General features: G+C 35.6%; 1 protein-coding gene across 4 annotated transcripts; it reads right to left on the bottom strand.

The window, feature by feature from the left end:
• Positions 1-16,078: 16,078 nt before the first annotated feature.
• C9orf72 (C9orf72-SMCR8 complex subunit) lies at positions 16,079-69,900 on the bottom strand. Of its 4 annotated transcripts, none has more exons than XM_074206584.1 (11): positions 69,804-69,900; positions 41,018-41,506; positions 32,170-32,229; positions 29,919-30,014; positions 28,938-29,002; positions 28,404-28,476; positions 25,895-26,011; positions 24,174-24,409; positions 22,349-22,406; positions 18,437-18,546; positions 16,079-18,349 (listed from the first exon to the last, which is right to left on the bottom strand). In XM_074206584.1, exons 2-11 carry the CDS (start codon positions 41,459-41,461, stop codon positions 18,163-18,165), a joined length of 1,446 nt encoding a protein of 481 aa, XP_074062685.1. In that variant the 5' UTR covers positions 41,462-41,506; positions 69,804-69,900; the 3' UTR covers positions 16,079-18,162. The 4 variants fall into 4 exon arrangements, with proteins under 4 accessions (XP_074062685.1, XP_074062683.1, XP_074062684.1 ...); XM_074206582.1 differs by lacking the exon at positions 69,804-69,900 and adding an exon at positions 47,399-47,473; XM_074206583.1 differs by lacking the exon at positions 69,804-69,900 and adding an exon at positions 46,882-46,985.
• Between the last annotated feature and the right edge of the window lie 2,189 nt (positions 69,901-72,089).

Raw genomic sequence — 72,089 nt, 5'->3', positions numbered from 1 at the left:
TGAGAGCAGGAGGTTGAGGTCTCCCACCAGTAGAGTTTTGTTATCTATGTCTTCTTGTAGCTCTTTCACCTTCTCCTCTAATAATCTGGATGCTATCCCATTGGGTGAATACATATTCAGTATTGAAATAACTTTATTTTAGGAGGGTATAGTTTCCTTCCTTATCTCTTTTAACACTATCTACTTTTGCATCTGCTTAGCCTGAGACTAGGATTGCCACCCCTGATTTTTCCATTTCAGCTGAAGCAAAATATATTTTCCTCCAACCTTTTACCTTTAACTCTCTATGTATCTTTCTGCTTCAAATGAGTTTCTTGTAAGCAGCATATTGTAGGATTCTGGTTTTTAATCCACTCTGATATTCACTTACATTTTAAGGGAGAGTTCATCCAATTCACATTCAAAGTTAAAATTACTAACTCTTTATTGCCCTCCATACCCATCTTCCCTCTGATTGTAGTTTTCCCCTTTTTTCCTTTATCTGTATTCCCCAGTATTTTGTTTCTGAATGCCACCACCTTCAATGTGTTTCCCCCATATAGTCCTCTCCCCTTTCTTTCCCCTTTTTCCCCTTTTCCCTTCTCTTCCTTCTGTTAATTCTTCCTTTTCCCCCCTCCCTGTCTCCATTCCCCCCTCCCCTTTTCCCCTTTTAATACTTGAAAGGTAAGATGTATTTTAAGTTAACTTAGTGTGTGTGTGAAAGTTAACTTTAAGCCAAGTCTGATGAGAGGAAGATTCAGGTGTTTCTCATCTCCTCCCTTTTTCACCTCTATTATGATAGGTCTTTTATACCTCTTAATGTAATGAGATTTACCCCATTCAATCCCTCCATCTTCCTGTTTCCTTCCTGTCCCCTTTTTTGAAGAATGAAGTGTTTTTAAATCATTCTATCTGAGTTATAGGAAATCCTGAGTATCCATCACTCCTGGTTAAGCATATTCTCTCTCTAATAGAGATACATTTCTTGAGCGTTATTAGAATCTTTCTCCCAAGTACAGTTATAGCCAGTTTCATACCTTTGGATAGTCATAAGTATCTATCACTTTTGGCTAGGTATATGATCTGTTAGAGATACAATTCTGAAGAGTTATGAAAATCTTTTTCCCATGCTGGGATATAGCTAGTTTCATCTTATTAGATAGCAGTTTTTTTCCTTTTACATCCCACTTTCTGTTAGCTTTTCATGTGTCTCTTGAACCTCCTGTTTGATGTCCAAATGTTCTATTTAGCTCTGGTTTTTTCATCATTAATTGTTGGAATTCTTCCATTTTGTTAAATGTCCATCTTTTCCCCTTGAAAGACAAGACTCAGCTTTTCCAGATAGTGGATTCTTGGCTGAATTCCAAAATCCCTTACTTTTCAGAATATCTCATTCCAGGCCCTTTGATTCCTTAATGTTGATGCAGCCAGGTCCTGCATAATCCTTACTGTCACTCCTTGGTATCTAAATTGTTTCTTTCTAGTTGCTTCCAGGATTTTTTCTTTTATCTGATAGTTCTGGAATTTGGCCACAACATTCTTTTGTGTTTTCATTTTAGGATCTCTTTCTGGAGGGGATCTATGTATTCTTTCAATAACTATTTTGCCTTCTGATTCCATGATATCAGGGTAATTTTTCCCATCACTAAATCCTGTAATATTAAGTCCACGCTTTTTGTCTTTTCAGTGCTTTAAGGAAAACCAATAATTCTCAGATTGTCTCTCCTTGATCTATTCTCTAGGTCAGTGGTTTTGTTGATGAGCTATTTTATTTTTTTTTGATCTTCTGATTTTAACAGACTCTTGCTGTCTCATAAAGTCATTAGTTTCCTCAGACTCCGTTCTTTTTTTAGAGAAGAATTTTCTTCATTTACCTTTTCTAACTCCTTTTCCAATTAGTCACTTCTATTTTTGTAAGAGTTTTCCATTTGACCAATTGAGGTTCTGAGAGATTTGTTTTCTTGTTGCAAGGTTTTAACTTTCTCTTCCAAGTTTTCCAATTGATTTTTAAACTCCTTCCTTATTTCTTCAAGGAAGTCTTTCTGTGCTGGAGAGCAGGTCACATTCTCTTCAGAAGTTCTAGTTCTCTGAGTTAGTGCTTTTTCCTTCCAAGAATTTTTCTATGGATCCTCCTTTGAGCTGGCCTTTCTTCATTCTCCTAAGACCTTGTGTTGGGAGGGGCTGCTTCATGGAGGTTTGATGTTGGAATGCCTAGAGGCTTTACTCACTGAATGTAATATCTCCAGCTGGCCATTGGGGGGTTGCTTTCTCTGGAGTGTCTGTGACCTTGATTGAGGCCCTTTCCCTTGGCCTGGAGGGAGTGATTGAAGCAGTTAAATACCTTTATCTTAGATCACTCGTGGGCTATACCCTGGAAATAGGTGATCACTCTCCATATTGTCAGCTGGGTGGTTCTGCTGGGACAGAAGTAGTCTGTAATTGTGTCTTTTCTGGGAAAAGGCTTCAGTTGAAATGGAGATGTGGATTCTGAGTTCCTTCTGACCAGCCTAGCCCAGGGATAGATGTCTGCAGTTCTCCTGAACTGGAACTATTCCTCTAGCCCTATCCACAAGCTCCAGAGGGTCAGCTCTAACACCAATGCCTCTGCTCCCTAGTTGACCCAAGCCCCCATGGCTGACTAGGCTCTAGCCCTGGTCATTGACCAAACTAGTCTGGTTCTCAGGCCTTCAGGCTCCCAGGCTCCAGCCCTGCCACTAATCAGGCTAATCTGTGGCTAATCCAGGCTCCTGATCACAAATTGGGTGCACTTGACAGTCTGCCCTCTTTGGCCAGTGATCTCAGCTTTACTCACCGAGTGTAATATCTCAGAAGACAAATTCTGAGGTAAATGTTCTTCTCCTGGCTTTTCTTTCTTGGTTTTGTTGATCATATTTCTGTTAAGAGGTTTGTTCCATATTATTTATGGGGGAAGATCAGGAGACTTTAGAACTCTGCCTGTCTTCTCTCCACCATCTTGGTCCAAATAGACAGTTTCAAATGAAGAAGTTAAAAGCAGTCTTCTGGGGCAGAGCCAAGATGGTGGGGTGAAACTAACACGATTCCAGAGTTTCTCCCTACCAAAAATAAATGAAACCTCTATTCTGACATTCAAGCTACAGACCCACAAAGAAAAAGAGGAAGTTTTCATGGAGGATCTTCAGTGAAGGTCTACCTCTTTACAGGAAAAGGGGAAGTAAAGGTCAAAAGCCAGCAGATGGCTCTAAGCCACAGTGTAATCCAGGTCTCCACAAGCTTAACAACAGTAGAGGTCCTGGCAGCTACATAGCAAGCCAGCAGGGAGGATCCCAACCCCAAACAAAGTCTGAACCCTGGGAACAAGACAGACCTGGGTTGGGAACAAACCTCTGCTAAGTCCGAATCTGGACATAAAGGAGGAAACAAACCTCTGCAAAGAGAAGGCCTGGCCTATATAGGCAACATTTTGGCAAACAATAAGCCAGGGATCAGACCCCAGCCCCAGCAAAATAAAAGCTTGGATCAATACTCCCTTTACCCCAGGAGTAGAGCTAAAAGAACAAAGACAAGCAAAAAATTTAAAAGAGCACTCACTATAGAAAACTATAGACAAAGATGATAACAATGCCATGTCTGAAAAATAAAGCATTGAAAAATCACTCACAGGGAAAGTATCAAAGTAGTCTATATTGGACTCAAAAACAAAAGGTCATTGAAGATCTTTAAAAAGAATTTAAAAAACAAAGAAGAGAGGAAGAAGAAAAACAAAAAAAAGAAATGAGAGTCATGCAGGAAAATTATGAAAAATTGACCAGAGAATCTATGAGACCACAAGATTCCATCAAGCAAAATCAAAAGGCTGAAAAAATTGAAGAAAATGTAAAGTACCTTTTAAGGAAAACAAATGACCTGGAAAATACATCCAGGAGAGATAATCTATGAATCATTGAACTACTAGAAATACTAGATCAAAAAAAAAAAAGAACCTGGAATACATGTAGGAAATTATAAGGGAAAACTGTCTAAATCTGCTAGAACAAGAAAACAATATAACCATTGAGAGATACACAGAATCCCTCCAAAAAGCGACCCCAGGATAAAAACTCCAAGGACTGTTATAGCCAAATTATAGAACTCTCAAATAAAGGAGAGAATATTGCAAGTAGAAAAAAGAAAACAATTCAACTAGAAAGGAAACACAATCAGACTCACAAAGGACCCATCAAAAACAACACCGAAGGATAGGAAGACCTGGAATACCATATATCAAAGAGCAAAGGACCTGGGATTACAACCCAGAATGTACTACTCTGCAAAATTCAACATATAGTGTCAGGGGAAAAGATGGATGTTCAACAATATAGAGGACTTTCAGAATTTCCTGACACCAAAGACCAAAACTGAACAGAGAATTAAATCAACAAATACATGACTCAAGAGTTGCATTAAAAGATAAATGGAAAAAGGGAAGTTAAAAAAAAATGTTGTCAAGATCATCAAATTGTATGTAACCCTAAAAGGGAAGATATAACACTTCTAATTCTTTAGAACTTTACTTCTCTTAGGATAATTAAAGGGTTGAACATAATTGAAGAGATTAAAGTATATGGGTATAGGGATAGCAAGAGGGTGCAGTGAATAGAACACTGGCCCTGGAGTCAGGAGGACCTGAGTTCAAATCTGAACTCAGATACTTAATAATTGCCTAGCTGTGTGACTTAATCCCACTCTCTTAAAAAGATATGATTAAGAAAAGGATATGGGTATGGTCAGGTCTTATCTCTCCATTGAAGAAGTCCAAGATGACATCACTATGAGACCAAAAAACCCTGATGAAAAGCAGGGGTGTTAACTTTAAATTTAATTGCATCATTATCCTTTGACCCACTTTAATTCTGCTGTGCTGATGAATCATGCCTTCAACAAACCAATGTCTGCATAAAGCAGCCCTCTTTAGGGGCTGCAAGTCATGATGAACTCAAAAGCAGCAATTCCTTGATGAAATCACTGCAAAATCCAGGTCAGCAACAGATCTAACATCCTAGGAACTGTCTCCTGCTGAACACACACAATCAACTCATAATAGTTTCAAAGTCTTAGTCTCACTTCTCTTGTATTAACCGTGGGGTTAAGAGGAGGGACAAAGGGAGAAGATTTTCCTAACAATGCAATTTGGCCTGATCTGGGGAAGGTGGTCCAGTTCAGAGTTTCTCTCACCTCATAGACCTCCGAGGAAATCCAGGGAGATTCAGTGGTCCTTTCCTAGATTGCCAAAATGTTGGGGATGAGAATTAGTATCTCCAATAAGAGAACAAGAGTTAGTGAAAGTGAATGAATTCACAGAAGCACTCTCAGAATTTATTATACATTGTTGCAAAGTAGACAAATTAAAACTTTCTTCTCCTCCCAGAGGAAGTGGCAGGCATTTTGAAGACAGAAGTGAATAATAAAAGGCTAGGTGAGTTTGCTTGAGAGATAGAGACAAAGAGAGATAAGAGAGAGAGAAAGTCAGGGAGAGCTGACTGGCCTAGGAGCACAGAGGCCAGGAGGGGAGTTTAGGCCAGATTTTTATAGTCTTGACTATTATCTTGTTCCTTAGAGCCTCCTTTTATTGGTCTTTCTGGCTTCCTTTGAAAGTTAGTTCTCCCTCTTCCCCCCAGATAGTGCCAAGATTTCTTTCCATTTAACTACTTGTAAATGCAATTATTTGCATGTAGTTTTCATCATTAGAATGAAAGTTCCTTAAATGGTAGGAACTTTTGCTTTTGCCATTCTTTGCATCCCCTTGCCCAGAATGGAGCACATAAGTGCTTAATAAATTCTTATTGACTGACTACTGCAGCCCATTTGAATTAATATTCTTTTTTTCTTTTTGGTTTTTGTAAGACAGTGGGATTAAGTGACCTACCCAAGCTCACACAGCTAGCAAATTATTAGGTGTCTGCAATCAGATCTGAACACAAGTCCTTCTGATTCCAGGGTTGGTGTTCTATCCACTATGCCACCTAGCTGCCCTAAATTAAATTTTCCTACACTAATAAACTCAACTCCCAAAACAATGCAGAAATTGTTAGGACTTAGTTGTCTTTCTTATTTTTTTTATTTCTTCTTTCCTTTGGCTCATTTTTGGTTATTCTTATTGCTTGGTAACATTTATAGATAGAGGAACATACAAAAATATCAATTCAGTTATAAACATTAAAAAAAAGAGAGTGTGTTGTAGTTGAGATTATCTGTAGATGACTATTGCCACAAATAACAAAGCTAAAGCTAACAGGTAACTCTCAATGTATGGAGAATGCCTACATATTTGAACAGAAAGGAAAGATGGATCATATAAATGTTGAAAAGAGATTTTTAATAATGAAATTTTGGAAAAAGTCGATATTCAGTTGCCTATATATCTGCTCCTTTTCAATTAAATTCAACAAGCCAAGAAAACATATCATTTCCTTCTAGTATAAATACTGAACTAAAAAATTAAAAAAAGACTTCCTAACTACAGAAATCCATATAAGTATATTTGGGGGAAAGAGGAGGTGGGGTAGAAAGCTATAGAAAGTAAAACAGGGCATTTTTTTTCTTTTGCAGTCAGGCACCAGAAGAAAAAAATAACAAGGGTATATTTTCTTAAACAATGAATGTTATTTATCTCTAGGCCCTAGGGAGTTTTAAAATTTGACAAATCCACTCAGATTTCAAAGCATTCCACATTCCCCACCCACAAACAAATGTTGTTAGGTCCCAGGTTTAGCCAACCCAAAGACCAGGAATGGTTTTCTAAATACTAGATCAGATTTCTTAAAATGTTCAGACTCCATGAATGAATCATTTAAATTTCAATAATTAATAACTTGAAGGAAAGTGCCAAAGATTTTCACCTCCCCCTCCCTTATTAAACTTATTAGTGGTTGAGCAAAATTAATTTTAAAAGAATGTCTCACATAGAGGGTGAGAGAGTATGAGAAGTGACAGTTAGGAATCAAGTTAGGAAGTAAGAATTACTATAAATATTAATTTATTAATTTTAATTTGCTGAAATGGTATACAAAATTTTTGTAGATAAATTTCACTACAAACAATAAAAATTCAGGACCAAAGGAACTCTAGAAAAACATCCTATAATTTAACAAAATACAATTGTGATTTCCACCATAAAGATAGTTAGAGGGGCGGCTAGGTGGCGTAGTGGATAAAGCACCAGCCTTGGAGTCAGGAGTACCTGGGTTCAAATCCAGTCTCAGACATTTAATAATTACCTAGCTGTGTGGCCTTGGGCAAGCCACTTAATCCCATTTGCCTTGCAAAAACCTAAAAAAAAAAAGATAGTTAGATAAAGTATTTTTTTAAAATGCTTGCTATATGCTTGAAATTATATCAAACACTGAGAATACAATTAGGAGCAAAAGGAAAGGGAGTTACAACACATAAAAGGGACCTGAAAGGTAGGGAAAGGGCATGCTGACTGGCCTAGACTCTTCCTCAAGTGGAGATTCTGAGAGGAACTTAACAATTGTAGGAGGGGAATAGAGGGGCACAGGGGATTTGTGAGGAATTATTCTTCTCTGTAGAGGATCAGAATTAGTAAAAAAATGATAACCTTTTGTTATTTCACAATGATATCAACTCAATATTTATCCTTTTAAAAAAGGGACCAGAATTCTACATTTATGAATATCAAGAACATGTTCTCACAATGGAAAACTTAAAAATTATTTGAGTGCTACTGACCAACAGAAAACATCAATTAAAGGACAAGTACAATTGTTTTTAATTTATATTTTCTTTGGTGGACAATTAAAAATAAAACCTTCCTATTCCTGCTGTAGTCTAGAGAAGTACTCATGCTTTCCACCACTGTGTTTACTAAATCTTAGGCTAGATAAAAACAGATGCTTCTTATCCTGTCCTCTCCATTCCATCCCTCATCCACCCCCTGTCCATTGCTCCTTCACTCAATTTAATGTTTTTTTTCTTTAGGGAAAAAACAAAAAAACAAGCATATTTAATCTGGAAATCCACACCACAGGAACACAGATGAAGGAAATATAAGGGATTTTTGATCATTAAGTAACTATGTACTTTGAAGTGAAGCAGAACTCTGGGCAAAAAGAAATATTATATCCTTTCCCCTTTTTCTGTATTGAGACAAATCTTAGTATCCTTTTCTTTTTTCTGTTTTATTACAATACTTTCCTTATAAGCAAACCCCTACAAACAAGAAATGTACCTAGCAAACATATACTTTGTTAAAATAGTTAATCTTTTGAAATGTTAAACCTTTCCTATGTTGACTTTATACTATTCTGCTCTATAATTCTATCTAAACTAGTATCTCACCACGCCCTCTTGATTATATATATCATAAATTCCTATAGGCTACTTCTTGTTAACAAAACCTCTAACTCCCAGTCAAGCAGGGGTAACTAGTCCCCAAAGTTAAGTCTTGGGACACATATTTATCAGAAGTCAACAATGAGATGTCGTATCATACATTCTAATTTCCTTTACTAATTTCAGGATGTCTGCTTCATGTCATGATTGTCAGGGGTCTCATTAAGGGGAGGAGGAATATTTTATCTTGACTCTGGATATCGGGGCATTATCAGCTACAGACTTCCATATAACATGAGATTATCTCTTCTTTTTCCAGTATGTTTGTGCCATCCTGTGACATTGATACAACGAGGGTTTTATAGTTGTTCTCAGAAAAATAATCAAGCAAACTTCTTATTTTCCAAGGAGGAAGTTGACTTTTTTCACTCATATTTTTAGTTGTTATTAGGAGAGAAGCAGAAAAAAATCTATGCTTTCTCAGATATTACATAATTCAAGTCCTTTATTTTATAGATGAGGAAACTGAGGCACAGAGATATGCCTAGGGTCTTAGACAGGATTTAGACACAGATTCTTTTTCTCTCTCTCCCCTACTCCAATGATCCTTCTAAACACACCAAATGGACAAAAATATACCCCTTTTGAAGCAAGAATGCCTCAGAAGGGGGAGGGCTGCAAGAATCAGTGAGGGTTTATTTATCAGTGAAGAAATTACAAGTCTCTGACTCAGGAGGGTAAGAAAAGGCAAAAATTTTAATTCAGGGTTACTGCAAAAAGTTAAAAGATAATTCACAGAGTTCTTTAAGGAGGCAGGAAGGTAAAGGGGGTGAGTTTTTAAGATAGTGAAGTTTAAGCAAAGAAGAAACAGCTACAAACTGGTTGGTGAGAAAATCAAAACCATTAAGAAGGGGGAAGAGGAAGGGGAACAGCCATGAGATGGGTGACTGGACTAAGATCAACATGTATCCAGCAGCTTGAAGATGGAAAGTCCATCTTTTTCAAGAAACTCTTTGGGGGAAGGATCAGGTGGAGTCATGGGCAGATCTGGGAAGAATTTGGGGTAAAGTGGGAGAAGTCAAGGGTGGGGACAGGGTAGGATCAGAAAAGGACTAAGGATTGGCTTTAATGCATGACATAAGGTTGGTTCCTGCACATGTCTGGAGGTGTTAAAAATAGATTAATCTTAATTTTTTAAATTAATGTTAAGAATTTATAATATCAATGATTTCTCTGTCATCACATTCAACTTGGATCAATGTATACCATGGAAACATGTAAAGAATAACAGACTGCCTTTGGGGGGGGGGGGAAGCAAGAATAGGGGGAAAATTATAAAACTCAAAATAAATAAAAACTTTCTTTAAAAAGAGAATTTTTAATAACAGACTACTATGCATTCTTAGTAGGCTGCAGAACTAAGAGAAGAAATAAGCATGTATGTTAACTTAATTTGGTTTATTCTTTCTTAAGACCAAACTCTTGAGACTAACACAAGTTGGTCTAATTCCATTTTTTCTTTATTAAGGAGGCTAACATGTAATTTAATTCTTCAATAGCACCAATACTCATGAGGGTGTCACATATTAAAGTTCTTTCCAGTTTTAATCTTGAATTCTAAGTTATTTGTCACAGAGTTTTTTCACCTTTTTTTGGATGCCATGTCACACCATCTACCCATAGTAAGCTTAATTTTTTTTCTCACATTAATTGAGAGTCCTGTTGCCACTATTCTTTACTGTTACAGTTGACTATAAGAATTCAGGAGGGGGCAGTAGGTGGCACAGTGGATGGAGTACTGGCCCTGGAGTCAGGAGGACCTGAGTTCAAATCTGAACTCAGATACTTAATAATTACATAGCTGTGATTAATTACCTACCCTGTCACACCTAGTGTGATCTTGGGCAAGTCACTAAACTCCATTGCCTTGCAAAAAAAAAATGTAAAAAAACTTTTAAAAAAATTCAGGAGGATTACTTTACAGCTAGGCCTATTACACTTTATCTTATTAGATTTGGTCCATTATTCTAGTCTCCTAAGATCTTTTTGATTCCTATTCTGTCATAAAATGTGTTAGTTATCCTTCTCAACTTTATGCCAAACATCACAGAACTAATGTAAGATACCTGAGACATTCCATTAGAAAATTCCATGTAAGCAGAAATGGATCCAATAAAGACTACTGTGGACCCTGCCATTCAATCAATTCTGATGCACCTAATTACACTTAAACTACATTAAATTACTACATTAAAATACACTTAAATTACATTTAAACTAATTATGCCTACAAGGAGAATATGACAGATTTTGACAAATGTTTATAGACATTCAGGGGCATTGTGATTTAACTTTCCTATGATCTGCCTAAAAACCTCAGCAAATTAAAAAAACACATAAATTTAGTTTGGCTTTTAATAATCATCCTTCAAAAAACCAACCTTTCGTGTAAGAAATATTAAGACTTTGTCAGGAATCAAAGGCCAGTTTATTGTCCTATCTTTTGAAGATCTCATCCTCTTCCTTGTTTAATTTTACTTAGAATTTTGGAGCAATATTTGCTTTCCTCTAGTCCAAAGATGGTAGCTATGTGGCACAGTGGATGGAGTACCAGGCCTGGAGTCATCTTGTTAAGTTCAAATCTAGCCTCAGATACTTATTAGCTGTATGAGCCTAGATAAGTTGCTTTACCCTGTTTTCCTCAGTTTTGTCATCCATAAAATCAGTTGGAAAAGGAAATAGCTTTTTCAGAATTCCAAATGAAGTCCACAGATCAGACATAACTGAAAAACAACTTAACAGCTGAAAAGTCCAATGGTACTTCAGTTCTCCTCCCTTTCCCCTCTCCCTAGAGAGCTATATATTATAACAAAGAATAAACCACACATCACCAAGTCTGAAATTATATTTGTTGTTCCACACCCAACTGTTCCCTGTTTCTCCAAAGAATAAAAACAGGTATATTATCTTAGCTCTTCTAGTAGGTCAAGCTTGGTCACTACAGCAGTTTCCCCTTTCCATTTTCACAGAAATCACTGATATGCTAACTGTATTTCCTTTCCTTTGATCTGTTCCTACAAATTTTCCTATTTCCCTGTATGTTCCATATTCCTAAGTCCTTTTGATAAGGCAATATTCTATTTCATTCAATAGCACTATTATTTTGTACTACCTATCCAACTATATTAGTCATTCCCCTAATTGAAGGACATCCACTTTCTTTGTTACTGTGAATATCTCCATGATTTTTTAAAGGTCATTAATAATGGTTCAAAAATCATATGGATAGACCTTTTAGCAATCTTGGATGTGGTTTGTTTAGGCTAGGCTTTGTGATCTGAAAGGAAATTAGTTTATTCTCTCAACTTTTTAGTTGCCCATAAATCATTTTTTTCTCAACTCTTACTTTTCAATTTGCATAATGCTTAGTACATAAGTAATGTTTTGCATTCATTCATTCATACACCTTTGGACCACAATATATTTCCTATACTCTCAGGGCTCACATTGCAATGGGGAGACAATACATACAGGAGGTAGCAGTTGCAATTCAGATAGAAATACCCTCTAGTCTTTGAATATAACAGCAAAACAGATGGAAATGTTTAAATGTCATCTCCATTGAGAAAACTAAATTTGTGATAATATAGTCAATATTTATATAGTGCTTTAAGGTTTGCAAATCATTTCCTACATCCAATTTATGTTGAAAAATTTGACTAAGACAATGACATTTGTGAAGGAAACTTTTCCCCTCCGGGTCTTTGGTAGATATGAATGCTGAAAATGGGGAATGGGTATAAAAGAGTTGTTAAGACTATCTAAATAAGCAGTTCACATATCCCATCTCTCCAAGGGTTGGTTGTTCCCTTGGTTGATGGCTTCATGGGCAAGGCTGTGTAGTAGGAAAGGTCTAGGGGGCTAAGGTCCAAGACTTCAGTTTTACCCCTATATTGTGTTTAGTCTTACATATCCAAGCAAAGCTAATTCAATGTAAATTACAGAGCTGGAGATTTTTGAAAGTCTCTTGGGCAGCAAGGTGACCAAATCAATCAATATTTAAGGAAAATTCAGACTATTCATTGGAAGATCAAATACCAAAGTTGAAATGCTCTAACCATCATGGGAGTGATGATCAACCTTAATGAACTTGCTCATTCCATCAGTGCAATAACCAGGGACAATTTTAGGGTATCTGCAACAGAGAATACCAAAGACTACTACCTTCATTTTTTAGAAAAAAGTCTTATTTACCACATAATTTTGCAATCTCTAATATTTTTCAGACTACCTTCATTTTTTAAAAAGTCTTATTTACCACATAATTTTGCAACCTCTAATATTTTATTTTTTCTTCAAGGATATGATTTTTCTCTCAACACATTTAATTTTGATCAATGTAGAGCATGGAAACAAGGTAAAGATTATCAGACTGCCTTCTGTGGGGAGGGAGGGAAGGGAGGATGGGGAAAAATTGTAAAATTCAAAACCATACTAAAAATGCTAAATGGAAACTATTTTATATAATTGGAAAACAAAATATATAAAACTCTGGCTACATAATGAGGACTCATTGGGAAAGGCCTGATATTGGGACATGGATAGTGTCATGGAAGCAATAAACATGAGCTTGGACTACAGATTATTAATAGAGGAAAGGGGCCTGGGCATGATACAATTTATGGAATCTTTTGGACAAAATTGAATTGAATGACTAAACAAACCAGAGACCTATTCCCAATTTTATTTTCCCTTTGCCACCAACAGAACTGATCCTCTTTTTATTGTTCCTAGCTCTTAGCCATTACCTTTGTCCTGAGCTTTAGAGTTTTATTATTAATACAGGTTCAGGTGATGTTTTTTAATTTAGTTTTTCTTATCCATATTTTCCTAAATACCCCTTTATTAAGCTCTAGTTTACCCTTTCTTTTAGAATAAATTTTGTTCATGGTATGAGAATTTTTCAATTTCTCATTCCTCATGAATTTATACTTCCCATATTTTTTTTTTGCAAGGTGAATGGGGTTAAGTGGCTTGCCCAAGGCCACACAGCTAGGTAATTATTAAGTGTCTGAGGCTGGATTTGAATTCAGATTCTCCTGACTCCAGGGCCAGTACTCTATTCACTGCACCACCTAGCCACACCATTCCCATAATATTTTAAGCAAAAGAATGGTCAATCCTTTCATTGAAGCTTAAAAAAAATCACCTCAACTAAAATCTATGGTTTATGTTAGTGTTCCCATCTTTCAAAGCCTACTCTATAAAATCTAAAATGGAGGGATTCCTTTTTCCAAAGCTTCCATCATTTCCAAAATTCAGGAATTAGTTTCTCAAAACTGAAACAGCAGTTCCCCTTGACCCCTCTTCCACCCTTTGAAGAATGTAATTAAAATCAAGGTATATCAATAATTTTTCATTTGCTCTGCTTTTAGGAGAAAGGTCTGTCAAAAATGTTGCTATCTCCCCCCATTACCTGTGCCAATTTTGTGTACCCTTTCCTCCTTGTGGCTTAAGTAATCAGTAGTACATTTGTACCACACCACTGCTGGCTTCTTCCTAAAATTTTCCTTACCCAAATGCTTTTATACAAACTCCTATTTGAACTTGCCCACAAGTATGTTCTTGATATAGAATATACATCATTTTCATCTAATGTGATTTTTCCTCTGTTTGCATATAATTATTTTCATGGTTTTTCCATGAGATCATAAGCTCTTTGAGGACAATTTTTTTCTTTTTTTTTCCCAGTTCTTAGCACAGTAGTTGAAATACAGAAGGCACTTAAAAAATGCTTACTTGTATTATTGCCTTTATGTGTTAGGTCACATTTTATGGTTAACTTTTTTCTTGGCCATTATTTGGTATGAATTATTGGTCTTTGCATCTTCTTCCTACAATATACTCACTCTGTTGAGGGTCTAGACTCCAGGCTATTTAATAGACTTAGTAGGTCTACGTGGTTAATCTTTTCTTTATAGTTTGAAGCCCAACTGATCAGATTCACAAATCTCCAACTGAATACATATTCATTGGTCCCTCACTAGGTAGACACATCCCTGGCCAAGAGCCCATAATTTGAACATTTTCAAGGAAATACTGGTATAGAAATACAAATCCTTCTCTGGTAGCATCTTAATCAGCTGTTCATATTCTAATTACATGATTTCTTCTAAAACCTTTTAATTCATTAAACAGTAATCAAAATACTTTCTGTATTACCTTAAGTTTTCTTCCCCAGAATTCCATAATTACTAATGATGTTTTCTGGGTTCCTTTTGTTGGAATCATTTGTTTCCACACGAATCATCATCAATAGTGGGTATTGGTTTGTATGTTATTGTGAAAGGAAATAATATAAGAAAGAATTTTATGAAGTGCAATGTCTTATATAAGTCTAAAGTGTTTAAAAAAGGTATTCTAGTAATTTTTAGTAACTTGTATAAGAGAACTGGTACAAATTGTAGGTAGAAAAAATACAACAATATTTACTGGGCAAAAATAAGAGTTACAATAATCTTGTCATGATATAGCTATCTTTTAAGTTTTGGACAACGTCTTAACAATAGGACCAACAATACACAATACACATATAATAAAAAAACAATTTTAGGATTCCAGACAAAATTCTGACAGATAAAACAGATAAACATGTGGGGAGAAGACTATCCTATGTAGCCAGAGAATCACAGGTTGCAAGGTGAATGTTATGTACAACTTATTAAATAAAATTTTAAATAGACATTAAATTAATAGTGCCTTGGTAAAATTGGGAAATTGGGGGTTGATGGAAGCAAAGAAATTGGTTTTAGATCATCCAAAGTCTGTAATGTTTTTTAATTATAAACAACCTTCATTTTATATAACTATACCAATTTGCATATATATAAAATCAAACTATCTACTCAAACATTAATTACATTTAGTAAAAATTCAAAAGACATAGTTTCAATATTTGTTAAGCCATGGTGCCCCTCCCTTCCTTGCCTAGCATCAGCTTTTAAAAGTGTGTATTTCAAACTATACTTAAGGATAAATAACTTTTTATGACAGTGGTATGTCATTTGTGAAATCATTTAGAAAACTTTTTGCACATTATAACCAAAATGCATTTAAACAGGAGACTTTTTCCTGATATCTTGCCTAATTTGATAGGTAGATCTGCTGTAATTTATTCCATTTCTAATACATTAAAAATTTAGAAAGTTGAGTCATGTATAACTAGGCAACATTAATATTAAGATTTCATTTCTTACCCAAGAACATAGAAATTAAGCATTTTCAGGAATGTTACTAAATTGATTTATAGTGTATTACTCTGTTCTCCCAGAATCAAAAGCTTTTTCATTTTAATCTTTGGTTCCTTGTTTACAAGTGGATTATCTGCATTTTAACTAAAGAGAGTCCTGTGGTAAAGGACATGAGTGAGCTTCCTATGTTTACATATTATGATCTAGACCATCTGATTTTGGGGATCTAAGTTACTAGATAACCACATAGAAATTTTTTTAAAAAATAAACTTCAATTGACATTTTGCTTTGTAAATGTGCTCCTTCTCCTTATACATAATCAAATTATTTTGGCAATTAGTTGAATCTTAGCCAGTAGAATTTCTATTTCAAAAATAACTTCAAAATACAACTTATTTCCTTTTAAGAAACAGCAACAACAAGCTAATGTCTAATACAAAGGTTAGTACAGACACATTGGGTATCTACTTGAATTACGGGTTCAATAAGTTTTCCAATGACCAAGGTACTGATATGCCTAGAAAAAAATTCAGACAAAAAAATTTCAGACATTTTATTCAAAATCCTCCTGTCTAGAAAGACAAGATATATAAGACATAGAATATGCACATGCTTTAACAACTTACTTCACTTACTTACATTCAACCCAGCATTTGAACAATCATCCAGCATTTAAATTAAGAATCAAGGCTTTGAGTTAGCTATGGGACACTGCAGTTAAGTTTTATTTATTATTCTAAGCTCTTAGCTATAGTGTATTATGTATTTAAATCAGCGTTCTGCCTAAAAAAAATCAAGATTTTAATGGCTGTTATGTGTGGTTAAAAAAAAGCTAGTAACTTTTGAAACAAGTTGTATCCTTTGTGGCTAAAATTTTCTTGAAAAGGAAAGTACACAAATATCCTTTTGTTTTTCATTTAAATATTAATTCTTTTTATTGTTTTTAGTACAATTTAAAATGTAAAGATTTTCTTTGATACTGCACAATGTGCATACCAACAATATTCTGAACAAGGAAACATGTTAATCAGTTATTGTTTGGACAGCAGTCTGGCCCAAAATATGAAAGGAATCAAACAATATTCAAGTTCTGTCAAAGTAGTACCTATTCTTTAGGTTGAAATCATTCTGAATATGTAGAATGTGGAAAGCATTTCCAAATAAGATATGATGAGCTTAACTGTGACGTGAGATTATTCTTTCCAGTATATGCAATTTAGAAATGTATACCTTATATAGTTTTCAATTAAATTTTTCCATTTTTTAAATTAAATGGTAAAATGTTCTCAAGAGGAAAAACAAATTACTTTATGAGACAAGGAAATCTCCCACAATTCACATTAAGAAAAATTTCAATGAAAGGTTTTCTAAGAATAAAATGTCGTTGGAGACCCAAACAGCAATACACTCATGCATGATAACATCTTTCAACTCTTCAGTAAGGATAAAGGCAAAGAAAATGCTAGCACCACTAAGCTAATATTTCAATGACTCCAATATAAATTATAAACTGACAAAATCTCTTCTTATATCCTCCATTTACAGTTGTTCATCAGAATGCTTCTTACAAAAAAAGAAAACTCATTGACAAAAGGAAAAAAAGAATAGTAAAAAATATTTCTCACTTTCCCCACCTGATTCAGAAAAGATAATAAGCAGGTAGAAATAAATAGCTCTACAATGATCAAAAAAAGTAACTCCTAATGCATTTTGACACCTATCATTTACAATTTCAGAGCTACAGTGACTGCAAAATCAGATCAACATAAATATATGAAAGGGAACATTAAATTACTCTAGGAACATTTTATATTCCCCTCAATTTTTTATTTTAAAGGAAAGAAACAACATAAATGTTTTTAGACTGGCTCTTAGCAAACAAAAATGTTTATTAAAATATCCTTAAAAGTACTTTAAATTTTAAATACCCATATTTTGTTCAAAGTTCAATTAGCCTGGATGATAAAATGAGAAATATAGTGTAGTCCACTACAATCAGGGAGTCTGAATATTATCTGGCTTTTCAATAAAGTTCGAAGACTTAGTTTTAAAGTAGAATATAATTATTATATAGATTTAATAATTGTTTGATCAATATTTTTATTTCTAAAGTTTAAATTATGTTCACTTTCCCATTTTGTTCTATAAATGATTCCAGTAAACTCCTGATTTTCAAATGGTTGATCAGCAGAATACAAAGTATTATAGCAATCTCACACCCCAGAAAAAATAATTTGAAAAAAAAATTGAAGACCTTTTGAAAAGTTAACACAAAACTTTCACAGATGATTTTTAATCAAATATTGGAAGGTTCTGAAGATAGCAGCTATGGTCAAATTTACATATCATCCTAACATTAAAGAATATTTATTGTAATTGTAAACAAAAGGTTATTCCAAAAAAGTACATGTCAAAAAGAGACCCATTTGTAATGATGTACTTGATATAAAGCAATTATAAAGTACTTTATCTCATAAAGACTCTAGTAATAATAACTTTTAACTCAAAATGCAGGGCAGAGGTTTGGATACATGACCCCCAAAATGATGTTGTTCCTAAGACTAATTTTCTCTGAGCAGTACTCACTAGTATGATGAAATATACTTAAAAGACATTACATTTTTAAAATGTCATTAGCACATCCCGTTCTTGTACACTAGTGTAGAAAGGTCTTCCAAAGATGAAGGAATGTAGTCCTGGTTTGATTTTCTCAGCTATAGCCATTATTATGTTAAGATCGCCCTCTGCTGTTAAATCAAGATCTATCTTCAAGTTTCGGAGAGATTTAAATGGCTTTTTCCCTTTCTGCCTGAAAAGTACAAGGAAAAACATCATAGAAAATGGTAACCTGAAAAAAAAACTAAATTATCCTCATTCTATCAGAAGTTTTACTTACGTATCATCCTCTATGTATTTGATGAGTGTTAAGGCTTTTCTATGAAGAACAAGTAAAAACTGTGCAAGAAAAGTACTTCTCAGAGACAAACCAGGTTTTAAATGAAAGACCTATAGGAAAAAAAAATGGTATTTGGTGAGTAAACAAACTACCACTTTCAATGCTTCTTCCAGAATTTTTACCATAAATACATTTTCACTAGCCCATGTGGTTCCATTAAGCTTTTGTCATGATTATCATAGAGTAACAGTAGAGAGAGTGATAAAAAAAAGTTTTGACCATTTATAAACATCAACTTTATTACTGATACTCTAAGCATTTGATCTTTGTCCAAGGACCAACAAATTTATTTACTAACACACATCAATACTGGTATTCTCGTACTAAAATAAAGAGGCAAAATACAGTTGGAGATAATTGGATGATGGCTCACACACTCTCCTTGGAGAGGCAAACAGCAAAGTTAGGGGAGCTGGTTTCATTGTGTATTCAAAGAAACAAGAATACCACTTTATCCTTTGATCAACTTTTCTTACAATGCTTATGACAAGCATAAACAAAATATGAAGATGACAATAGCATATATAACATATACATATATATATATGTATATATACACATATATACATATATACATACATATATATATACATATATATATATATATATATATATATATATATATAAATATATAAATATATATGTGTGAATGCTACCATTTGTTGCAGAACATGAAGAGATTAAAAAAATTTCCAAGAACTACTTGGTCTTCAAGATAACCAACTTTTAGGGGCAGCTAGGTGGTGCAGTGGAACAAGTACTGGCCCTGGATTCAGGAGTACCTGAGTTCAAATCCAGCCTCAGACACTTAATAATTACCTAGCTGTGTGGCCTTGGGCAAGCCACTTAAACTCCATTTGCCTTGCAAAAAAAAAAACCTTAAAAAAAAAGATAACCAACTTGTAGAACTTGTGACTTTTATATGAAGGTGGTTACAAAAGATCACAAACAATGTTGGAAAATAACAGGCAGAGAAACACATAGACTATTTATGAAACTTAAGCCCAAGTACCATCAATACTTTTATCCAGAGAGAATGATATGCAGCATAAGATATATCAAGCCCTGAAAGAAAATATGTTTAAACAGAAAGAGTACTGGATTTTGGATTAAGAGGACCTGGGTTTAAATTCTGCCTCAGTGGGCAGCTAGGTGGCACAGAAGACATAGAGTACCAGTCCTGGAGTCAGGAGGATCAGAATTCAAATCCAGCCTCAGATAATTGACAATTGGCCTGGCAGTGTGACCTTGGGCAAGTCACTTAACCTTATTGTATTGCAAAAACTAAAAAAAAAAAATCAGATTAGAATGAGAAAGGTAAATTGATACGGGGTACATCTGCAACAGCCATAGTCTGTCTGACTTATTCAAATGAATGACTGACAAGAAGAAATGTGAAAAGACCAAGATTGTCTTTAATTATCACCAGTTATTGCAGAAGTGTAATGGACTGTAAAACAGTCACCAAAAGGAGGAAGTCAGAGAAATCTAGAAATTCCCATTACTCTTGTCACTTTTAGATAGCTCTTGCCACTGGTGATTAAAGAAGTTACTTTAGTTTTAGTGAAGGGCTTTACAGAAATCCTATTTAATATTTTAGTTGTGAAAAAAATTACAATGACCATATTCAACTATAAGCAATAGCCATTATTTATTAACTAAAGTCAGTGACAAAATTACTGATAACCACTGCAGTAATTACATCAGTATTTTGATGGATGGTAATCTCATTAATGTGTGCATTACTTCAATGTACATGAAAGTAATTCAATCTAGAGTGACTTTGCCTTTATCATAATAAATTTACATAACGTCTTGACATCATATGGTTTCCAATGGATGGTGAAAGCTGTTCATTGATTATTCTCTGTTCCTATACATAACTATCCCTTTTTTCTTGGAAAAAAATTCACATTGGAAGATGATATACTTTATGCTGCTTCTCCTACAGTATTTCTCATTTGGAATATGTTATGATTCATACTCCTAGTGTCTCTACTGGCTGGGGAAAAAGATCCTTAATTTTTATTCCCTGAGACTTGTATGACAAGACTTGTTAAAAAAGATGAGAGGTTTGTGGATCATTAAAAACAGTACACATTTTCTAAGGTAATTCTTCAATTTTGGGGGTAGCTCACTGTGTGTGTGTGACTGTGTGTGTGTCTCTGTGTGTGTGTGTGTGTGTGTGTGTGTGTGTGTGTGTGTGTGTGTGTGTGTGTCTGGCTTACTAAATCCTGATACTTATTATCCAAAGTTTTTTGCTTAAATTCCACGAGTAAAGTTTTGCCTTCCTTACCTTCAATCAGCTGTTCTTGAAAACTAATTCGAAGCTGTGCACTCAAATTTTTGACTAGAAAGTTAAAAAAAATCATACTGAAATTCTTCATTTGGAAGATTTTAAAGGGTATGAATAGATATGAGAGGTTTTATTAATGACATGTTAATTAAGAGAACGTTAATAACTTTGAAGAAAGCAATTTCAGTTTAGTGAGGGTTGAAAGAGAAAAGGGTGAGATTCAGAGACAGGAAGGATATGGATCCCCTGAATGAAGTAATGGTAAGAATTAAGGCAAGAAGACATACTTGCTCTCATAATGTCAAGGACAAAGAAATGTCAAGTATAAGAGTCCAATTGGAAAAGAGAAGAGTCCCTGTAGATTAGGTCCTCCAGCTCTGATTTACAGAATTCACTGGGCTGACACTGTTCAAAACCATCTAGAGTTTGGCCTAACTGTTCACTTGGGAAAAATAAGAGTACAAGAAGGATCAAATGCATTGGGACAAAAGTTATCAACTCTCATATACAGACATAGCTAGTATTTTAAATAAAATACCAAACACTATTTATAGCATAATTAGCAAATTAATGCATTAAGATTATATTCATAATTTTGCTGAGATTATTATTTCTTGCCCCCCGAAAAAACTATGGTTTATGATTAAGTCGAAAAAAAATTTGAATGCTATAAATTTCTCAAACTGTGTAAAAGATTATCTATGACTACTGAAATACATTTGAATCTCAGTTCCCATTGTGCTACAAGAGAAAAGTGAAATGATTCAGAAAATAATGAAATCAGGAAGAATAGTTGAACCAGATCAAGTATACACGAAGGAAATGTTTTGGAGTGGATATAAACTTGAAAGCATTAAGTTAATAGCTTTGAAATACCTCACAATGAAAGTAAAATATTACCTCTCAGGATAGAATTTAAAGGCTATTAAAACTTTTACAATTTGACACAAATCTTTATTCCTCACCCTTTATGCATTAAATGGTCCAACTGAACTAGTCTTGGTGTTCTTCAAAATGAATACTTTTCTTCCATCTCACACCTTCTGCTCCATTACCTCACTTTTATTTTGGATATATTTATGTCTGTATATGTTATTTTTCTCCAGAATATGTAAGCCTCCTTGAAGTCAGGGACAATTTCATTTGTTGTCTTTATATCCCAATGACCCCATAAATAGGTGTTTAACCAGGTATAAAAATCCCATTTTAGGGGAAATGAGATGATAGGGGTGATGGTGGGGTAGAGCTACTTAAATGGGAAAGTGTTATGTGTATTCAATGATTCAATTGAATCAAAAGCCAGTAATTTTTAGCATTATAATCTATGGTTAGTATGGCTATAATTCAAATATATAGCAGCAGATATATGGGAACACCAATTTTTTTTCATAATTACAGGCTTTTCATTAGTACTAAAGAAAATAAAGTTGATGCTATTTAGAAAGAACAACATTAGAAATATGATTTCTTTGTAACAGATGATACGATGAGGATAATGGAAGTCTGTAAAGGTAAGAAAATATTTTATTCTTGCTGATTTGCAATTCAACTATTACCTGATCCAGAAAGGCTTTTACTAGTGTGTCTCTGTGTAGGACATCTTGAAAAACATTCCTGGGAAGACAGCATAAAGACAGAATTCAAGTCAGATTGTTTAAAAATGGCAACAAAGAGAAATAGTTTATGGATAGCAGGAAGAGAAAAAAAAATCTTTTTTTAGGAACTTGAATTTTAACTCTTTAATTTAAGGGTCTTAATTTCTATTGAAACTTTCAGGTCAGTTCACTTTCTCTTTTGTATTATAGTAATATTATAATATAAATTACATTATCTTGTCTCTGAAAAAAAAGCTGATCCTGTAGACAGCTAAATTAATGACTGGTTCTAACAACCTGCAAATACATTTGTTATTATAAACTAATATAGTTCTTGGGAGGGAAATAATGAGAAATAAAGAGTGCAAAGGGAAGACTGACATAGTAATACAGGACAGGCAACTGGATTTCTTTTACATAACCTAACTTCAACTATCTTTATATTCTTTTCGGGAATGATTGGTAGTATAATCAGTTGATATACATTATGAAAATCAGAGAATATCGAGAAATTAGAAATACTGTACTCTTTGTCAAAGAATCTATCAGAACAATAGTTGGTATTTAATAAAGAATAAGTAACTAAAAGAAAAGAAAAGTAGTTACAGAATGGGCTGCGGGAGTAAGGATTAAAAGTCAGGGTGACGGAGAAATATAACCTCATCAGAAGTAATAGGAGAGTCTATCAGTCATTGCAGTCTAGAAAATAAGAAAGAGAAGAGATGAGAGGCTGACAAAATCAGTACTTCTCATGCTTGGCTGTAAGGATCAGTAGTTTACTTAGAGAAAGTGAAAAGTATATTTTGTCAAGTGTCTGCTGTTAAGAAAAACTGCAAGAAGCATTAGACTATTTGTCTGGTGGTCTCAGTGGAAGTTGTATTTATGAGATAAGGGTCATTGAGATAGTGATTAAAATACTCCACTTTCTATGTCTACAGCCTAAGCATCAGTGTGTCACTTTGCTATAACATTGTTACGGCCCTACATTTCTCTGCATGAGCAAATGGAGAAATTTTTTTTTCTAGACAAGCTGTCAGCTAATCTGAACTTGAATCTTCTTTCATTCCATCTTTGCTGGTCTAGACAATTTAATCTGATGAACAGTTGTATTTTAAAGAAAATGACAGCATCTAAAAGGTTAAAAGATGATGGCTATACTGTAATTCTCTTATTTTCAGTGCTATTAAGATTTTCTTCATGATATGATCACTGTCATCTACTTTCATAGTCACCATTTTTCTTTTTGGGAAAAAGATATTCAATTTGTAATTTTATAATCATGGATTTTCACTTCAATGAATTTAAAAGCCATATCTTATTACTGAAATGAGTAAAATGGTATATAAAAATAATTCACTGCAAAATACAAGGAGCTTGAGAAATGAAAGGGTGGTAGTGTAGCTCTGTTAAGGACAAGCCCACAATTGGCTATCATAAAGATGGGATGCATTGCATACTTTAGACAGAATTCACTCCTTTTGCTCAATCACCAAGTTAATTTAATAAATATAATACTGCTTTCATTTTCAAAATGGCTAATTTGAACATCTGAGGGGAAAAAAAGACAATAACAGGAAAAATGCATGGGGGGGGGAAGTCCGTTTAACTTAGAAAATGTTCCTTCAAACATTAATGATGTTCCTTTTCCTTTGAATGTTATCTGAATTTTATGCATTTAGAATGTTACTGGCAACATTCTAGTATACAAGTATACAACATTCTAGTATACAAGTTAATAACTGAGTTTGTGAGCACAATTAATTATAATTTGTAAGTCATTACATACAAATCAGGAGTGAAGGTTTCATCTGTATAGATAATTGTATCCTGAGCTACATCTTCTTCTGAAGTAGCTCTCCAAAATGCAGTCAGCTCTGATCTCATGTAACGACGCTGGTTATAGATATGTTCATGACATGGTGGCATCTGTTTCACCGTATTAACATCCACATCTATGTGTGTAGTAGGATATGGGGCATACATGACTTGTCGGAAGGGCAACACAAAACTTCCAGTTGAATCCTGTCACAGTAAAAGATAAATTAAACTTATGAAAATTTTAGATATATTTTCCATGCTTTCAAGGTTTTTTCAGTATTGGTATTTCTCCCTGTTCTATAAAATATTCATTAAATAAAAATTATGACAAAACCTTCCAAAATTTCAAAGAGTTCCAAAAGAGCCTATTATAACTCTATTATGATTCCCATTTTTGAAAAATTATCTTTTTTTAGATAACTCTAACCATGCTCTTTATATAAATTTCATTCATCACATCCAAATCCTTAATGTGGATATTTAACTTCTTAATAGATTAAAACTGTTTTTCCCCTTACATGAGTGAAACTGGCACATACAAAGAGCACTTTGCTGTGCCTCAGGAGGTCTGATTGTACTAAGTGACTAAAAAAAAAGTCACTCTTGAGGGTGACGGTTTTGATCTGTAAACATCTATTTATTAATTCAGCAATTCCTGAATTCATATATTAAACTAAGCATTGTGAAGGATAAAGGTATTAATGGATCGGAAGATTTAAAGCAGGAGAGAACCTAATAAATCATTTGGACTAATCTAATCCCCTCACTTGACAGAAAAGTTTTAAGAGATTTCTTCAAGATCACACAATGATTAAGTAGCAGAAAAAAGGTTTATATCCAGGTTTTTCTTCCTCCAAATGCAGTGGTCTTTTCTCTTTTTTCTGCATTTCAAATATAGAGACAACAATAAAGGACCAAAGACCTAAACTGTAAGTAATTATTTGGATATTTAATAATTTGAGAAATTAAAATTTAGATTAAAAACAGCTTTTTTCTGTTAAAGCCAAAGTGGTATAAACTTAAAAATAGCAAAACTATTGAGTTTGATCAGGAAAAAACTGAAGTTTTCCAATTTGAACTGTGTAAATTAATGAAATTTTTCTCACAAATCAAAGACAAAATTACTTTTGTAGTGGTTTTTGTAAGCTGAGTATAACAAAAACACTGAAGTAATAAGTAATTATACTGTGGAGCACTGGTGGTAGGGGAAAGATACTGTGGTGTCCCACTGATTGTACAATTAACATACCCCAGGATATATATTTTAGTCTGGGAACAGTGATTCTGTAGAGCCAACTTTCCCTGGAATACATTCCACAATGAGATACACATTCACAAACACATAGACATCTATATATATATGCATACACACACACACACACACACACACACACACACACAGACATTTGATAAATATATTTCTATAAAGACTAGCTGTAAAATTCAAATGGCATGCATTGAATGCTAACTCATAAAAGAGTAATGAGTTTCCAAAATTATATGAGATTTCTTTTTTTTTTTGCAAGGAAATGGGGTTGTGACTTGCCCAGGGTCACATAGCTAAGTAATTATTAAATGTCTGCTGGATTTGAACTTAGGTCCTCCTGACCCTAGGGCCAGTGTTCTATCCACTGTGCCACCTAGCTGCCTCGTGAGAATTCATTTTGTAGAAGAGGAGACAAGCTGTACCTTGAGAAGACCTTGCACAAATAACCCAGATTCATACTTAAATGAAGACTCATTCCTACAAAGTCTCGAGCACTTTCGTTCTGAAGGAGTCAGAAAAAGGCACAATGTCCTCACTATCTATAAAACAAAAAAGATATTTCAGTAGGAAAAAATTAAAGTAAAAGGGTCATTACTTTACTTAAGAAGGAAATACTGATTAGAAACTTAAATTTCATTTAATAAAAAACAAATCCAAAAATAGAAACATGTTTCTAATACTTAAGTATATCTGCAAATTGCCTTACCTGCCCATTTTTTCAGACAAAAATGAAATTTTCTAGAAATACATAGCCAAGCTGGCCACAATGAAAGATTACTTCTGAGAGTTATACAAGTAAAATTCAACTAAAAGGCCCAAGAAGGGGATATCTCGGTCCAAAGTTTTCTGTACTACTGAAATTTTGTTCTATCAAATATTGATCCAAAAATTCGAGTTGCTAGCTAGGACTTAGAAATTTTTGTTATATAAAGAATTTTGTTTTGGGAACATATTTTAGGCAGTTCCCTGGGATGTTCTACTTCTGTGTGGCTTTTAAAGCTATCAAAAAATCACTCAATGGGAAATTTACATTCCTTTATTTTCAACATGTTTGAATTGAGATAGATAGATAGATAGATAGATAGATATAGATATATTTAGGTTAATTAACTAGTTCCATAGAGTTTTAATAGCTTCATTATTTCCATTTCTACTGGCTTATCCAACACATGAAAAAATGTTAGGGCTTATTTTGAGATTTTCTGGAAGCTCTTGTGATTCTTCTGGGCAAGGAAAGGTTGTGCTCTTACTGAAAAATTACAAAGGATTATGTTGAAACTTTCCTGATTCAGCTCAACAAAGTACCGGGCACACAGCAAGCACTTAATAAATGCTTGTTGACTGGTCCCCGATGGTGCATTCTCTCAGAGTCTATCTAATTACTCTCAGTAGAGAACTGCACATTACTTTGCATTTATTCTTTTTATGAATTATGAGAAGACTTATGCAAATCTTTAATGTTTCCTTATAAGCTCCTTTTGTATTTGTATTGTACTCATTGTATTTGAATCCCCACAGTCTTTCATTTCACAGCTGCTTAATACATATGCTTGATTAACTTGAAAACAGTTCTTTTTAAAGTTCCAATGACTGATTACTTACCAAATCTCATAATCTATTCTCAGTCTTTGGATTCTGACCACTAGGCAGAATCTGACACTGCTGGCTACCCTTTCCTTTCATGATATTGTTTTCTCTTGGTTGGTCTCCTAGCCAAGGAAAACGATGAGACTGGCATAGATTTCCTGGTTATCTTCCTCTTTTACCACTCATCATTTATGATATATCTCCCTACTTCCTCAGATTCTTTGAGTGGGATTTCCCATATGCATCTCAAACTCAACTTGTCTAAAGCAGAACTCATAATATTTGTTCCATTCTCTCTTGTGAACTTCCCTATATCTGTTAAGAATACAAATAACCCTCTCACCTAGATTCTCAACAATGGCATTATTATTGGATTTCTTATTTTTGAGTTGTATAATGCATAGTATTATAGTGCTTGCATATAATTTATAAATAAACAAACATATATTAGGGATATATTTGCAAATTTTTTCTTTTTTTGGTGAGAAGAGTGGTGCAATCAAAAAAGACTAGAGACCACTAGTAATAGAAATTGAAGATAATCTCATTCCATTAAATGAATATAATAGTGTGAATGAGTCTTTTTTGAAAACAGATGCACTGCATTTTTTTCTGTTTCATATTATTCTCATATTATTCTTTAGCATGGATGCTAAAATTAAACTGAATTACTCAAATATGGAACAATCACTTTGCATGTTACTTGCAGATATTTTTTTTATCTCAAATTGGTTTCTTTTGGTCTCTTATTATGTACCTTTAACCCACATCTGCCATTGATCCATATATGCATCAGAAATTCAAAATAATTTCAATAATAATTTTTAAAAGATAAGTAAGAAGATAGTTGCTATTAAAAGTAAGATGACACATTTCTAAATCAAATAGATATACTTCAATTACTGGTGTAATTTTCTTCCATTATTACAAGTAAGAAACTCTGAAAATGACTAAACTAATTGGTATGATTCTTTTGGTCATGTTCAACATGATTTTTATGAAATATCAAATTGCAAATAATAAATGGCTTTTCACTTTTTGTCATGGTACATGAGAGCAATTTGGCCAGACATTTCTTTTTTTGTTTTGTTTTTGGGTTTTTTTTTTAGATTTTTCAAGGCAATGGGGTTAATTGGCTTGCCCAAGGCCACATGGCTAGGTAATTATTAAGTGTCCGAGGCTGGATTTGAACTCAGGTACTCCTGAATCCAAGGCCAGTGCTCTATCCACTGCACCACCTAGCCACCCCCGGACTGTTATTTTTAAATGCTTTTATAGCATATATTAATTCTTACTTTAAATTATTGTATACAATATACTGATAATATTAATGATGCCACTTACCTTATTCACTTTATCTGCACTGCTACCTACTACTATAGAACAGCCACAGGTCTGTAGGTGGGAGCTGATGGCACTGCAAGTTAAATGAAGAGAATTTACTAGTTAAATTGAGACAACCTTTAAACCATGATAAAACTCAAAGCTATAGTGTAAAACCCAGGAACTACTGTTGCGTTAATCTCATATCTACTTTTGCCATTATGGATTTACAATTTGAAATTTATTATAACTGGAAGATAATTAATTTATGTAAGATGATAGAATAAAGAAAGGGGTCACAGAAGGTATTGTCACAACTATAAATTGAGAGTCAGGCCTTACAAATCTTATGTAATGCTTCTGTACCTCAGTTTCTTCATAACTTTTCAAAAGTTATAATAAGGATCAAATAAAGACATGAAGAAAACAGGTGCCACTTCCAGAGATGTAAGGTTGACTTTTTCATCCTTTTTGTTCATCACCAAGATCTACAGCTTGACATTATATATTAAAAACTATTGTAATTGGCTTTTATGAAATAAATTTAATTCTTACTTGAGAAGGAAACCTTCATGGCAACTATCCCCAATGTCATCATCATTTAGTACTGTATCACTTATCTAAAATACAAAGAGAAAAATTAGGTTAGAACACAGTATAGAAAGAATTATTCATCCCTAAAATTTTAATCTAGCACTTAGCAGATTGCATAGTACATAAATACAAATGCTCACTGATTAAGTTTTGTGGCATGAAGTTTTGAAAGAGTATGCTGTTGTCATTTCTTTGAATCCAGGAAAGCCACAAAATAATCACTTCTTCATGTAATAATCAATCAAAAGCATGTTTATGAAAGTTGTCAAGTAAATTAAATGAGGTTCCACAAACATAGATGACTCAAGTTTTGAACCACATGCAAAGACACTTTGACAGCCCTTAAAACTCAAGAGTTATATAACAAGAGTTACAATGGGAGTTCCTGCATTGTCCCATTTGATTTCTTAGCAGTGTTGCATTCTAACCAACCAAAGACTATTATCTTTTTAAAAGCTTAAAAGATATTCCAAAGTATGAGAACAAAAAATTCTAGATAAAGATTATCTGTACAGATTCGAATTGAAAAGTACTTAATGAAGACTGAACAATAACCAAAACAGTTGACACAATCACCATATTATGAAGATAAAAGATCATAAATTTTCACATATGTACACCAAAAAATCAACATAAAATACATAAGTGGACTTGAACAGTCTGAATTATACCCTGTCATTATAACAATAAGTACTTCATTATGAGAATTCTTGTTCTTAGAAAGTATGAATGGACAAATTAATATAGTTCATGTGATTAAAAATGATTAATTTACATTGATCAAATTACCTGAAATATTTTTATTTAATTTCTAGAGATTTATTTCCCCATTAAGATGGCTTTATGTAAATGGAATATTAAGGTTAAGATTTTTATTAATTAAAGGGTCTATTTGTGAAAAGGTACCAATATTTTGATTTCATAATACAAATAGGAACATACATTTATTTCCTCAGGAACACTGTGTGATTTCATAGATGAAAGGAGTTCCATTATAAGAATAACCTCTCCAGTGAGCATTGGAATAATGCTCTGACCCTACAAAATAAAGAAAAATGAGGTCAAAAAACAGCATGCAAAACAAGAAGATCTTGGTAATGAAACTAGTAACAATGAGAGGCAAGGGATAAATGAGGTTTTCCCAGATGGTGAGATTGCAGGAATATAAAAAATAATATGTTCATTTAGTAGAAATGCTTGACAACATTAAACATAAAATAAAATAAGTTTTCCACCAAAGTTTTAAGGGTTCATGTGCTAATCAAAGTTGATTTTAGCTTTTCCAGTAACTGAATATGTCATGCACTGCCAATTATGACTCATCATATATTACCAAATGTCATTATGTGAGCACCCTGGTTTAAAATGATTATTTATTACTTGAAATAGAACAATTAATTAAAGACATCTACTACTTTCACATTTTGTAGTGAGGGTAGCTGAAAGATAGCATAATCTGGCAATCTTTTTACCAAATAAATTCAGATTAGTAAAGCCTGGACTCACATCCTGATCCTTATGACTGCTAATATTCTTTCTATAAACAAAAGAAGCGTATACATAATAATATGGATTTTAAGAATCAAAAAGTATCCTCTAATTTCAAAATAATATTTTTCATTAGTACAAATCAGAGATAATTTTCAAATATGCTTCTTAAGATGGAGAACATCATTAAGAACAAACTAGATAATTTTGATTACATTAAAAAGCTTTTGCACAGATAAAACCACTGCAACCAAGATCAAAAGAAATGTAAATTGGGAAACAATTTTTACAACTAGTATTTCTGACAAAGGACTAATTTCTAAAATATACAGAGAACTGAGTCAAATTTTCAAAAAAAAAGCCATTCCCCATTGACAAATGGTCAAAGGATATGCAAAGGCAATTTACGGATGAGGAAATTAAAGTAATCCATAGTCATATGTAAAATTGCTCTAAATCATTACTTATTGGAGAAATGCAAATTAAAATCTCTGAGATATCACCTCATACCTCTCAGACTGGCTAATATGAACAGAAAGACAATGATCAATGTTGGAAGGGATGTGGGAAATCTGGCATGCTAATATATTGTTGGTGGAGCTGTGAACTCATCCAACCTTTCTGGAAATTTGGAATTATGCCCAAAGGGCAACAAAAATGTACATACCCTTTGATCCAACAATACCACTACTGGGTATATATCCTGAATAGATTATGAAAAAGGGTAATTATCACTTGCACAAAAATATTCATAGTGGCCCTGTTTGTGGTGGCAAAGAATTGAAAATTAAGTAAATGTCCTTCAAATGGGGAATGGCTTAGCAAACTGTGGTATATGTATGTCATGGAACACTATTGTTCTATTAGAAACCAGGAGGGATGGGAATTCAGGGAAGCCTGGAAGGATGTGCATTAACTGATGCTGAGCAAGATGAGAAGAACCAGAAAAACATGGTACACCCTAACAGCAACATGGGGGTGATGATCAACCTTGATGAACTTACTCATTCCATCAGTGCAACAATCAGGGACAATTTGGGGCTATCTGTGATGGAGAATACCATTTGCATCCAGAGAAAGAATCATGGAGTTTGAAAAAAGTCCAAAGACTATTACCTTTAATTTAGGGGGGAAAAAACCCATTATCTTATTATGTAATTCTGCTATCTCTTATACTTTATTTTTCTTCCTTAAGGATATGATTTCTCTCTCATCACATTCAACTTAGATCAGTGTATACTAATGGAAACATTGTGAAGACTAACAAACTGCCTTGGGGGTGGGGGGATGATTAGGGGAAAAATTGTAAAACTCAAAATAAATAAAATAAAAAAAATTCTTCTTGAAATCAAGGGAAACTCAGACATTTAATGTATGTGGTCTGAGGAGTGACGATTTGGGCACTGCTACAAAACAAATTATCCAAAATTTATCCTACAAAAAAAAAAGAACAAAAGTGGCAAAGTTTTCATTTATGGTTGGAATTATTCCATCACTAACTGTCCCAAAACTGCCCACCCTTGGTCTGTGTCTAAGATTCTACTTTATGAGTAAAATGTTTGGATAGATTAGTTTTGTTTGGTAATTTCTTAATTTTTTTCCCCATAAAGGTTCTTTTAAGATTCCTGGCAGCTCACTAATCCAATGCACTATTAATGAACTCTTTAATAACAGTAGCATTTGATGGCATATACATCCTTCTTACCTGATCTTCCATTCTTTCTGTTCCTTCTAATACAATCTTCTGGAAATTCTCTTGTCTCTCCTGGGCAAAAAGAGTGCTTAGTTCAGTAATTATACACACACACACACACACACACACACACACACACACACACACAAACACAAAAGTCAACTGGTGAATTATTTTTAGGAATTTAACAAATTCCCAGAGACTGATTTTCATTTTGTGGGCACAAATTATGCTACCTACTAGTACTGACAAGGAAAGAACAACATAAAATCATATTTTACTTTTTTTTTATTATTAGTTAAGGCAATGGGGTTCAGTGACTTGCCCAAGGTCACACAGCTAGGCAATTATTATGTGTCTGAGGTGTCAAATTTGAACTCAGGTACTCCTGACTCCAGGGCCAGTGCTCTATCCACTGAGCCACCTAGCTGCCCCCATACTTTACTTTCCATACACATTTTACTTAATAAAAAATCTGTACACTTTAACAAAAATGCTGAGCTGCACTTTAATTATTCATAAATTACTGACTTATGCCTTCCTAAATGAAAAAGTTATGGTTAACAGATATGGCTGAATAGTAAAAATCAACTCTTAAGGAAAATATGTTTTCCTTTGTCATCCAGCAAAAGTCTTTTCAAGATTTAATGAAACTGTAAGGAACTTTACAAAATAAAAATGCAACTCATATCACATCCTTTCCTCCATTGCATTCCTAATTCATTAGTTATTGTGAGGAAGTTGGAATATTCCTTGTTCTTTGCTATCATTTCTAATACTTTCTTCCTCCTCCATCATAATTCAGCAATCTCTCCAGTCCTTCAGGGTCAACACTATTCAAGGGATTAAAAAGAGGTGACAAGAATATACAAAAGAGCTATATAAGAAAAAATCTTAACATCATTGATAACCATGATGATACAGATATCTTGGAGAATAAAGTCAAGTGAGTCTTAGGAAATATTGCTAATAATAAAGCTAGTGGAGGTGATAGAAATCCAGCTGAGATATTTAAAATTCTTAAAGATGATGCTGTTATAGTCCAGTATTGAATATGCCAGAAAATCTGGAAAACTTGATAGTTTTGGCAAAGATCAGTTTGTATCCTAATCTAAAAGAAAGGCAATACCAAGAAATATTCAAACTACAAAACAACTGCACTCATTTTACATGCCAGCAGTTATGTTCAAGATTCTGTGAGGTTTCAGCAATATGTAAACTGAGAATTATCATAAGAACAGGCTGATCTTCAAAGAGGCAGAGGAACTAGAAACCAAATTGCCAAAGTTCCTTAGATTATGAAAAAGCAAGGATGTTCCAGAAAAAAAATTTACTTCTGCTTCAGTGACTACAGTAAAGTCTTTGACTGTGTTGATCACAACAAAATGTGACAAGTCCTCAAAAAAATAGGAGTACTAGATCATCTTCTTTGTCTCCAACGGTAAGAATTAAATATGGAACAAATGATTATGTTAAATTTGGAAAAGGAGGACAAGGCTGTATACTGTTACCTTACATTTTTTAAACTTATATGCAGAATATATCAAGTAAAATGGCAGGCTGGATGAATCAAAAGCTGGAATTGAAGTTATTATGACAGAATAAGAAAATGATGAATGATATTGATGAGTTGTGAACTGATCCAATCATTCTGGACATCAATTTGGAACTATGATCAAAGGACAATAAAACTGCATACCCTTTGATCCAACAATACCACTACTAGTCTGCATTCCAAAAAGATCATAAAAAAGGAACAAAGACTCACATGTCCAAGAATATTCATAGCAACACTTTTTGTGGAGGCAAAGAATGCCCATCAATTGGGTAAAGGCTGAATAAGCTGTGGTATATAAATGTAATGAAATACAATTAGGCTATAATCATAGCTGGATTTCAGAAAAACCTGAAAAGATTCTGATACAAAGTGAAGTAAGCAGAAACATGAAAACATTGTACGCAGTATCAGCAACATTGTATGATTGTAATGAACAGTTCTAAGCAAAAAAATGATGTAAGATAACTCTAAAAGACTAATGAAAGAAAATACTATCCCCATCCAGAGAAAGAACTGATGATCTGAACGCAGATCAAAGCAAACTGATTTTCATAGCTCCTTCACATTTGGCCTGTTTCTTTTTTCATAATATGACTAATATGGAAATGTTTTACATAACTGCATATAAATAATTTCTATCAAATTAGAGGGAGAAAATTTGAAACTAAAATTTTTTTTAAATTAATTTTTAAAATATCTTTATGTGTAAATGGAAAAAATAAAGAAAAAATATTAAAAATCTCAGATATGTAGATGATGTTAGTCTGATGGCAGAAAGTGAATTAGAATTTAGAAGTCTTCTTGATGAGGATGGAAGAAAATACTATAAAAGCTAGTTTGAAGATGAACATTGAAAAGAAACAACTAAAATTAAAAATCATGTTAACTGATTCCATCACCTCTTGATAGATGTGGACTCACCCAAATCACTGCAGATAGCGATCGCAGTCATGAATGTAAAAAATGCATGCTCTTTGGAATGAAAGCTATGGCAAATTTGGATAATACAGAAAAAAAGTAGAAACATCACTTTGCTGACAAGGACTGCAGTCAAAGCTATTGGTTTTCCAGGATCAATATATGGCTGCAAGAATTGGACTATAAGGAAAGCTGAGTGCTACAGATTGTGATGCTGGAAAAGACTTTTGAGAGTCCTCTGGACAGCAAAGAGATCAAATCAGTCAAAACTTAAAAGAAATTATTTCCGATTATTCACTGGACAGTCAAATACAAATGCTCCTTCTCATTCTGTGACAGAAAAGACCCTAATGTTGGGAAAGATTGAAGGCAACAAGAGATGGGAATGGCAAGGATGAAATAGAAACAAGGAATATCAGCTTGGTCAGATTTCGAGATAGTGAAGGACAGAAGGACAAGGTGTACTTAGTCCACAAAGTCACAAGGAGCTGGACATAACTGAACAATAACAACAAATATACAACCTGGAAGATATTATCCATGGACTCTCAGGACATTCTCCTGGCTTCATTCTTCAATGAGTTCATTGACTCCTGACCTCAGGGGGTCTTAAACTTCCAAATTCCTGAATCTATTTAATATCTTCAGACTAAAGGCCTTAAGTCCCTTAATTTTCAAATTCCCAAATTTACTTAATGACCTTCTCCTCTTCTACTCTTAAGCTACACACAAAAGTCAAACCTGTTAACTTGACATTACCCTTAAGTATTCTATTTACACATTCATGAACTCTCGAATTCTTCAGGTTATAATCTTTAGTCATTTCATCTTTCCCCATGCCTTTTGATCTCCAACCCTATTCTTCCACCTCACTGGAACCTCCAATCCTTTGACTTCCAGGTGCCACTACTCATCATTCTTGAACTGGCTACTGTCCCTCCCTTCCCTATCCTGGCCTATGTTCAAATCCACACTATCCTCTGCACTCAAACTTCTTACTTACAGGCAATCATGCCCTGAAAAACTCCAATCTTTGTTTACTTTCACTATCTTCTTCCATTGTTCCTATTGTGTTGCTGAGAGGGAGCTTGAAAATATTACAAAATCTGATAAAAGTACACCTCAAATTTAGTTTATCTAATCTCACCTCAGTTTTCAATGTAGTAATTTTTATATATTCCTAATCAACTTGCAATCTCATTCACTATAGCAGGTTTCCTAAACACTTTCATGTTTCCCACTGTACCCTCTGTAACCTCGCAGTTAAAAGCATTCATTTTTTCTTTTTTTAGGTTTTTGCAAGGCAAATGGGGTTAAGTGGCTTGCCCAAGGCCACAAGGCTAGGTGATTATTCAGTGTCTGAGGTCGGATTTGAACCCAGGTACACCTGACTTCAGGGCAGGTGCACTATCCACTGCGCCACCTAGCTGCCCTAAAAACATTCTTGATCAAAAGAATTGAAGCCATTTGCTGAAAGCTTCTTTTCCTTTATCAAGTTTACTTCTTTCCACAATCACCTCCTCTACCCAACTCACAAGAAAGTGGTCTTTCTTCTTGCCTAGATTAATTCCTCTACATATATCCTTGTTCCCATTCTTCCCTTCTCCAACAGATGATCCTCTCTCCCTCTCTCTCTCTTGCTCCTCTCCTCATCCTGTAAGATAAAATCATCTTGGAAACTTATGTCTCCTCAGCACTCCTTTGCCCTTAAGGCCCTTTTCTTCCTCAGAATGAAAAGGGTGGAGGATGAAAATAGAACTCAGATTCTGAATGCTATCCACATTTAAAGACAGAATGCTAGGAATTCTCATCACTTCCCACCCAACCGTTTTCTTGGACATCATAAGAAATTCATTTTGAAAGATCAACTCAAAAACTCCCAACCCTTCAGATCATTTCCTAACCCCATAATATGACTTTATAAAGTGTCCAGATAGGGTAACTCTTCCCCATCATATCTCTTCCCCCCCACTCTATGGGCTGTCTTTCCTTATTAGACTGTAATATATGACTTTCTCTGTTATTCCCAGTGTTTAGCAGTGCCTGGCACATTTGCCATTATTCAGTTATTTCCACTGTGTCCAATTCTTTGTGATCCTGTTTAGATGCCTTCTTGGCAAAGGTAATGGAGTGATTTGCCATTTTCTTCTCCAGTTCTTTTTTACAGATGAGGAACTGAAGGAAACAGGTTAAGTGACCTGCCCAGGTCACATGGTTAATAAGTGTCTGAGACCAAATTTGAACTTATTAAGGCAAGTCTTCCTGATATCAAGCCAAGTGCTCTAACTACTGTGCCATATAGCTTTCTGATACATTGGAGTTTAATAAAAATTTGTTAATACTGTCTCGTTAGTTTGCTTTCAGGTCTCTCCCTATTTCAGTCTTAGTTTACTTACTAAAATGATTTTCCTAAACTGCAGGTGTGACTATATCACACCTCCAGAAACCTCCAGTGGTCTGAATGCAGATCAAAGTATACCTCCAATTTATCCTGAATATACCTTGTTTGTATGTAGGGTTTTTTCCTCTATTAGACTGTGAGTTCCTTGAAAGCAAGACTGTCGGGGGGAGGCTAGGTGGCACAGTGGATAAAGCACTGGGCCTGGAGTCAGGAGTACCTGGGTTCAAATCCGGTCTCAGACACCTAATAATCACCTAGCCGTGTGGCCTTGGGCAAGCCACTTAACCCCATTTGCTTGCAAAAAAACCTAAAAAAAAAAAAAAAGAAAGAAAGCAAGACTGTTTTCTAGGTGCCCAGTGACAGAGTATTGGTCCTGGAGTCAAGAAATGTTAAAGTTTAAATTCAGCCTCAGAAGTGATCTTAGTCAAGTCACTTAATTTCTTTCTGCTTCAGGTTCAACTGTAAAATGGGGATAGTAATATTACCTCTCAAGGTTTTTGTGAAGTTTAACCTTCTTTTCTTCAACTCTCTAGGCTTGGTCTAGAGCCTGGCATATTACAGGTATTTGAGAAACGCTAGCTGACTAAAGACTTAATGGAAGCTTGGTGACTAACACTAAAGACAATGGGCTGTCTGACACCAAAAAATTTTAAGTAATCAATCATTATATTAATAAATATTTTACTTTCCTATCTGGAAGTCATCTAAAAGATATTACAAGTGATACAGATAAGTATAAAGCATGGTCCATGCCCTATCAAGTAGGTTACAATTTGTTTGGGAAGATTGAAATACATACACATAAAAAGATCGCTTACTACACCAGAAGATAAATGCTAATTGCTTAATGAAAGGAAAACTTATGTCTGATCTAATATCTAGTCTTAATTCCTAATACAGTTATTTGCTGGGCTCTTTTTTAAAAGGTATTTTTTAGTACCAATTAAACCAAATTGAGTGGAAGCAAAACATTTAATTCAATTAGAATTCCTAAAACTAACCCTGCTGATCGACTGAATAAGGAGTACAGTTGGAGCCTCCAAAACTAGGGAAAAAAATTTTCCTTTACACACCTGAATTGGCACACCTTTAAAAAATTAAAGGTTGAGAATATACTTTTATTAGTTTTTATCTTGACATATGCAGAAGAAAAATGAAAGCCTCATTGGCTAAATCTTACCATCAAGGTATAATCAAGACACTACTTTAAAATATTTTCCAAGTTGAACTATTAGGAAAATTTAGAGTTTGAAATCAACTTAACTTTAACTCATTCATATTTTACAGATGAGGAAATTGAGGACAAAGTTCCATTACTATTAAATAATAGTTTTCTATATTAGACCAGCGGTCTTTTAGAACACTGCACAATTCATCTATTACAATGATTTCTAAATATTTATGCTTGTCTGTCCTAAATAACATTATCAATGCCACATTTCATAGTTACTCCCTGAATACTGCTTTACTCCATTTCAAACTATTATGGTTCACTTCCCCTAACATATCCTATTTTTTTTTTGTTTTTGCAAGGCAATGGGGTTAAAGTGACTTGCCCAAGGTCACATTTAGGTAATTATTAAATGCCTGAGGCAGGATTTGAACTCAGGTCATCCAGACTCCAGGGTTGGAGTACTATCCACTCCACTACCTACCTGTCCCCCACATATCCTATTAACAAAGCAAGTCCCATTTTACAAAGTAAGTAATAAACTTCTTGATTTCATTATTCTATAATAGATAATTCATTATTCTATAATTTTTTTTGGTCATGGATTCCAGAATGTTTCCAAATGATTAAAATATATAGGATTGAAAAGGAAGTCAATTATATTGAAATACAGCTATCAAAAAAAATTTTTAGGGTTTTTTTTTTTGCAAGGCAATGGGGGTTAAGTGGCTTGCCCAAGGCCACACGGCTAGGTGATTATTAAGGGTCTGAGGCCAGATTTGAACCCAGGTACTCCTGACTCCAGGGCCTGTGCTCTACCCACTGCACCACCTAGTCGCCCCTCAAAATGTTTTTTAAAAAGAAAAAGTTCATGGACTCCAAGGTTACTAATCCCTAATAAGAAGTGACTGAACTCTAAGAAATGGAGAGCAGGAAAGGGGAAGCTAGGTGGCGCAGTGGAAAGAGCGCTGGCCCTGGAGTCAGGAGTTCAAATCATGCCTCAGACACTTAATATTACCTAGCTGCTTGGCCTTGAGCAAGTCACTTAACTCCATTGCCTTACAAAAAACCTAATTAAAAAAAAAAGGAATTAGTCGGGAAGACAAGAGTTTTGTTTTATTCTGGTTTTTTTCTGTTACTGGTCACTTAACCTATGACTATTTTCAAAGTTACAGAAGGAATTTCCTCACTGGAAATTCTCTACAATAAACAGATCAGGGCTAAATAAGGAGAAATTAAATAGACAAAAAACCTAAATATGTTTAAGGAGATTTGACTAAATGACTACTAAAAGATTTAAGTATATAGCTTTTTTTTTAAGGTTAGTGCAGGTCAGGGTGGCTAGGTGGTGTAGTGGATAAAACACTGGCCTTGGAGTCAGGAGTACCTGGGTTCAAATCCGGCATCAGACCCTTAATAATCACCTAGCCGTGTGGCCTTGGGCAAGCCACTTAACCCCATTTGCCTTGAAAAAAAAAAAACCTAAAAAAAAAAATTAGTGCAGGAATGGATAGTTAACTCTACCACTGTTCTTCTCTTAGGATCATGCAATTACAGAAAACTGAGTTAGATGAACAGTAGATCACAACTAGTATTGAAATGTCTTTATTCCCACATAAAGTCATGATTCTAGGCACAACTGAAGAAGGTATAATTTCCATTATTTGAATTCTATTTTAAAAAAATAATGCTTATTCAAGATTATAATTGTTTGTATTACCCCATCTGGCTCAAGATTTAGTTTATGAAAACAAGTAGAAAATAATACTGTAACATTTCAGCATGAGATACTGCATTGTTACAAATAAAAAGCAACATACCAGGAAAAAGTACACAAACAGTATTTTCTTTTAACAAAAAGATTTTATTACTATTACTAAATTTAAGATGAGAAACAATACTACTACTAAACCACATAATGAGAAGTAATGTAGAAAAAGAGACTATAAGACAATGATGCAGACGTGCTGTGCTTAAAATAATGTGATAATTGAATTTGATGAATTTTAAGAACAAATGTGTAACATATGTCCTTTACCCATTATCCAAGGGAGCAACCCTTGCAGGAGAATGAACTTATTAACTGCCAATTAATTTCACTTACAGGACAAATAAGTCAGCCTAGCTGAAATAATAAAGCATGATGCATTTCTTTTCCCCACCAAATCACCACTTAAAACTGTCTTTTAAAGTTCTGAGAATGTGTATTTTTATATTCAGATATCAAATACTGTTCATTTGGGCTCCATATTTTCAGAATAACAAAGAATTATAATGACATATATTTTAACCAAGTTCAGTAAGATCTTAGTAGGTGTAGAAGAAGTAGAACATGAGGATATCTTAAGGAAACATCTCTGTGCAAAGCAAGATAGAATATCAAAAAGTTAGGTATAATAAAGTAAGATATGAATGATTTAATATAAAATGTCAAAACTTGCATTGGGTAGTTTAGAATTATAAAAGGAACACCTGACTTCAAAAAAAACAATTATATATATTTTTTTGTTTCCAAAATTATTCCCTTGAAGAAAAGCATATTTATTTTCAGTCTTGAAAACTATTTCATTATTACTATTTGTGATTAAGAAATCCTGTAGTGGGTTAGAATTTCTCTGAGTAAGGACTATGACACTCAAGTAGTAGCTATTGCACCCTAACTCAGTGATTTAAATCAACCAAGACTGTAAAAATACAAAACAAGTGATGATCTTCATTGGTAGAGAGCATTTCACAACTGATATTATTAGTCAAGATCAAATAGAATACAATAATAAAGTAAGTAAAATACCAGACTCAAGAAACTACTCACCTTATGCATCCATATCCTTCCTTTGCGGATGATGTGGGTTAATCTATCAACACATACTCTATGAAGCGGAAGATAGAAACTGAGTTCAATTTGTGGAAGTATTATTGACAGTCCATATGTACTTCTATCCCCATTCCAGTTTCCATCAAAGATTAACGAAACAATAATTACTCCTTTTTCAGACAACACAAAAAACTTCACATCTATGGCTCCATTCTCTGCATTCCGAAGGATTTCTCCATTTAGAGTATGGTTAGCAAGAAATGTTATTTCTCCATCACTGAGAAGCAGTTGTTGTGTCTTGGGAGCCCAAATGTGCCTTACTCTAGGGCCAAGAATGTTGTCCCAGTATGCAAAAGTAGCTGCTAATAAGGGTGAATAACCACTTAAAGCAATCTCAGTCTTGGCAACGGCTGGAGATGGTGGTAGACAGAGAGCAGACATGATCACATCCTAATTGTCACATTATCACAATGCTTAGATGACAATCTAAGAATAGAAATTGATAAAAAAAAAAAGATGGCAGTTAAATTTGTCTTTGCTTCAAATTTTAAAACATCATAGTAACAGTCTTCACACTGATTTTTCACCACTTAAAGCAAAGGGGTTTTCAAGAGTGACTTACATTTGGATTCTGATAAATAGATTTAGAATACTATATGCCATAAACTATTCAATAAATATTTGCTAATGAAGCTAACAATAAATTCACTTTCCCAGAGATAAATTCAAATATCAAAACACAATCAGAACCAGGAAATAAATAAAAAGAAGACTATAAATTTTACTAAGATTTATATACTTGACCTCTTAAACACTTAGAGTCTGTTTACTCCTGTTTTATAGAAAATTAGTATGCATATTATATTGTAGTTTCCCCATGATCACATCACAGAAAATTAAAAGCAGAAAATTAGAAAGGGAGAAGTGGTATGAGACAGGTATGTAAAAGTAGCAAAAAATGACACAACAAAGATCAATTAATAGAACTATTAATAAGCAGGCAAAAGTAAAAGAGAAAAGTAAATAGTTAGGAAGGGAATTGAGCAGTATGAGAGTAAAGTGCACTACAAAATCAAATGACCTTATAGATAGCACTTTTATTACAGAATAAGCTAACTGAGGTTCATAATAATCAAACTGCATAAAATGTGAGAAAGGGACTTCAAGGATAATCTAGTCTAAGTTTCTTTATTTTTGAGGTAAGACTTCTGAAACTAAAACAGAGTAAATGAATTGCCTATACTTACATTGTTAATGAGGATCCAGTTTTTCTGATTCAGGTGGTTTTGTTTTTAATCATTAAACCAAGCTCTCTCAATATAGGAATAATGTCATATGGGTAATACAGGCATACTTCCTTTTATTGTGATTTGCAAATTGTGTTTATTGGTTTGTTTGTTTTTTCAAACTGAAATTCCAGGATAAGCAAGAAAATCTATTAGTGCAAATTTTCTAACAGAATGTGCTCACAATGTGTTTGTGTCTCATTTTGGTAATTTTTAAAATATTTCAAGCTTTTTCATCATCATCATCATCATTATTATTATATCTGTTAATGGCTATCTATGATCAGTGATCTTTGATGTTATTATTGTAATTGTTTTGGGGCACCATGAACCATACCCATAAAGCTGGCAAACAATAAATGTTGCATCTGTTTTAAATGCAACTGGTCCACCAACTGGCTTATTTCTGCATCTTTCTCCTTGGGTCTCCCTATTTCCTGACACACAACAATACTGAAGAATATAACATAAACTTAGCTGATAAAAAAAGTAGAAGGTTTTTGAGAGGATTGATTCGAATTTTTTAGTTCTATTGTATGTAAAATGCTTTTGAATAGCATCACATGCATCACAGAACTATGAAATAGTCAATTGATTAGACAAAGTTCATTGTTGTCTTATTTTAAGAAATTGCTAGTCAATCCAACCTTCAGCAACCACCACCCTAATCAATCAGGAGCCAACAACATTAAGGCAAGATCCTTCACCAGCAAAAGATTTTGATTCATTAAAAGCTCAGATTATGATCAGCATATTTTGGCAACAAGATTATATAAACAGAACTTTTATATACACCAGGAAGCCAAAAAATTGTGTTACTTTATTAAGACATTTACTTTATTGTGGTAATCTGAAACTGAACCCAAAATATATTGGAGATATGCCTATGTTCTAAGAGCATCACAGATCACCATAGCAAATTGTATGTAGTCAAAGCTATGGAAGAGTGATTAACCTTCTAAGTCACTTTGAGCCTTATCTTGTGCAACTGACACCTCTGTCTTTACTAAATCCTACTAACATGCAAAAGGCATTCATTATTCTTGTTCTTTCGCCATCTGGAAAATACCAGCTTAGTATGTTGCCTGTCTACTATCTCATTTATCCCCATTTTCTTTTCTGGTCAAGTGACCAACTATAATTTCTCATTTGTAAATAGCATATATTTGTCATGTATTTGTTGTTTTTTTTGGACAACCAGAAATTTTTATTATTCTGACACTATGATATTCCCACATAGCACCCCTAGGAGAATCTTAGTATTAGAGTTCAGTATTATAGAAGCATACATTTTAGGATCAATGGAAGCATTGTAATTTCCCAAATATACTCCAGTCTGATCTTTCCAACAAATATGGGTCCAAGGACTAAAATTTAATGCAAAGAACTGAGGTGATTATCAAGTGAGGTAGTTTATATAGAGAAGAGAATCCTGAATGATACCTATGAATCAGAGGATGTAATCTGAAGAAGGATCCAACAAAGGAGACAGAGAGGGCATAGTCAGATAGGTAGGAGAAAAACTTGGAGAAGACTGTTATACCAAAAACCTAGAGAAAAAGTATCAAGAAGAGTATGATTAACACTGTCCAATGTTACAGAGAGGTCAAGCAGAATGGGATGGAGAAAAGGCCATTGGACCTTTGCAGCTGCATGGCCCAGAAAAATCAGGAATACCTGAGTTCAAATCCAGATTCAGATATGTGCCCTTAGGTAAGTCATTTAACCATGCCTGCCTCAGTTTCTTCCTCTGTAAAATGAGCTGGAGAAGGAAATGGTAAACTACTCCACTAGCTTCTATCTTCCTGAAGAAAATGCCAAATGGATTATGAAGTACTGGATACAAGTAAAAAAAAAAAAGACTGAACAAAAACAAAAATCTTTGGAGGATGCAGTTTTGGTGGCCAGAAGACAGATTGATTAAAAGAAAAAAAAGAGTGAGAGTAATGTGAAAAGCCCCTATTGTAAATAATTTTTTTGTTTGTTTTTGCAAGTCAATGGGGTTACCACAGCTAAGTCACAAGGTCAAAGTCACACAGCTAAGTATTAAGTGTCTGAAGTCAAATTTGAACTGAGGACCAGTGCTCTAGTCATTGCATCACCTGTGACTGTCCCTGTAAATAGCTTCTTTTAGTAGGGATGAAGAGAACAAATGAAAGGCAGTTTTAGGGGGGTTTTTTTTGAGGATGAACATGGGCATGTTTGTAAGAAATGAGCTGGGAAAGACTGAAAAATAAATGAAAGAGTAAAGATAATAGAGATGGAAATCTGTTAGGAGAGATGGGATGAAATGCAGATTGCTTCAGCTGGTACAGAGGTTAGTCTTAGTATAAAAAAGTTAAGATCACTTTTATCAAGTGAGTTAGGGGTGAAGGAGAGACAGTTGCAGAAAACATCCAAATGAAAGGAGATGGGAAAAGAAGTGAGAAGAGGGAGTGCACTGCAAATAGCCTCCATTTTCTTCCCTGTAAAATAAGAGGAAAGGTTCTCAAAGGATCTCATCTGAAAGGGTAAAGAGGAAATGTGGAAAGTTTGAGGAGGGGTGAAAAGCTTTAGAAGAGCCACTCTGGAGAATTGGAATAATGAGCTGGTAAGAAAAGAATCCTACATTTCTTGGCAACATCGAGGGTCCCATTGAGGCCATGTGACATCAAGCTGTTATAGACTCAATCAGAGTAATTACATGATCTTCTCCAGTTTTGCTCAACAAATTGTATGTTATAGGTTGTAGGAGTGATTGAAGATTTTGCCGAAAACAATCACTGAAATGGCAAGAAGTCTGGTGAATTAAGAAAGGAAAACAAAATAGAACTGAATTGGTTCTAAGGAGACAAGGTAAGTTAAAGTGGTTGTTTGGAGGAGATGGTATGTGAAAGAGCTAAGAAATAAAGGGACTGGAGATCACAGATGAAGAGGAGGTTAAGAAAGGCAGGGGAGAGGTGGAAAGTCGATTATGGTTGGATAGAGGGATTTTGGAACTTTTGAACATGGAGGTGTTACATTTGTGGGTAATGGATTAAATGTTTGACCATTTTTGTGTGTGGCTGAGATGAAGATAAATTGCCAAAAGATATGAATGAAGAAATTATAACTATCTGTAATTCATGAAGAAATGCTCCAAATCATTACTCAGTAGAGAAATGCAAATTAAAATAACTCTGAGGTACCACTGCATACCCATCAGATTGGCTTAAATGACAGAAAGGAAAATGACCAATGCCAAAGAGGATATGGGAAAACTGGAAAACTACTGATCCAAATATAATGGAGAACAATTTGGAACTATGCCCAAAAGGCTATAAAACTGTGTATACCCTTTGATCCTATAATGCCCTTAAGTCTATATCCCAAAGAGATTACAGAAAGAGAGAAAAACCCCACATATACAAAAATATTTTTGGCATCCCTTTTTTGTAGTGACAAAAAAATTGGAAATTGAGGGGACCAAGAATTTCCCAGACCCAAACTTCCTTTTTTGCAGTCTTACCCATATTAAATTGTAAGCTTCTTTAGGTCAGAAATGGTTTCAATTATTATCAGTATTGAGGTTTAATATCTAGTTTAGCAATAATAGCTGCTTAAAAATTGAGATTTTCATTTGTTTCATTTAAGAGCACTGATATGTACATAAACCAAGTAACTCTTAAAAATATTTACTGCTGAGTCAGGTTTGAGTAAAGTTATCTTCAAAGTACTTGTTTGGCATCCCAAAGAGTATTAGTCATTTTGTTTATATCACTTTAATTCCACCACAATCAATCACAGCTTCCTAAATATAACCCATCCCCAGCTGTTGAATCCTCCAGCATATTTTGATTTTTTAAAATTTATTTTGTGTGCAGTTTTGAAAAAAATGGAAACTGGAAAAGTCTGGTAAAGTCTATTATCACCTCAGAACAGGGTTTTTAAAAAATTATGTGGTGAAGAGGGTGAGAGTACTGGGCTTAGAGTCAGGAACATGATCCAAATCGGATCTCGTAAACTTATTAGCTATGTAACCCTAGAAATGACACTTAACCTTCAGTTTCGTCATCTGAAAAGGGGGAAATATAATAGCTCCTACCTCCCAGGGCTGTAGTGAGGTTTGAGAAAGATTATTTTTAAAAATGCTTTGCCAACCAAGTGCTATATAATAGCTACCCATTATTTTTTTTAATCCATTGCTGAATGCTAAATTTTAAACAGCAATTATTTAAAACAAAGAAAGATGTGACTTTCTTTCCATCCAAGATACCAAAGGTCCTGAAATCTAAACACCAGGTCACCCTGTAAGCTGTATATCAGACACTACTTACTTGGAGCTTTTTTTTTTTTTGGTTTTTACAAGGGGCTTGCCCAAGGTCACACACAGCTAGGTGTCTGAGGTCCACCTGGCTCCTGGACCCACTGCACCACCTAGCGGCCCCTACTTGGAGCTTTTTAAAGCAAATCTTGGAGCTTTCAAAGCAAACAGACAAGTGGGCTGCCCAGAATTAGAAAACATTCGCACGTATCATCTTCCTTCCCTCATTGACTCTAAACTTTTTCAAGCGGTGGAGCCCTAGAGAGCTGGGGACTCGAAATGTCACCTCTCACCTTGGCCAAGATTCGGGCTCCCTCTGGGCCCAGTCCGCCCCCGCAGGCCTTCCAATTGGGCTGCGCGCCCTGTCACGTGGACGGGAGAGGGGTGGGAGGGGCTGCCGAGGGGGTGAACGCGGGAGAAAGGGGCCGGGTTCCCAGGGCACTGGCTCTGGGCAGCCGCACCCTCAAAGGCCCCGTTTCTTGCCCACCACACGCCGCCCCGGGGGCGGCGCAGAGCCGGCACGCCCCATTCCAGGTCCAGGGGGAAAGCTCGGAGGCAGAATCCCCCTGGGGCAGGGGCGGCAAAGGAACCGAACAGACTCGACCCTGCCCGGCCAAGCAAGCTTTTCCCCGCACCCCGCTGGAGGCGGGAGAAGGGCGACTCCGCCGAGAACCCACCACCCAGTTTCTCAAAGGTAGAAACCCGAACGAAAACTAGACTGATGCCTCAAGGAGATAAGTTTCGGGGAGCCGCAGCGCTCTTTCCCGTCAGGCCGCAGGCCGCCCCCCACCACCGTCCTCACTCACTCACCCGCAGCTGCCGCAGCGGCCTCCGGCGCATGCCCACAACCACAACCCCGCCCCTTCCCGGCAGGGCCCCGCCCCCTCCTTCCATCTGACCAACCTTCCTCAGCTCTTCTGGCCTCGTGAAGCACCGATTGGCCGAGCACGGAAAGGTATCCGCCCATCTCTCGCTCCCAGCCCCCATTTTCTATTTCTTTTACCGTGTCAACAAGCTTTATTGACAAACGATTGTTCTGGTTTTAAGGATTACCCTACCAAACCCGGGAGTAATTCCGACGTGGCAAAGTCCAGAATAACCTTTGCTAATTCCTTCTACAGAGAGAGGAGAAAAGGCAAGAAAGGGCAAAAAAGCCTAAATACGTCATCACGTCATCACCCGCTTCCTATTTTGGTGGGGGCGGGACACCGGGGAAGGCCGGAGCGGGTAGCACGGCTGGGGGGGGGGGGGGGGGGGGGGGCGCGTGGTTGCCAAGGTCCTATTCCGGAAGATGGTGCGGACTAGAGAGGAGGAGGGTGGGGTTTTGGCGTATCTCTTCATACGTAGTCTGGCCTGTGCGAAGCGGTGTAAGCCGTGATTCTAGAATCCTTTCTGCTTGAATTTTTCCCTTACTTTGGGCCAAGAAGACCTTAAATAGAGGAAATTAGGGGAAGTGAGTGGAGAACTTCCCCTCAGGTAGAGCATGTCCCTGCGATAGTTAAGGAATGCAAGCAAGATGGTTTAAAAACAGCTGCCACCTCTGAAGGGAGAGGTTTCTGGTGGATGCACGCTATTATTTGAACTAGTTGAACTGGATCTCTGAGATTCTTTACAACTTTGAGGTTCAGAATTTCCTCTCTTTAAATGCACCTTTTTTTAATCTTACAAGTATGATTCCACATTTAACCAGTCTTTTGTCCAGTCCAAGATGCTAGTTGTTAAGACTGGAGAAGTCAATTTGATATCCTGAGGGTTGTGATGAGGATGGAATGAAATAAGATAGGAGAAACGCTTAATTTTCTTCAAAGCACAGTTAAATGGCTGCTTCTTTTAGGCCTTGATTCCTCTCAGCTGTTATCTTTTTGCTCAAACTTATTTATCTATCGTATATTCTTACTTTCGTATATTGCTATTCTAACAGAATGTGAACCCCTTTTGGCAGGGACTGCTTCATTTTTGTCTGTATCTTTACCATAATACTTAGCCTATAGGTGCTTACTTATTATTAATTGATGAATTGACTTGTAAAACTTTCATAGCCCAACAAAATGAGTTGTTTTTCAAACTATTAGGTTTTGGACAGGTCTCCAAGGGAGATTGTCTCCACTTTTAAGAAGGGAAAATGGAGGGAAAGTGATTTGTCCAAAGCCACATGACATACTAAAATCCCATCTTCTACTGGAAGCCTATCCCTCTTGTTTTCTTCATTGTGTTCTTTCCTATTTTTCCTGCATTTTAGTTCATTTGTATATATTTGTTTATTGCCCCCATTAAATTGGAGACTCCTTGAGGTCAGGACCTGTCTTTTATGTGCTCAGACAGTACCTGGCACATAAGCCCTTAATAATGTTAATTTATTGAATGATAGTAACCTTATTAAAATTAGAATGCAGGTCTTCTTTGACTTACACTTCTCATATGAGGGTGCAGATTATTCCCCACTACAGTATTAGGAGTCCTAAAAAAGTCTTCTCAGAACGTGATCATTAGTGATTGTATAAATATATGAATTTCTATTTTTTCCCCCATTCTGTATTCTTTCCTCCCATATTCTGGACAACTCTTGTAAGACCAATCTGTGGGGAGGATGATGATCTGCACTGATGAGAGATCTAGTAGTTCTCTATTCCAATAAAATAACAATCCAATCCTCATCCCTCATATATTTTACAGCATGTCTATGCTAACTCTAAGCATTAGTCTCTTTAAACCTGTTAGATAGATAGATGATAAATAGATAGATAGATAGATATTATATGTATAAGTTTTCATATTTTAGCCTTCTGCACTTTCTTTTATCTGCCTTTGGCAAATTGTCTTCTCAGTAAGTGCTTCACTTAGATGTTTCTGAGGAGTAATGTGAATTTAGGAGCCTTTGATCTTTTCAAAAGTATGCTTTCCTGTAATTAACTCTCTTTTAAATAGATTGTTACTTGAAAATGGTTGTGTATGTTCATTAATCAAACAATTAAATAACCCATTGATTGCTTTGGAAAGATTTTGACACATCATGAACTGGAAATTTTTATTCATAAAAATTAAAAAAAATTGTCGCTGTCTTATGGGAAAATTCCTTTTAATTGAATAGTCAAGTCTCTTTCAAACAAGGGGTCCAACATAATACCTAAGAAAGAGGTCAGAGAGCTCCAGATTAATTATACAAATAGTTTAATAATCAAAGTGGGATACTCAGATGGGACCAGATGATATATTGAATTCCCACAGCCCTCCTACAGCAATTATAGAAATTATAGTCAAAAGGAGGAGGAATTATAGAGTATGTTAATGTAGTATTAGCTGATATTTTTGATTTTACTCTGCTTAGCATTGGACTTAGGTTCAAGACACATGTATCAGTGCTGTTTGGTTTGGAGTCCAGGACATTTGAGGCCTTTTACTGGTCACTCTGGTCATTCCACCAGTCTATGTGCTTTCTTTTAGCTTACATTAATCTTAGTTTACATTATTCAGCATTACGTTAATTAGGGACTTCATATTATTTTTATTTTTATGATTTAAACCAATAGAAACTTTTGCTAGGAAACCCACATCATTCACATCTTTTACTGCTTAAGGGGTCCAAATTATGGTCCAATAGGGACTCCATTATCATATATAGGAAAATTAGCTGGGAACCCATAACTTGTCATCTGAAAAATTCATATAGTGAGATCACTGAAACAACAGAATTATTAGAGAGTGCTAAGATTTTTGAGAGATAGGAAACTCAGAAAAGAGCAGAGACAGAACAAGAAGCAAGGAAATAGAATGGCCTAATAAAAATACACTTTCCTAGAGTTCCATTAGATCTACCAACCCTTGGATATATTGAAGCAGGTGATTAGATGAAGAGAACAAAGGAAACTAATTTCTTAAGAGGCATGACCCCTTCCAAACAAGTAGGCAAGCATGTCTAGACCATGGAGAGGAAAAAGGGTATTTATTGTAGGGAGCTTTAAATGCCAAACAAAAAAGGATTATATTTGATATTAGAATTAATAGGAAGCACTGGGGTTATTGAATTAAGGGAGGTCAGTAGCTAGGTAGTGTAGCATAATTAGACTTAAGGAAAATAACTTTGTCATCAGTGAGATAGATTGTAGGGGAGAGTTTTGTGAGATTAGAAGTTTTGGGGGTTTGAACCAACAAGATAGTGGACTAGGTAGTTATCTTCAGTCCTCCGTAACTCACAAAAACTTCCCCAAGAAGAAAAGCAATTTCAACTGTCTCTACAGACCAAGATACCAAGAAATTTAATTAGCTAAGAGGCTTATGATTTAACAGTAGAGAACATTAGTTCTTAACACACTTACCCAGGACCCTTGGTCCCTCCATCCCCTTCCCCTTACCTACTATTCTCTACATTATTAGTATTATTATTATTATCATTATTATCATCATCATCATCATCATCATAATTATGACTCACCAATAGAAACTTTTACTAGGAAACCCACATTATTCATGGCTTATACCATTTAAGGGGTCCACATTATGGCTCAATAAGGACCATAGTCGCATACAGGAAAATTAGCTTTGAAAAGTCATAACCTGGGTGGCTAGGTGGTGCAGTGAATAGAGCACTGGCCTTGGAGTCAGGAGTACCTGGGTTCAAATCCAACCTCAGATACTTAATAATTACCTAGCCATGTGGCCTTGGGCAAGCCACTTAACCCCATTGCCTTGAAAAAAATCTAAAAAAAAAAGAAAAGTCATAACCTTGTCATATGAAAAATTTACATAGATCACAGAAACAATAACTCCCTTAGCTACTATTCTTTATCTGGGCTCACAATCCAACCTACATGTTTGTGATCTAGAAGCAGGGATTATCTCTGCTGCTGCTTCATTCTCTACCAACCCTGCTGGTTTCTGCCTTTAGCCCATCATTCAATGACTGAAAACCAGAAGTCCTCAACTCTGCCCATTCTCTTGAGGAGAAGGGGGAAATAGATACCTTCTGTAAGATCACAACCAAAACAATAGGAATAAGGAAATGATTAATAGGGGAATGGAGGGAGAAAAGACTAAATTCAACAAAGATTTCAGAAAGAAAGGGAAAAAATTTTTTTAAAAAACTAAGTAGAGACAGCTAGATGGCACAGTGGATAGAGCACTGGCCTGAAGTCGGGAGTACCTGAGTTCAAATTCAACCTCAGACACTTAATACTTACTTAGACTTTGGGCAAGTCACTTAACCCCATTGCCTTGCAAAAAACAAACAAAAAATCTACATAAGTAGATAAACTAGAAAGGAACATGGTACCAAGATATTTAAATTATTGCAAATGTCATCAAATATTACAAGTCAAAGAAAAGTGAACTAATTCCCAATGAGAGAGAGAGAGTACCTTGTTAATTTGTAAGAGTATGTGAAACCCACAGCAGGATTTTCCAAAATGATGCAAGAGAAATCAGAATTTTGAAAGTAATTTTAAAGGAACAATTTTTTTTTTTTGCCTGTACAAAATCAAAAAACACGAATACACCATGACAAGTCTCTCCAAAGAAGCAAAAGAAAGAACAGTTGTTTGGAAATACAAAAATATTGAAATGAAAGTGAAACACATTGATCTAAAAAAAAAAAGATGCAAAGAAATAATTAAGAATCATAGATTCCCCTCCAGAAGAACACAGGAAAATAAACTTGAATACCATAATGCAAAAAATAATGTAAGAAAATGGTTCTAAACTTCTGAATATAGAAAACAAAAGCAGCAATCACAAGAATGGACAGATTTCCTTCAGAAAAAATACTCAATTCTACAAACTGGTTAAATTGAACAAATCCAACAAATTGAATAAATAACATACTTTGAAAGCTAACAAGAAAAAGATCAAGGTAAAGAAATTTTAATAATAAAGGCTATTCTTTATGCACTGGAAACCACATAAAGGAATGGAATAATCCAATTGTGAACACAAAGGAGCTCAAAAGGCAACACAAGATAACATATCCAGCTAATCTAAACATCAGTGAAAATAGATATTTCATAAAACAGGCATTTGAAGCATTTCTAACTCCCCAACTCCTCCAGCAAAAAAGAAGAGCAGATTATTTGATTTCTTGACAACCTAGAACAACAGAACACAAGAAAGGTAAATAAATTAAATTACCAAAAAAAAGAACAAATAATGAAATAAATTACCCCTACTCTTCAAGGGGTAGAAAAGGGTAAAAGGAAAAGGAAAGTTAAGAAGAAATCTATGGGCTTAAAAAAAACCCAGAGGGACAATTAAGAAATTTCTTTCTCAAAGGACACAAGGGAATAAAAATGAAAGCAGAACTTAAAAGAGATAGAAGTGACTTTGAATCACAATCTTCCTAACCCCCAATTTCCTCAAATGTACACAGAAATCAGTGTATTTTGTGGGACAAAACTATAGAGTGGAAGGGAACACAAAATGAGAGAGAGGAAAAAGAAGATAAAATGACAATATGTGATGAATCTTAATCCAGTCACTGGTAAACAGTGAAGGGAAAATAACTCCTGTAGTTTCTCAACATGAAGAGCAATTAAAAGACAGTGTGGGAGAAAAAGATGATTTGAAATAGAACAAAGAACGAAATCTTGATTCAAAGATGAAAGAGGATCAATGAAGAGCACACTGGTAGGGATAGATGTGTTCTGTAATGAGAGATGGGGACTGGGTGTAATCTTCAGGAGTTGGGTACTCAGAGAGATTCTATCTACAAGAGAATTTTTTGCCTCATGGATAATGTGCCACAGCAGACAAAGGGAAATTAGAATTCTGCTGGGCAACCAATATTTAGAAGGGTGGAATGTAATGAACCCAAAGAAGAAATAACATTGCAAATATAAAAGAAAATTATCATGGAAAGGGCAGGAGAGAGAATTGGAATGCATCACCAGGATCATGGAAATTTCTACCATGGTACAATTATACTTTTTTACCCTATCTCCTGTTCATTTTTCTAAAAGTGTAGAACAGCAAAAGAGGAGCAGAGAGTAAAATCTATAAGGTAGTCATGTAGAAAATATTTAAATGAAGGAATTCAGATTTGATACTTTAGAAGCTTTGCATACTGAGGAATGCAAAAATACTAAATAAGGAATAAATATTTAGATTATTAATCAAAGAATAGAAAGTAATGAAAATAGAAAAAAGAAGAAATCCTTTTTAGAGAAAAGGGGGGAAATTAAAAAAAATACAGCCTTTAAAAACAAAATACTTTTAAGGGAGTATAAGGGAAGGGATTGATTAGATACTTGACCAAGGGGGTGCAGTTGGGGGGTGGGAAATGAGAAGAATTAGATAACAAAATAAAAACAATCAACTAGGAAAGGGATAAGTTTGAGACTAAGGGTGAAGAGAGCCTTTGGGAAGAAGTTTGCTTTATTGTAGAATAAAAATAAAAGAATAATGTTCTAATTTAAAAGAAGATTTTAAAAATTCTTTAAAAGTTGAAGTGGGAAACAATATTAGAGATATAAATGGGGAAAACTTTTAACCTGTCACAATTTTGAATGTGAATTGATTAGATTATCCAATAAAATGGAACGGATTAAAAAAAAGTTCATTAAAAAACCAAGAAGGCATAGAAATTCTATATCGGAAGGATGTTTATATATTCCCTGGTTAAAACATCAGAAAAAGAATAAAGAAAAGGGGAAAATAGAGAACTGAATTAATTGCTGGAGAAATTAGAGCTAAAGAACTTATGGCATCTTGTAAATGTGCCCCCTAAAAAACATTCAGTATCACAGAGAACTTTTGCAAAAGTTGACCATTTATTATGATAAATTTTAGAAACAATGTAAAAAAAGCAGAAATAGTAAACACATCCTTTTTTTAGGTTGGTTTTTTTTTTTTTGCAAGGCAAATTGGAGTTAAGTGGTTTGCCCAAGGCCACACAGCTAGGTAATCATTAAGTGTCTGAGGCTGGATTTGAACTCAGGTACTCCTGACTTCAGGGCTCCTGCTGTATCCACTGCACCACCTAGCCACCCCAAACATATCATTTATACATCATGATGCAGTAAAAATAGTAATTAATTCAGGGAATGCAAACAAAACTCATATCCACAAGGAGACTTAACAAAATCCAGTATAATGAATGGATCAGGGAACAAATCATAGAAATAATAATTATGTGAAGGAAAATAGCAATGATGAAATAATACACCAAAAATTTTGTACCATGGTAGAAATTTCCATGATCCTGGTGATGCAGTCCAATTCTCTCTCCTGCCCTTTCCATGATAATTTTCTTTTATATTTGCAATGTAATTTTTTCGCTGGGTTCATTACATTCCGCCCTTCTAAATATTAGTTGCCCAGAATTATAGGAATAATTATATCCCAAAAAAATTACATCAAAAAGGAGAGAGTTAACGTACTCAATATGCATTTCAAAAACCCAAAATAAACATATGAAAGATATTGAAAATTAGATGAAAAATAAAACTGAAAATTAAAAAGTCTATGGACAGACATGGTAAAAGTAAAGGCTGATTCTTTAAAAAGCCTAATATAATTGACCAACTTTTAGCCAAACTGATTAAAAAGAAAGGAGCAGAAAATCTAAATAGCAAATGGACAAGATGACATCATAGCCAGAAGAAATTATCAGTCTACTATACACAGTTCTAACAAAACAGAACATGAAGGACTACTTTCAAAAATGTAAAATGCTCAAATCAACAGAAGGAAAAAAAAAGGATTATATTCCAATTTCAAAAAAAGGAAAGGGATCTAGCCTTAATAGAAATTAAACAAACAAAAACCCATACCTTTTAGACTTGATAGATTCATATACTAAGTTCTTTTAAAGAACAATTCATATTAAAACTACATAATTATTCTCAAAAACTAAGACAAACTCCAATAATGGGGCTTATACTCCTGATAAATAAATAAATATTTATTGTATACTATGTGCAAGGTAGTCTACTAAGCACTGGATATGCAAATATAAATAAAAACAAACAACCCCTGACCTCAAGAAGCTTATGATCTAATGGGGGGAAGACTACACACAAAAGGACACAGAAAAAAAGGAGGAGGAAGGGAAGGCACCCCCCCCCCCCACTGTAAGGCACTATGAAGTCCAAAAATCAGTGTAGCTGATGGGAAATGGGAAGACTGCTGAGCACCCTTCTTAAATAGAGACCCTAGAGTTCAAGACTATGCTCTGTATTCAAATGATTCAATCAGAGCAACAAAGGTTACTGATGAGATATGAGTAAGAAGTAAATTTGCTCTTGGAGAATGACTTGCCTAGGGTCACATGTCTAATAAATATCTGAGATAAGATTTGAACTTGGGTCTTCCTCATTTCAAGCCTGAAGCTCTATCCACTGTGCCACCTAGCTGCTCTCATAGAGAGTTATAGGCATAGATAATAAAAGTATCTCTTTAAGACCTAATGCAAACATCATATACAATAGGAATACAGTAGAAATTTTGCTAATATAGGAATCAAGCTCCTTTTTTTGATTCCTATTCTCACTATTATTTTTATAGTTTTAGAAATGCTAACAGTAGCAATAAGTAGAGAATTAAAGATTTAAAGATAGACATAATAGAACTATCTCCATTTTCTGATAACATGATTTATTTAGAAAATCTTAAGGAATCAGGAAAAATATTAATTGGTATATTGAAAAGTTGCAGGCTACAAAATAAACCCTCAAAAATCATTAGCATATCCGTAAATTAAATTTGAGAAGTGATGAGAAGGGAAGTCCCATTTCAAAAAGCTACAAAATTCCTAATATATTTGGGAATTAATCTACAAAAGATTATAGACTTAATTATAAAATATTTCTTAAATAAAAACAACAAAAATAAGAGTAGGAACATTCTATGTTCATGGCAGGGCTACCAATATTAATTTAGTTTCATTGCTATGATAATTAAATTCTAAAAGGCATACTTTACAAACCTGATAAAAATCATGTCAGAATTCTGTTATAGAAATAAGAGATCCAGAATATCAGATAGATAATGAAAACAGGTAAAAATGAAGAAAGAGTGTCACTTTTAGAACCTAGACTATATAATAAATTAGCAATTGTCAAGACTATTTGTTATTGATTAAAAAATAAAAATGTTGATTAATGGAATGTACTAGACAAGGAATAATTAGAAATAATGTTTGATAAATACAAAATATAGTATACTTAGGAAACAATTGTTTATTTTTTCTTTTTTTCTGCTGCTGGCTGGGTTGAAGATGCATTTGTATTTTGCTGGTAAGGGACCTTGTCAGAGTAGGAGGCATGGCTCTGGGCAAAGCCAGGAGGCAGAAGTCCAGTACCAGAAAAAGGAAACTCCCTGTCTCAGGTCCACACTTGGCCCAGGTAACCAGGAGGGAGCTCAGCCTGGGAAGGGCTGCAACTCTGATTTAGAATCTTGAGAGAGCTGCCACCAGTAGCTGTAATGTGAATGACTGCAAGATAGATGCTGCACTTCCTATCAGAGAGGAGACTGGAACTGTAACCAAATTCACTTTGTCTCCTGGTTAGTGGTAGAAGCCATGATTGAAAGTCCTACTGACAGCAATTTAGTGTCCTTTTATGAATGAAGATATCAGATTCTTCTTCAGCACTAAAAATGGATGAATCATCTTGTGTAGAAACCTAATAAAATTCCTTAATATTTGCCCTTGACAGTTAGCCCTGAAAATAAATAACCAATTTAAAAATAAATGGCATTTGAATACATTTTGAACATCTTCCCTTAATAGATACTTTTAAATGGGACAACTTGGATTTAAGGAGTTCATTACTACTACATGTCTAACAAGAAGAGTAGATAGAATTTAACTCCCAGAAGTAACAAGAGTGAAGATAACAAATGAGAATAAAACAATGAGGCTTGTGAGCTACAATTTCACTGATCTTCTTATCAAAAAATCACCTTCCTTTCTGTGCTTGACTGTCTCTGCTAGATTTAGGAGTCTTCTGAAAAAAATTAATAAATTGATACGTGAAATTAAAAACTAATGTAGAGAAAGAACAGGATCCAGATCTGAGCCTTGGGATAAGAAGGCATATGTCATCAAGGACACAAGTAAAGAATATAACTATTGACACAAAGAACTAGTATTCTTCCAAGTCAGAACAAAGTAAACAAACTAGGCTGCAGAGGAGTTTTGAGTTATCTTTTGACAAATGATTTAAATTACAAATCAAGTCCCTTGTAACTTTCAAATAGAAGGTGTAAGGGTGTTAAAGCAGCATAAGCAGGGGGAAAGATGGAGTGATAAAGACAAAATGAGTACAAGGTTTAAAGACTTAAAGCTGAGAGAAAGAATGTAGTGTTTTAAGAAAGAGGTAAGTTTGGAACAGCTACTGAGGGATATTGTATCAATCAGGGGAAAGAAAGTGGAGTCTATAAAGAGCATCGCAAGGAGATTGGAAGTCATGTCATACGTTATAGGATCTAATCTCAACTTTGCTCTCGAAACACCAGTCTCTGCCAGTATGGCCCAATGGCATAACAAACCATCTGAAACAGAATTATTTACCCTTACAAAAAGCAAGCCAAAAAAAGATACCTCTCCTTGATGTCTCCTTTTTTTCTGAGGAAAGTAAAATCTTTTCATTTTTGCTACATACTGATTTACAAATTCATAATCTAATTCTTTATCTCATTCTCAAACAATATAGCCTCCATCTTAGTTCAAATCCTTATTTTTCCTTGCCTGTAATGTTTATAATGTATCCTAACTGGTTTCCCTGCCTGTTTTTCTCTCCATGTATAGCTGCCAAAATATCTTTGTGAAATACAAATTACGCTTAGTAATTCTCTCATCAAGGAACCAATGATTCTTACAATGGAGAATCATATCCTTTCTTCCCCTTGCTATCCTTTTGGATTGATTCTATTTTGAGATTTAGTTTTTCATTTGTGTCTCTTTAGGAATTAAGAAATCTAGCTATTGCATTTACCTGTCAGATCTATGGAGAAGGAAGCAGTTTGTGACCAAGGAAGAGATGGAGAACATCATTATAAACAAACTAGATAATTTTGATTACATTAAATTAAAAAGCTTTTTTTGACAATAAGATAGTTTTTTTTTTTCTAAAATAAAGGGAAGAGTCCTTGAACTTTGTTGAAACTACACGGTTCTTTATCTGGATACAGATGGTATTCTCCATTGTCCCTGATTATTGCACTGATGAAATAAGTGAGTCCATCAAGGTTAATCATCACCCCCATGTAGCTGTTAGAGTGTACAGTGTTTTTCTGGTTCTACTCATTTCACTCAGAATCAGTACATGCAGATCCCTCCAGGCTTCCCTGAATTCCCATCCCTCCTGGTTTCTAATAGAACAATAATATTCCATGACATACATATACCACAGTTTGCTAAGCCATTCCCAATTGAAAGACATTTACTTGATTTCCAATTCTTTGCCACCACAAACAGGGCTGTGATGAATATTTTTGTACAAGTGATGTTTTTACTCTTTTTTATCATCTCTTCAGGGTATAGACCCAGTAGTGGTATTGCTGGATCAAAGGGTATGCTCATTTTTGTTGCCCTTTGGAAGTAGCTCCAAATTTCTCTCCAGAAAGTTTGGATGAGTTCACAGTTCCACCAACAATGTAGTAGTGTCCCAGATTTTCCATAACCCTTCCAACAATGATCATTATCCTTTCTGGTCATATTGGCCAGTCTGAGGTGTGAGGTGGTACCTCAGAGAAGCTTTAATTTGCATTTCTCTAATAAGTAATGATTTAGAGCAATTTTTTTTAGGTTTTTTTTTTTTTTTGCAAGGCGAATGGGGTTGAGTGGCTTGCCCAAGGCCACACAGCTAGGTAATTATTAAGTGTCTGAGGCTGGATTTGAACTCAGGTACTCCTGACCCCAGGGCAGGTGCTCTTTCCACTGTTCCACCTAGCCACCCCCACTGTACCACCTAGCCACCCCTAGAGCGATTTTTCATATGACTATGGATTGCTTTGATCTCCTCATGTGTAAATTGCCTCTACATATCCTTTGACCATTTGTCAACTGGTTAATGGCTTTTTTTCAGAAAAGTATGACTCAGTTCTCTGTATATTTTAGAAATGAATCCTTTGTCAGAAACATTAGTTGTAAAAATTGTTTCCCAGTTTAGTACATTTCTTTTGATTTTGGTTGCAGTGATTTTGTACAAATAAAACCACTATAACTAAGATCAAAAGAAATATAGTAAATGGGGAAACAATTTTTACAATTAGTATTTTTGACAAAGGACTCATTTCTAAAATATATAGAGAACTGAGTTAAATTTGTAAAAAATAAAGAAGCCATTCCCCAATTGACAAATGGTCAAAGGATATGCAGAGGCAATTTATAGATGAGGAAATCAAATGGATCCAGTCATATGATAAATTGCTCTTAATCATTATTGATTAGAGAAATGCATCTCTGAGGTACCACCTCACACCTCTCAGAATGGACAATATCTGATCAGAAAAGAAAATGATTAATGTTGGAAGGGATGTTGTAAATCTGGGACACTAATGTATTGTTGGTGGAGATGTGAACTGGTCCAACCTTTCTGGAGAGCAATTTGGAATTTTGCCCAAAGGGAAATAAAAATGTACATACCCTTTGATCCAGCAATACGACTACTGGGTCTATACCCTGAAGAGATCATGAAACAGGTCAAAACACCACTTATACAAAAATATTCATAGCAACCCTGTGATGGCAAATAATTGGAAATTGAGTGAATGTCCCATCAATTGGAGAATGAGTGAACAAATCGGTATATTTGTTATGGAACACTATTGTTCTATTAGAAACCAGGAAGGATGGAAATTCAGAGAAGCCTGGAAGGATTTGCATGAATTAATGCTGGGTGAGATGAGCAGTACCGGAAGAACATTGTACACCCTAACAGCAACATGGGATTGATGATCAATCTTAATGGAGTTGATCATAGTAACAGGGCAACAGTTAGGCAGAATTTTGGGATATCTGCAGTGGAGAATGCCATATGTATCCTGAAAAAGAATTGTGGAGTTTGAACAAAGACCAAAGACTATCACCTTTAAGTTTAAAAAAGGTATCTTGTGTAATTTTGCTATCTCTTATATTTCTTTTTTTCCTTAAGGATATGATTTCTCTCAATTTTGTTCAATGTATAGCATGGGAACATTTTAAAGCCTATCAGACTGCCTTCTGTGGTGGGGGGGGAAGCAAGATTGAGGGGAAAAATTGTAAAATTCACAAAAACAATTAAAAACAGAAATCTAGAATTGCTTCTTCAATTAAAACTGCCAAGAAAACTGGAAATTAGTTTGACAAAAATTAGACCTAGACCAATGTCTTACAACCATATTTTTCAATAAATTCAAAATTAAATCTGTGACCTGACTAAGAATGATCATGTTATTAAAAAAAAAAGAAGAGACACATATCAATCATAAATACATGTTATGTCAGGAACTATGCTTGGGATACAAAGAAACAGGACATTCCTTGACCTTAATGACTTTACATTCTAATGGGTTAAGATCCCACAAAAAAGGTAACTAAAAATCTGGGCAGGTGAGATGAAACACATAATTCTTATAGCTATGGTTATGAGATGTATGGGCAGTTGGGTCAACAGTGAACAATGCTAGTGATGCTGTTTGAGGGTTCATGAAGTTAATTAGCGTTTGAATAGTGAATGAATTTTATGACTCACGACTGAGAGTTATTAAGGGACAGATAAGTTTTAATATGCAGGTGCAAAGTTGTTGCATGTGGGCTCTATCCCTAGGGGATAAACAAGTAGCAGGGGAAAAAAATCATGGCTTGTGTAGGTGAACAGAAGATGGCCCACCTTCTAGGAAAAGGGTAGGGGTGAGCGCAGATGTAGTATAAAGGATTATGTCAGAATGTTCCATGATAATAAAGATTCATTTCTATGGAACAAAGAGGCAACAGTTTGTTATGAAGATATATTTTGTTGGACTCTAGCTTATACCTCCCTGTCCTTGTAGGAGCTTCCCAGCAGTGTTGTATCTATTTGTCAGGACACAGGATACTCAAGATGGCTATTATCAATTCTAGATCTTGTAGAGAGGCAATTTCTCACAGGATGATATGTGACAATGTTTCTATAATGTACTATTTCCCTAGAATGGTGTAACATAATTTGTTCTAAAACATACTTTTCACAAGACATGGCTTAAAGAGTAAGATTTATAGTATGTTAGGAAAAAAGGCATAGAATTTAGCTATGTGAGCAATTCCATGACATCACTGGACCTGTATCATCAGAAATACCTGAGTTCAAATTCAGCCTCAGAAACTTACTAATTATGTGACATTGGGCAAGTCCCTTAGTTCTGTTTGCCTCGGTTTCGTAATTTATAAAATGAACTGGAGAAGGAAATAGTACCAAGGTCCCTAGTATGGTCACTATAACAACAAAAAAGGAGTTGTATTCTTAAACAAGGGATTTAAGCAATTATAATAGATAAAATTTATAATTTAAAACTTTTGAACAAATAAAATCTACCCAGAATAATAAAAGAAATACTAGAATAGGGAAAAATCTTGATATTGAATTTCTATCCAAGATATATAGACATTTCTTATATATAATATAGTTGTTACAAATAATACATATATTTAAATCTGTCTAACCCAATGTATTCTCCAACAGATAAGTGCTCAAAAGGTACAGTTTTCAAAAGAAAAAAATGTAAACTATTAATACTGAGAATATAGAGAAATATAAATCAAAACAATTTGGAGGCTTTAACACACACCTAACAAATTGGGAGCAATGATAATGTATCCAAATATTCAGTGTTGGATGCTTATGTAACTAAAATATCCATGTCCTTTAACCCAGCTATTCTACTATTAGTATACACCCTTATGAAGCCATTGATCAAAAGAACTCCCTCATTTACACTAAAATTATTAATAGCGGCACTTTTTATAATAGCAAACAACTGGTGAAAAAAATCAAAAGTCAAAGAATGAAGATTGACTAAACTAATTGTGGAACATGAATGTAAGGGAATATTACTGTGCTCTAAAAATGACAAATATGATTTATAGAGAGAAGATGAAGGCATTTGTATGAAGTGATATAGAGTGAAGTAAACAATATAAAATACATGACTATAATGTAAATGTAAAGATCAAACTCCACAAAACAATTGTAAAAGAAAAATATTGCTAACATTATTGGCAAATAACTTGGCAAACACTACCAATTCAGGTTTGCTTTATTGTTTTGTTTCTTATCTAAACTTAAGTATTGGAGAAAATGCTAATAATGCAGATTCAACTTGAAAGTGTGTACTGCATACATTTTTCCTTCTTCTGAAGAGCCAGTTGTTAAACATTTACTATCATACCCTAGGATTCATGGGATACCTAGTTTCCCCAAACCTTTTTCCATGTTTTTAGCACCTTTGTTATATGACAAGTTATATGAATAACTTGTCTTTTCTTTCTCTCTTATTCCTTATCAATTTTCTTTAACAAACATTTTATATCTCTTTTTCATTTCTTTCAAAATCTCTTATAGTTTTTGTGACCAAGGCATTCTTTGAGACTCAATTTGCTGTGAAGTTATTCTTTTCATCTGGATTTGCCTCTTGGACTTATCTCAATTTATAGTATTTCTTCACTGAATTCTGTATTTTCTTCTTGCACTTCCAAATCCAGTTTTCTCTCTCCCTTGCTATGAGTTTGAGAGGTCCCAACTGGAAACTATTGTTTGTCCTGGTGATTCCCGACAGTACCTAGCTTCTTTGCTGCCTAGAGCTACTTTAGCCCTTTCTTCTATAATGTCTCCTGCTATAACCGCTATAATCCTGGTGTGGACTATATGGATGCTGTGCTTCCTTACTCCTGAAAGTCCTGGAACTGGGTGCTATGATGCTGGTCTGGTCCTATTGATACTGGGGGGAAGGGGTGGGGATAGAGGTGGGGGAGGGAAAAGTAGCCAGCTAAATGTAGCTAGGTGTAACATGAAAGAATACATGTAAAAGACTGACTGATGGAGAAGAAATTTAAAGTATTGCTGTGGTTAGCAGAAGCTAAGTATTGGGTTTCTTCTGTCTATTCTGCCTTCCTTCAATAAAACGGCTTTACAACCCCCTCCATTTGTGTGGCTGTCCTCCTTAAACCGTGGGCTCATCTTTTGATCTTTCATTTGGTACCAAAACTAGGGAGAGGAGTAAGAAGAAATCCTGGAAGCTTGAGACCAGGGAACAGGGAGCTATGGTAGCATGCTTGGGTTAACTCCCTGATCTTGCCAGAAGGAACCCTCTTTCAGACTTACCAAGTCCCAGTATTTAAGACTGACTACTGCACCCCGATCAGTTTGGAAGACAAGACTAATTCAATGGATAAGAATCCTTCCAGGGCTCTCCCTTTTCCTCCTTTCCAGCACTCTGAGAGTATTCCCTTCCAAAATCCTAGCTAGGAGGGGAACTGTCTTGAAATAGAGAAATCAACCAGGACACCTCTTTCTTTCTCTGCTTAAACCAGATTTAAACAATTCAGCGGGTGAAGAAACCCCTGTGTTTGTCTTGATCATAGCCATTGGGCTACTCTGTGGATCCTCACCTCATATAATACTGCACTGCATGGGGGACCTTGAATTCCCAAAATCCCAACATTCTCATTGACCTAAACAATTTGTGTCAAAAGCAAGGCAAGTGGAATGAAAACCCATATGTTCAGCTGTATTTTGAACTAATGCACCACTCTCTCCTTTACAATTCCTGCTCTGCTTCTCAGATTCTCCTCTTCCATCAACCTGAACCTCCCAAAAAGAGTCTAAATCCTTGAACAACAGCAGACCTACCCCACCATTGCCACTCCACTATTGCAACAACTCCTAACCTCCTAGTATCTGTACTATATCCTTATTCTAGCTCACTTTTTGCTGAACCACACCAATCCTGGACCCCCTGGAATTATCTCCTAAAGAAAAATTTGTGGGACAAAATTTGAGAAAGAAAATGTATGGTCTTTTTATGGTCACAATTCTCTTTAGAGCATCAGGACAAATGAACAATGAATAGAAAAATAAGTAAAAATGCCATCCTTCAACTAGACAAAACTTCCTCCTCAGGAAAAACCTCTTCCCTCTGAGAATCCTCCTGCTTTTAGCATTCTTCTTGCTGTCTTCTTTCTACTTCTCTACAGCTAGGGGAGGGGAAGATCACTCATCTTTAACCAAAGTGACTTGGTGCCAACAGGTAAAATTTACCTGAAAATTGCCACTTTGAAAGGGGAGAGTCTATCCTCCTACTATTCCTTGGTCTAGTTTGGATGCTATTCTGTGAACTTTTCAATACTCAGTATTTCCTCTTTCTTTCTTATGTTTTTTCTTGGAGAAAAATTGCTATCAAATATAGTTCAACTGCTCCTATGTAATCTAAGACCCACCCCATTCTGGGAATTATGCCAACAGAAATCTCTCAAGAGTAAAGTCATGTATTAAAAATAGGGTCACTATATAGCTAGAAAAGTAAGAAAAATTTTTAACAGTTATGATGACAAATAAAGACAAATTCATCCATAAACTAGATCATGGGGAAATTAGAATGGCATTATTGAAAAAAGATACCTTTTGGAATTCATAAGATTGCTAACCACGTTAACAAAGAAAATCTTGAAAGGAAAAAAGGATTTTAGAAACATCTAGTCATTGATCTTCATCAAAAGCTTTCAATTTGAAGATCTAATTTGATATTATTTCTGTGATAAAGGTAAAGGCAAATGGATTTGATATTTGTTAATTTGTTAACTGTTATTCTTTAAAGACACTGAAGAAAGAAAAATTAGTGGAAAATGTTTTAAAATCAGCAATGCAGCAGCAATATCAGTCTTTGCTTTGTAACTGGATTTTTTTCTACCTTTGCATAAAATTAAGAGGAAATTATATCTACAATTGTTTGTTATTGCTTACAAAAAAGTAAAGTATTTGAACTCATATTATAATGTTGAAGCCTAAAGGAAAAAGATTATTGCCCACCATAGGATAGATGGGTGGATAGGCAGGGACAACAAACCTATCTCCCTTTTCTGAGGCCCAGGTTGATTTGGTGTGGGCAAGGTCAACTAGGCCTGAGAGATAATCCAACTTTGATCATGCAATTTTTGCTTGTTACAGACCTGTAAATTCCTGTACAATATAGAAATGATTTTGTCTTTATACCAGGACAAATTAAAACTGTGGAAGAGGAAAGTAAATGAAAGTGATGAATTTTGAGTAAAATTTCTTATGTGTATTTGAACTGTTATTGTTTATAGCAACCCATTAGAGAAAACAACTTTATCTATCCTTAAGCTGTAACTGGCAGAGTTTGCTATTTGGAGTAAAAGCCTTTGGAACCATGATGAATTTTATTCTAAAGTCTGACTTTAGACATTGTTGTTTGATGGATCATTAAGTCAAAAATCAACCATTTGGAAGAGCTTCTAAAGGTCATATGCTCTGAACCTAAATTGTCACAGGTGGAGGTGTCCGGAAATAGATTGAAAGTACAATCTTTGGTCTCAATATAAGACAGGTTCCTTCTGGCTTAGTTTTCCCATTGTGTTCCTTTGAAACGTAATGTATTGACACCTACCTAATGTCAAATAGAATTAAGGATCTTTGATACTGCTGTATATGGGTTGTGTTACCAGGGACTAATTTGATTTTGTTTTAACACGTCCCAGCTTTTTCTCTCTTTAGCAGATTTCCAAAAACTAAGTAGCCAATGAAAGATGGGTGCATGCACAATATGCCCTATATTGTATAGTGTTCCCTCACATACTGATAAGACCAATGCTGTCTGAATTGGGTAACTTTTACATGATATAAACTAGTTATTTTGATTCAGCTACCAACTCCCAAAGTCATAAAATACTATTTTTGTCACCCCCACTTCTCTGTATTGGTTTTGCTGGGGATTTTTCTTTTTGCTATTACTATATGCATATTATCAAATTCCAATAGTGTATCATGGGAAAAAAAAAACATGTTTAAGGTCTTCACTTTCTCTTCAAGAGAGAAACACCTATCTTTGATGACCTCTGCTGAGTGCACCCTGGTGTTTATGTTTTTGTTTGTCATCTCTTTGTTCTGCATACATGAGACCCTTGTGGATGACCCTTAGTTATATTTTCTTAGCTACTCACCCTATCCAAAGATTCTCTGGACTTGTCTACACAAAATCGCTCAAAATGACTGTCTCATATCAAAATTCTAATTGCTGTTCCATATCCCGTTTCCCTAAATCAAGCTGTCACCTCCCTCTGATCTGCAAGCCAACACTAAATGTCCGGCATATCCTATATTCAGCCACTCTTCAGCAGGAAACAGACACTGAAGATTGAACCATGGCCCTGATTCCCATGTAGCATCCCCCCATCCTTTGCAACATCCCCGTTTCTTTTGCAGGTAGAAACCCCTATCGTGGTGTGTTGCTAGAAACAGTAGCTACAGCATGATGTGTAGTTAGCAAACCTCATTGTCCAAAGATGCTAATCAATCTCCCATAGTCTTTGTGGGCAAGGGACAAACTGACCCTAATTCCTAACTGACCCTAATCTCAAAAAATTAAAGCAATGACTTGAAGCCTAGGTTTTACTCATACCCAGGTGAACCTGGTTAATATCATTTCCTGAGAAAATGAAACTAATGTTCCCAGAAACTCCAAACAACTCTCAATCTCCAGGGAGACCCCCCCAAATAATCCACATCCTCTATGGGGACCCCAAATAATCTCAAATCTTATGGAAATTGCAATACCCTGCTTCCTATATTCCATAGCCTATGAAAGGCATGCTTTCCCAACTACTCACTGACTGAATCTGCTGTTCCTTCAATAGACAGCTTTACATTTCATTTGCCTCCTCTTTAAACCATGGGCCCAACTTTTGAGCTTTTACTAAGGGAAAGAAGAGTAAATGCAATTGGAAGTCACTGATCCCTAAGCAACCTAAACAGCCCAAGCCACCATGAGAGGATGAGCAATAAGGAGAAGTTTAGGAGGAAGAAATATTACATGAGCAATCTAGTTTCAAGGAAAATATGCAATCAAGGGGTAAGTAGTAAAGAAGGGTGTGGGAAGATGATAGATTATTTGGGGGAATCTGTTGTGGCTTGCTTCACCTTAGGGCCCACAGCTGCAACCTCCCTCCTGGAGGGGAGCTGAGAAAAAGGAGTCAAGCCACCACTGCCTTATGCCTCCAGATCAATTTTTTTTTACTGCTTAGCTATTACATATATACTGTTAGGTCTTCTGGGATAGAACAAAGAATAATGAGGTAATTGGGGGAGTGCACGAGCGGGATATGTGCAGCATCTTGCATTACAGGATGAGGGGTACATTAGGGAGAAGGTGATAAAACACAGCTGTATCTAGTGCCCTTGGTCTGTGGGGCAGAATGTCCAGCTCCCAAGGACTCCACGCACTTTATCTCTCAGGGCGCATGCCAGCTCCTGAGACTGTCCAGGTGGCAGTTCACTTGGAAATGATTTGTGTCATGGCTGTTAGAATAGTCTGTGTTCCCACATCTCCCCTTTGTTTTTCATTTAGGGCCAGGGGACCTGGATAGTCATGATAAACTCGATGGGAAATGCATAGGGGCTTTTACACACGGGCTCCAGGGGATTGGTGGGGACCAGATGAAGGGGGAGTGTCCAGTGTCAGGGAGAAAAGGACAGGGAGGGGTGTGTGGGGTTTGATCCTCATAGCAGAGGAGGCAAAGGTGAAAATGTCCCCTTGGAATGAACGGGTTAGTGTGACCCGTCGCAAAGGACCAACAGAATTGGAAACTTTAAGAGTCCTGGGATACAGTGTGGCTGCTTGTTCTTCTGGTGAGAGTGTGGGGAGATCCACAGTTCCATTACTGGCAAAGAAAGCATGGAAAAGAGACACATCATAAAAGAATCTGGGGGGAGGGGATAAGTGCGCACTGAGGGGTGACCCATGCTTTGGGGGTCACATAGTAACAAGGAATCGGTGAAGAGACAAGTGTCCTCTAGGTTTAAAAGTCCATCGCTCTTTTTGCCAAGGTAAAGAGCTCCTCCTGGAGTACTGTGGGGAGGTTGGGGGGATCATCTCTTCCCCCTCAGTCCTCTGTGTCTCGGGTTTCATCTACTGTTGTTTAGAGACATTCTTTGCATTCCTTTTATCAGGGCTGCTACAGAGCTAGGTGATCTGGAAGCCTGAGGTGGGGTTGCTGCTTGTCAGATCAAATGGTTGGGAATCTACAGCTGGGTGGTGAAATCTGTGGGAAAAATACAAGCAAACCCTCTCCCTTGCGTTAGGATGGGGGAGGAAGGGAAGCAGGCAAGGACCAAGGCTAGGGCTTGCAATTCTGCCCGTTACACAGACTGGGTGTGACGGCTCCTGTGAGTGAATAAAATGGATCCATTACTATAGATTACATAGCCCAGGTGCTTTCTGTTTGCTTCTGTAAAGGCTACATAAATCTGTGAAATGAGTTGGGGGGAAGGAAACAAGAAGAGGAATGTGCTGACAGGGAGTGCTGAAATCCCCTTGAAGAGAGGGGAGGGTGGGTAATGGTTATCAATAAACCCTGCAAAGATCTCTCATCTGACAGGCATCAGTGAAGTTGTTAGCTGCTGCTGAGGGGGCAGGGGGAGCATCTTGATGTTTTGGGGAAGGCTGGATCCAGCTGTCTCCCTGAGGTAATTCAGGGTAGAGACAAGGAGGCTTTGGGGAGGGGGGTTTGTCTGGCAGGGGATCTGGGGAGGGCTTAGGAGGAGGGGGGCAAGTGGATTTCTCATCAGTTTGAGTGCCCTCATCACAGACCTCAGTGAGGTGGCACGGGCTCTCTGCCCTGGCCTTTTCTGTATCTAAAGCTGCCTGTAAAATATCTTGAGGTTTTTCCTCTCTCCCTGAAAAGCAGGCATGTATTGCAGTGACAATAGAATAGAAGGGTAGTGGGGGAGAAAAGTCACCACAGATCTCAGATCTACAGGCAAGTGTCAAAACACGCCCCCCAAATATCAAGATCCAGGATGTGACCAGCTTGAATCCAGGGGGCCCAAAACAAAAACTGCCTGGAGTGTTATTTTACATTCTTTTTCCGAGCATTTCAGGTGACAGGAACTTAGGAGTTGTTTAAGAACCCGTACCTGGGTATCTTGGGAAGAAGGGAGAAGATTCCCCATTAGGATAAGGGACTACAGGGGGCTCTAGAAGCCGTGGGGCCTCTGAGGCGAGGGGAACCATCAGAGACTAGTCGGTAGGGGGCACTTACCTTGGCCAGCAAGGATGAGTGTGAATTCCTGAAGCATCCTTTAGAACTTTGGGGGGATACCAGGTTTCGGCACCATTTGTTGTGACTTGCTTCACCTTGGGGCCCACAGATGCGACCTCCCTCCAGGATGGGAGCTGAGAATAAGGAGTCAAGCCACCACTGCCTTATGCTTCAAGCTCAATTTTATTACTGCTTAGCTATTACATATATACTGTTAGGTCTTTCAGGATAGAACAAAGAATAATGAGGTAATTAGGGGGATGACAAGCGGGATATGTGCAGCATCTTGCATTACAGGGTAAGGGGGTATGTTAGGGAGAGGTGATAAAACACAGCTGTGTCTAGTGCCCTTGGTCTGTGGGGCGGAATGTCCAGCTCCCAAGGACTCTGACACACCTTATCTCTAAGGGTGCGTGCCAGCTCCTGAGACTGTCCAGGTGGCGGTTTACTTGGAAATGATTTGTGTCATGGCTGTTAGAACAGCCTGTGTTCCCACAGGAATCATGGTCCCCAAGAATAGGCTGCCCTCACAAAGGAAGATGAACAACTCGACTGAGGAGTGAGTGAGCTTTGAAAAGGGTGGGAAGATGAGGTAATTTAGTTATCTGTTTTGATGGGGGTGGTAACTCAGAGAGAAGAGATGAAATAATCAGGGATATATAGATGGCAGAGTGGTACTTCAAAGACTTAATTCTTTCAGCTAAGGGCAACTATCCATTGTTTTGTTGATAGGAACTTGTCCTTTGTTTGAGGCAGGGATTTATCAGGAGTCCTTGCCAGGGAGGTGCAAGGCTCTTTACTGATGGAGGTGGGGGGGGGGGTCAGTATTAAATGTAAGGCTCATGATCAGTACAGAGGGAATAGATTAGTTCAATATTTCCCCTACTTCACTATCTCTTCCTGTGCCTTGGGTTGGACTACTTGGGCACTAACCTAGCCCTGGCCCTTGCTGGTTTTGGAGGAGAGATCAGGGGCTAAGTTGCCTGTATAGTAGTCTGCCTCTGTCTTCTTTTGCCCTGTGGGAAGGACTGTCTGGGTTTTAGGTGCTATACTGCCTGGGTCCTATTCTAGCTCTGGGTGAGTACACTTGGTTACTGGCCTTGTTTTTGTCTCCTTAACTTGTCGCTAGCATGAGCTCTCTCCTACTCTTGTTCTACTTTTTCTGTGTACTTTCTACTGTTCAGACCTTTTGTCAGATTCTAGGACTATTTTATAACACATTACAATCTTCCCACAATTTCACCTTTTCTAAGTTTTTTACTCTTTCAAAGATTGTTTTTTCCTCAAAAGCTCTTAATTTCATTTATTCAACTTCTTAAATTTTTGTTCTGGGGCCAGATTTTATTATCTTTCTCCTTTCGGAGGGATAACTAGGGCATAGTCCTCTTCCCTCTGCGGTCTGAGTTTCAGTACCACAGCGCTGCCCAGTTCTTATTTCTGTTATTCTTCATGTTCAAGAAACCAGTTGTGAGCTTTTCAAGGTTTCTTAAAAGAAAGCATTACAAATATCTGATGCCAGAGGATGGTGGTGCCACCATAAAGATGAGAGTACTTGAAAGTAAAAAACTCTCAGACTAGCCCTGGAGTTGGGAAAGCTCAGAATTTTTATTTCACAGGCCTGTAAATTTCACAGATTAAACTTTTTCCTGAAGAGACAATAAGTTGCTTGTGGATAGGTTGAATAACAAAGCTCTTACCTAGAGTTCCAGAAGGAGAGAAAGGAAAACAGTCATAAGAGCTGAGTGTGACCATATGGAGGGAGGCCACAGTTCTCCAGAAGCATAGGCTGGAAGTACATGGTTCTAAATTAGAGGAAGTACCATCTTGCAAAGAAGAGAGGAAAGAAAAGAGAGAGTTCCACTCCAGAAGACCTTGCTTAAATGCATTTCCATAATAGGTTGGACAGAGTTGGTGATTAGGAAGTGGTTTAGCACCTGGCTATATATGTATGTCAGAAGGGGGCAGTCCAAGGCAGTCTTCATTGCACATGGGTGGCATTCTATGCACTAGTCTTCCCTGTCCCATAGGATGTTACCCTTAAGTTCAACATGGTCATTTCCATTCATATTTAGAACCCAAATTTGAGAATTTAAGTGATTACTTCAGAGATGGAACAATTAGAAAATTTCTAGAATGTGGTGGTGTGGGAGCTGGTATGTGTTGGTGGAGAAATATTTGTCTAGCCTCTCATTATTTTTATTATATATTATTATACTATTAAGGAACTATTATCTGTACTTATCTGACATTTTGTGAAGGCTTCTGTTCAGTTTGATCCTCTTCTCA

Source organism: Macrotis lagotis, chromosome X (assembly GCF_037893015.1).
Source record: "Macrotis lagotis isolate mMagLag1 chromosome X, bilby.v1.9.chrom.fasta, whole genome shotgun sequence".
In the NCBI taxonomy this organism is placed as follows: Eukaryota; Metazoa; Chordata; class Mammalia; order Peramelemorphia; family Peramelidae; genus Macrotis; species Macrotis lagotis.
The sequence above is the reverse complement of the archived record's forward strand: the minus strand, read 5'-3'. Positions and strand labels throughout refer to the sequence as shown.

Bases quoted from the DNA above. Each gene is read 5' to 3' on its own strand.
- C9orf72 (XM_074206584.1), bottom strand. From the start codon at position 41,461: ATGTCTGCTCTCTGTCTACCACCATCTCCAGCCGTTGCCAAGACTGAG. The intron at 26,012-28,403 runs GTAAGTGGCATC...TTTGTTTTATAG, and splicing joins GTGCAGATAAAGTGAATAAG to ATAGTGAGGACATTGTGCCT. The intron at 18,350-18,436 runs GTAAGTAAAACT...TGTACTTTTCAG, and splicing joins AAATACATAGAGGATGATAC to GCAGAAAGGGAAAAAGCCAT.